Genomic DNA, 66,484 nt, shown 5'->3' with positions numbered 1-66,484 from the left:
CCTGGAGCCCCTTGACACCCTCTGAGCCCCCTCTGAGGGCTGAAGCCGGACATGGTGCCCTCCACCCTGTGGGCCCAGCCATCTCCCACCCGTGAGCTGTCCCCTCCTCCAGGCAGTCTGCTTGTGCTGCCCTGTCACTGCACGCCCCTACTCTCTCCCTACTCTCAACCCCCACCATCTGGCCATGTCCATGGAGCAGCTCCCAGTAGGGCTGCAGTGTGACTCCTGCCGGTCTCCAGGCTTGGGGAAACATCCTGCATCTAGCAGGTGCTCATGACTGCATCCTTACCACTGCCTCCCCCCACCTCCCGGACACTGTGTCCCGGGCAGGACCACCCTCCTGCTGCACACTCCAGCTTGCAGTGGAACCCGGCCTGGCTATAGGCTCCCCGGCCCCTGCTGGTGGCTTGGCCCACGGGGGTGCAGATTCCTAGCCCCCTCCCCGTGTTGAGAGGGGAGGCAGGGCTACCTCGGGGTGCTCGTTTTACAGTGTTCTTCTCTTCCTTGGAGAAGCAAAGCCGGCTAGAAAAGAGTGGCAGCCGCTTCCCTGGGGAGAAACACAGCACTCAGCTCTGGGGTAGTAGGGCCTGTCCGGGGCAGTACAGGCATTCTCCTGCGGCAGTGGGGGGTGGAATCGTACATGGGGTGGTGGCCCTTGCCCGCTGTAATGAGGGCAGGTCATCAGTCAACCAAGACAGGGGCCCCAGCAGAACTCAAATCTGAGTGGAGGGGGCAGGGCTCCCCTGGCTTGCCAGCCTCTCTCTCTGGGCCCACCTGCCTGGTGTCCCCCTCCCACTGCCGGACCCGTAGGGCTCCTGAGGCAGGACCTCTTCCCCTAATGAAGTGCCTTCTGACATCCTCCTTGACTGGGGGATCATGGCCCTCACCCAGGTGAGGGTGGGCAACTTCTGGAGTCTGCTAAGGCAGGGACAATGCACTCCTTTAGGGTGAAAGGATGTCCTCTGGGAGGGTGGTGGGTAACTTCCTGACTCACTCTCCACACCCTCAGCTCCAGCTCCACCACTTTTACTGGCAGCTGAGAGTGCAAAGCTGCCTTCCATCATTTGTCTACTGTGTGGGAAGGACCACTGCTTGGTCAGCATTGGCCTGAAGGGGTTGTGAGAAGGACAGGCCAGTGGCAGGAGGGAGTTGATCAGGTCCAGGGAGAGTGTCCACCAGCCCTGGCCACCTTCCCCACCAGGGAGACACATGGAGGGCCTTGTCCAGGTCAAGGCTGTAAGAACTACAACTATGGGGGGTGCAGGAGGCCCTGGACATGCTGGTGTCTCCTGGGGGCTGTGATCTGGGATAGGGGTAGGGAGAGAAGTTTCCCTGCCATCTGTTTCTTTGTCCGTGAGTCCAACTTGTGTTAATATTATCAACCAGCCCTGATGCTGGACCCCGTAGAATCAGATCTAAGGCCCACACAAGCCCTGCCCTTAAGGGGCCCCTGGTTCAGTGGAAACAGGAAATAAGTGATACGTAGATTGAGGCAAACAGTTTAAAAGCAAATCTGAGCTTTGGAGATGAGGAGGACAGTCTCACAGATAAGAAACAGAAATGCAGTGCTGAGTGGGTGCCACATCTGTCTGCCCCATGGGCATGTGCCAATTACAAAAACCCACAGGGTTTCCAGACAAAGGCCATGCCTTTGTGGAAGAGTGGACTAGTTATCTGAGCTCTGGCCAAAGAGACAGTGGTGAGTTGGGGGTGGCAGGGAGGACAGGGAGGAAGAGGCCTTTGCTTCTGATTAGGGCGAGGATTGTGGCTCCCACCTGAATAAGGACAGCAAGCTGGAGAAGCGACATGAGAATTTTAGAAAGCAGTAGAGAGCTGAAGACATAAAGAAACCCAAATGAATTCCACAAAGAGCCAAGCCCTCCCAGGACCAGAGGGACCTGTGGCTATTTCACCTGTGCCTGGGGCAGGGGGAGGGGCAGGGGGAGGGGCAGGAGAGGGGCAGGGGGAGGGGCAGGAGGAGGAGCATGCCTCCTACAGAGTGGAAGGATTGGTAACAAGCCCTTTGCACTTGCTGGGTAGAGAATCCACCTGCAAAGCAGGAAACACAAGAGATGCAGTTTTGATCCCTGGGTCAGGAAGATCTCCTGGAGAAGGAAATGGCAACCCACTTCCTTGCCTGAAAAATCTCACAGACAGAGGAGCCTGGCGGGCTACAGTCCATGGAATCCCAGAGAGTTGGACATGACTGAGTGACTAAGCATGCACGCCTGCATTGCACCTGCCCTTGGGCTGGTGGGAGGGATACTGGGTTCCAAGGAGCCCCTGTCATAAGGCTCTGTTTCTTTCTCTGGGGCCTCCCCTGATGCACTGCAGTGATGCAAATGAAGGCAGGGCCAGGGCAGGAAAGCTGGGAGAAATCCTCCCCCATGAGGAAGCAGGCAAATGTGACCCATAACCAAGAAAATAAACAAAAGCCCAAAGTGGATTTGTTGGTGAACAGATATCAGAGTTATTTAACTTATTTAACTTCTATGCAGAGTACATCATGCAAAATGCCAGGCTGGATGAATCACAAGCTGGAATAAAGATTGCTGGGAGAAATATCAACAACCTCAGATATGCAGATGATATTACTCTAATGGCAGAAAGTGAAAAGGAACTAAAGAGCCTCTTGATGAGGGTGAAAGAGGAGAGTGAAAAAGCTGGCTTAAAACTCAACATTCAAAAAACGAAGATCATGGCATCCAGTCCCATCACTTCATGGCAAATAGATGGGGAAAAATTGGAAACAGTGACAGATTTTATTTTCTTGGGCTCCAAAATCACTGTGGATGGTGACTACAGCCACGAAATTAAAAGATGCTTGTTCCTTGGAAGAAAAACTGTGACAAACCTAGACAGTGTATTAAAAAGCAGAAACATTTCTTTGCCGACAAAGGTTAATATAATCAAAGCTATGGTTTTTCCAGTAGTCATGCATGGATGTGAGAGTTGGACTATAAAGAAAACTGAGCACTGAAGAATTGATGTTTTTGAATTATGGTATTGGAGAAGACTCTTGGGAGTCTCTTGGACTGCAAGGAGATCAAACCAGTCAATCCTAAAGGAACTCCAACCTGAATATTCATTGGAAGGACTGATGCTGAAGCTGAAGCTTCAATACTTTGACCACCTGATGTGAAGAGCTGACTCATTGGAAAAGACCCTGCATAGTATACACTCTCTGGTATAAAGATCAATGCAACAAAATAGAGGATCCAGAAATGAACCCACACAAATATAGTCAACTGACATTTGACAGAGGCACAAAGGCAATTCAATGGAGAAAGTATAGCCATTCAGTAAGTGTTTAAAAATGAACAACTGGATGTTCAAATACAAAAACAAACCAAAAAAATTAGACACAGGTCTTATGCTTTACACAAAAATTAACTCAAAATGAACCATAAAGATAAATATAATACACACAGTTTTAGCATTTCTTGAAGTAAACAGGAGAAAATCTTACATGACCTTGGTGATGACCTTTAAAATAGGACACAAACTGTGATCCAGGAAAGAAAATACTTGACAAGTGAGACTTAAAGAATTAAACTGAGACTTGAGAATTAAAGTGAAAAACTTCTGCTCTGTGAAAGTCTTGCTAAGAATGAAAATAAGAACCACAAACTGAGAGAAAATATTTGCAAACACACATTTGATGAAACACTGGTATCCAAAAGTTACAAAGAACTCTTAAAACTCAAAAGTAAGAGAACATAAAAGATATGAAGACACCTAACCAAAGAAAATATACAGTTGAAAAGCAAACATATGAAAAGATGCTTAACATCATTTTTCATTAGGGAATGTACATTAAAACAACAGTGAGGTAACATAACAGACCTATTTGAATGGACAAAATAAGCAACTGATGATATCAACTGCTAGTGAGGGTACAGAGCACTGGGAACTCTCACTCATTGCTGGTGGGGATGAAAAATGCTACAGTTGGAACTGTTGTCTTAGAAGATAGTTTGCCAGTTTCTTACAAAACCACAGTCTTACAACATGACAAGCAACTCCACTCCTAGGTGGCTACAGAACTGACTTCAAAACTTATGTCTATGCAAAAACCTAAATGTGAATATTTACAGCCGCTTTATCTATAACTTCAAAAAAACTAGAAGCAACCCTGATATCCTTCAATAGGATAATAAATAAATTGCATTATATTTATTGAATTCATTCAGCAATAAAAAGGAAAAAGCTATCAAGTCACAAAAAGGTGTGAATGAACCTTAAGTTGTATATTGCAAAGTGAAAGAAGCCAGATTGAAAAAGCTACATACATTGATTCCAATTATATGACATTCCAGGAAAATAAAGCTATAGAGAAAGTAAACAATGATTGCCAGGGATTTGGTGGAAGGTATGAAGTAGAGGTGGTACTGGTGGATGCAGGAGAGGTGAAGCACAGGGAAATTTAAGGCAGTGAAACTATTCTTTCTAATACCGTAATGGTGGGTATGACATATTAAACACTTGCAAAACCCCACAGAACTTTATACCAGAGAGTGTAAACACTGGTGTATATAAATTTTAAAAAGACCATTTAGAAGGTCATGAGACCCCAGGATGAAGTGCAGAATGAGAATTTAAATATATCACAGTGAGTGCAGTAACCTCACTGAAAGCGGTGGGGGCACAACATGCTGAGCTCACTCACCTTGAAAATGAGTAGATTCCACAAGACTGAAGGCAAAAGAGCTGTATGTAGCACTGCGCTCTAGTTGATAAAGTTCTCCCCCATGGGAATACACGTTAACAATTCTGAAACCATGATATGAGTATGTTGGAATTGAATAAGTAGGCAAGTAAATAACAGAAGAGGAGTTGCATCAATGCTGCAAGAGGAGTTACAGATAAACAAGGAGGGGGGCAGAATGATCCTTGTGGTCATGGAGTAGAGGTGGGGACATCAAAATAAATTCATGTTTAGCTTACATACACAGACAGATACATATACAAATGTTTATAGATAAAATGAAAGACATTAGCCTACAGATCCCAAAGCTGCAATATATCTCAAGTAGGACAAATACAAAGAAACTGCATGTAGCAGCATTAAAATCAAACTACTAAGAACTACACACAGAGAGAGACATTTGTAAAGGCAGCCAGAGGAGAAAAAGACTTCAATTCACGGGAGCTACAAAAAACAGTGGATCTTCCCTGGTGGCTCAGTGGTAAAGACTCTGCCTGCCAATGCAGGAGATGTGGGTTCAGTCCCTGGGTTGGGTAGATTCCCGGGAGAAGGAAATGGCAACCTGCTCCAGTATTCTTGTCTGGGAAATCTCATGAACAGAGGAGCTAAAGTCTATAGGGTTGCAAAGAGTTGGACACAACTTAGCAAATAAATGACAGCAACAATAAGATTAATGGCTGGCTTCTCATCACAAATAATGTTGATCAGGAGATGATGTAATGAACCTTTGAATGGATGCATGAAGAAAACAAACTATCAACTTAGAATTCTATATTCAGCAAAAATTTAGTTAACAAGTGAAAATGAAATAAAGATCTCAGGTAAAAAATTGAGAGAATTTGTCTCCATTACAGATGCACTCACTACAACAAACATTGGGTTGGCCAAAAAGTTCATTTGGGTGTTCTGTAGCATCTCACAAATGAACTTTTTGGCCTACCTAATACTAAAGAAAGGATTCCCACAGGAAGAACAGCTAACTAGTTGGAAGTACAGGTTTGTGGGAAGGAATGACCATGACCAGAAAGGAAAGCACAGTGTAAATGGAGTGAATGAAGCATCATGGGGACCCAAACAGTACATCTGTCTGACCTGCTGTCTGTCTAGTCAGACAAAACCAGAACCTATGACCAGCACTGTGGAGATAAGTTCATTTCTTCTCCAGGCTATGTCCCTCTCTCATTTCCTCCACTGCATTCCCAGCACAGGCTGCTGTAGCTTTCTGAGTGGGGAACATTCCTGGGGTAAGTTCATGTGATGCTACAGCTCAAGAATTGCCCAAGGATGCAGTGGGATATTGACAAAATGTTTTTGAAATGGAATAAGGCAAGACCACTGTGTTTGTGCATATCACCTTTAACTTACACCACCTCATTTGTGTCACCACCTCCACTTTGCTGATGAAAAAGCCAGCTGGCATGTGAGGTCATGCACCTATGGCCGGTCACTCACTAGTGAGTGGGCAGGTTTGGCCTTCCAGCCCCCATATTCTCATTCAGAATCTGTTCTTCTGAGCAAGAGAAAAAGCAAATCAGCAAGGGCTTGACACAAAAGCTGAAGAGGAATGAAGTCTTCCTCTAAATCTAAAATAGGATCAATGGACACAAGCAAACAGACCCTCAAAAGGGATATTTCCCCATGGATTCCAGAAAGAAGTAGCCTTCCTTATACCGAATTGACATGTGTTCTTTGTTCTTTTTTATATATGCTTGAATAATTTCTGTAATATACCAATTATTTTCATACAGACTCTCTACATTAAAAAATAACTAAATTTTCCTTTGAACGATCTGTTCTCCTAAAGGTTGGCCTTGATGTGAATAAATGGTTACCTCTTTCTGTCTCTCTGCTCTTCCTGTTTCTGTCTCTATATCTAACAAAAGAGGGCAAAGAAGAACTTTATTGGGTGGAAAACAACTGTCCTCCCTGGAGAATGTATACTCCCAGGCTGATTGTCAGGCAGGTATGGAGCATGAGTCTACATGATCCTGTGTCAAGGAAACCTCAAGCTGAGAAATTAATTTTAGGCTGGTAGTGTCTCCAGGTGCCTGATGGAGATAAACACACATATTCTCTGGAGGAAAACTTAGCTCAAGTAACAAAGGATTCTCACAGACAAAGCCAATTTGAACATGGTCTTAGGTTTATGAAAAGACCAGCTTCCATGAGTGAGAAACAGCTAACAGCAGGACGAGAAACCCAAGGATTCATATTTTGGGATTATCTGATCTAGAATGTGTGGAGGCTGGCATCACGGGTCCCAAACCTTGACATCTCTCTGCCTCTGTGCCTTTGTAGCTGCTACTCCCGAGGAGGCAGAAAATATGTCCTCCCTCCCTTCAGTGTGGCTTTGCTCCTGTAGCTTTGGTAATGATGTGTTCCAGTTCTGAGGCCAGGTCCTAAGTGTGCCCCTACTTGTCTCCATGAATTTGTACATGGAGAAGGACGTGCTTGCTTGCCCTCATAGGAAGATGAAGTTCATGGTACAGAGCTGCCCCAGCTGAGCCTGACCCACATGAGGTGAGCTGCCACCAGCCCACTGATGAATGTGTGTCGTGATAAATAATTGTTGTTTTAAGCCCCTGAGTATGGGGGAAATTTGTTAGGCAGCAGTAGCTAGCTGATGTAGAAATAACTCAAGTATGTTTGAAATATTAAAAAAAACAGAAAAAAAATCAATTTGGAAAAGAATCACTTGGAAATTATAGAAATAAAAAATGTAATTGTTGAAATTAAATTTTAAAAAATCCAAAATGGATGGGCTAAGTGGAAGATACAACAGAACTGAAGACAGATTTAGTCTTCAGATTTAGTGAATTTGAATGTAGTTCTAAAGAATTTACCCACAATGTGGGGCAAAATCAAAGAGATGGAAATTTTTCTCTAAAAGATATATGGAAAGTAGAGTGAGAAAAATTGAGTGCATACATAATCAGAATTTAAGAAGGAGAAAAAAAGATTACGTGGTAGCAAGTGTATGTACTTGTGTTAAGTCGTTTCAGTCATGTCTGGCTCTTTGTGACCCCATGGACTGTGGCCCACCAGGCTTCTGTCCATGGAATTCTCCAGGCCAGAATATTGGAGTGGGTTGCCATTCCCTTCTGCAGGGGATCCTCCCTACACAGGGATCCAACACACATCTCTTATGTCTCTTGCAATGGCATGTGGGTTGTTTACCTCTAGTGCCACCTGGGAAGCCACAATATTAAAAAGACAGTAGCGAATAAATAAATAAATAAATAAATAAAAATAAAAAGACAGTAGTGACAAGTTTCCAAAATTAATAAATGTTATTAATGTTCAGATTCAAGAATCATAACAGACCCAAAACAGAATAAATAGAGTCCCATAGTTAGGCGCCTCATGGTAAAAATGCAGGATACCAAGGGGAAAACAGTTCAGGGAGGAAAACAGTTCATCTGACAAGGACAACTCATAACAGCAGCAGTGGAAGTCAGAGACAGTAAAGCTAAATCTTCAGGATACTAAGTCTATAAGTCCAGATTTTTTAACCAGTTAAACTATTACTGAAGGATGAGTACCAAATAAAGTCATAGTCAATTAAACAAAACTAAGGTTTGCAATTGAAAAGAGTATTTCAAAGCTGTGCTCCCAAACCTGCTTGATCACAGGAAAAGCCTAACATGCTGGTTATACATAGTACAGTTTCAGAGTTCTTACCTTATAAGATTTGCCCAGATGGAGGCCTATTATGGACTAAATGTTTGTCTCCCCCTCCCCACTCCCTATTAATGTGTTGAAGCCTTAACTCACAATGTGACTGCATTAGGTGATGGCAGTCAGGAGGTGATGAAGGTTAAATGAGGCCATGTGGTGGGGTCCTGATCCACTGGGGCTGGTGCCTTATAAGAAAAGGAAGACACCACAGAACTGACCCTCTCTGCCACATGAGGGCATAGTGAGAAGGTGGCTGTCCACAAGCCGAGAAGAGTCCTCACTAGGAACTGAATTGGCTGGTACCCCAACCTTGGACTTCTAGACTCGAGAACTTGGAGAAATTGATTTCTGTTGTTGAAGTCACCCCAACTATGGTATTTTGTTATGGTGGCCCAAGCAGTAACAGTTAAGACCAGACATGGAACAACTGAGTGGTTTGAAATTGAGAAAAGAGTATGACAAGGTGGTATATTGTCACCCTGCTTATTTATCTTCAATGCAGAGTACATCATACAAAATGCAGGGCTGAATGAATCACAAGCTGGAATCAAGATTGCTGGGAGAAATATCAACAACCTCAGATATGCAGATGATACCACCCTAATGGTAGAACATGAAGAAGAAGTAAAGAGCCTCTTGATAATGGTGAAAGAGGAAGTGAAAAAACTGGTTTAAAACTCAGCATTCAAAAAACTAAGATCATGGCAATCCATCCCATTACTTCATGGCAAATAGAAGGGGAAAAAGTGGGAACAGTGGCAGATTTTATTTTCTTGGGCTCCAAAATCACTGTGGACAGTGACTACAGCCATGAAATTAAAAGACACTTGCTCCTTGGAAGGAAAGCTATAAGAAACCTAGACAGTGTATTAAAAAGCAGAGACATTATTTTGCCGACAAAGGTCTATCTAGTCAAAGCTATGGTTTTTCCAGTAGTTATGTATGGACATGAGAGTTGGACCATGAAAAGGCTGAGTGCCAAAGAATTGATGCTTTTGAATTATGGTGTTGGAGAAGACTCTCGAGAGTCCATTGAACTGCAAGGAGATAAAACCAGTCAATCTTAAAGGAAATCAGTCCTGAATATTCATTGGAAGGACTGATGCTGAAGCTGAAGCTCCAATACTCTGGCCACCTGATGTGAAGAGCCCACTCGTTGGGAAAAAACCCTGTTGCTGGGAAAGAGTAAAGGCAAGAGGAAACGGGGATGATGAGAAGGCAAGAGGACAAGATGGTTGGATGGCATCACTGACTCAATGGACACGAGTTTGAGCAAGCTCTGGAAGATGGTAAAGGACGGGGAAGCCTGGTATGCTGCAGCCCATGAGGTCACAAAGAATTGTACACAACTTAGTGACTGAACAACAGCAAGTGGATTGAGATGGGGCCAGAGGTTCCTGGGCAGACAACTGTTCCAGGTTCCTCTGATTATCAAGCAAGTTCAGCAAACGCCACCCTAATCAGTGCTCCCCAAATTTAAGTGCAGAGGATCCCCTGGGGATTAGGTGCAGGTCCTCATTGAGCAGGCCTAGGGTGGGCCCTGAGTTTCTGAATTTCTAACAAACCCCAAGGTTACACACTGTCTGTGGACACACTGTGAACAGGAGACTCCAAAAGCATGTACTTCAGAAAGAAGGAAAACTACTTCATAAGGTGGAATCCACGGACTTATCCACAACAATATGTGATCAGGGTGGAGGATAAGAAGAGTAAAACTACTCTAAATGCTTGTGTTATTTGGGAGAAACATGAAGATATTGACTGAGTAAGTCAAATATGCAAATAAGATTTAAAGTATATTAGTTTAGCTTTCTGCTTATGACATCAAATGCCACAATAGAACATCATTCCCTTTGTAACAACAGGAAAATAGTCTACAAAAATCAATACTTTTCTGGAGACCTTCTAGGACCTGAGGTCAGAAGGGGACCCAGAAAACAGAGTGACAAGCCCCACCAAGCAGAGATGGAACTGTTATACCTTTGACAGGAGGAGTAAGAGACGGTCACCATACAAGTGACAAAGTAAAAAGAAATCTGCTAACGTTTTAGTGAATTCTTTTTTTAAAGGTCTGAAATGTTCTTTTTAAAACTATTTATTTTTGGCTGTGTTGGGTCTTCGTTGCTACGCATGGGCTTTCTCTAGTTGTGGTGAGTGGGAGCTACTCTTTGTTGAGGTGCACAAGCTTCTCATTGCAGTGGCTTCTCTTGTTGCAGAGCACTGCCTCTAGGCTTCAGGAGTTGCGGGATGTGGACTCAGTAGTTGCGTTTCCCAGGCTCTAGAGCACAGGCTCAATAGTTGTAGCACACGAGCTTAGTTGCTCTGTGGCATGTGGGATCTTCCTGGATCAGGGATTGAACCCATATCTCCTGCATTGGCAGGTGGATTCTTTACCACTGATCCACCATGGAAGCCCCTTAAAGTGTTCTTGAAGGCCAAATGTGAGTTAGCCAGTGTGGAACAGCTGGAGCTTCAACACATGGGGATTTTGCATTTATTCACCAGCTGTTTCCATGAACCCTTACCAGGTGCTGATGAGAAAGAGTGGGGCAGTTCTCAGGAGGCCAGAGAGAGTCCCCCTCAGTGGCACAGGAATGCAGGAGATTATCTGCTTCTGCCGCGGTGCCTGCACGTGGTGTCTCATGCTTGCCTGGACTCTCCTCTTGTGGGAAGCTTTACACCACTGAGAGGAAGGGCAGTAAACCTTCTCTTGTGGGAAACTTTACACCACTGAGAGGAAGGGCAGTAAACCTTCTCACCCCCCAGGGACCAGGTGAAAATCTACTGGTCTGGAGGAGAGTCTGATGTAAAAATCCTCTGCTCATGGAAGAGGCAAAGGAGAGCCTTGTGGGCCCAGGATCTTAGCTGAGGTCTGCTGCTACTAGGTAAGGGGGCGGGGACTTAAGGAGACAGCGAAGTTTGATGGACATGGGGATCAGGGCAGGGATGTTGCGGCAGCTCCACTCTAAGACTGAGCCTGGGCCAGGACACCAGAGCTTCCCCCACCCCTTGCCAGCATAAGCCAAGCAAGGGCCACCTACCACCTGTGGAAGGACAGAGGCCCAGAGGAGAGAGAGACACACGACTCTGTGTCACACACCTCTAGGGACTGCTGACTGCTGAGGCTGGAGCAGGAGCAAAGTGGGGCCAGAGGTTCCTTCTCTAAGCACAAGTCATCATCACTCACAGCTGGAGAAAGGTGAAGTCTGCAGGGCACTGAGGGTGACAAGGGTGAAAACAAAACCCCAGATCAGCTGCCTCCTGACTAGATGGATTCAACCACTCACACTAAGACTGACGGAACAGGTGTGCTTATTTCTGGGTACAAGTACTGTTTACTCCAGTCTCTGCTCTTTCTTTAGATGTCCAGCATTCAGTAAAAATGTGTGACACAGAGACACACATACACACAGGGAAGAAAAAGCAATCCACTACCATCAGATAATTTAATCAACAAAACCAGACTCAGAGATAGCTCAGATACTGGCATTATCAGAAAAGGACTTCAGAATAATTATGATTAATATGTTAAAGGATCTAATGGAAAAGGTGGATAATATGCATGAACAGATAAGAAATTTTAGCAAAGAGATGGAAGCTGAAAGGTGGAAAATGGGAAACACCAGAAATATAAAGCATGTTATTAGAGATGAATTTAGAGTTTCTTTAACTGGCTGACCAGTCCAGTAGATACAGCTAAGGAAAGAGCCAGTGAACCTGAAGATTAATTAGGGTCAAACTCTTCAAATTGTATCACAGAGAGTAAAAGAATGAACAAAATCTGAACTGGGCATCCAAATACTGTGGGATAATATCACACCATCCTACAGACATGTATGCAGAGTCTGAGGAGGGTGGAAGAAGCAAGAGAAAAATGAGAGTCCTTAAACAAGATTGCTATTAAAAAACCAAAAATAACAAGGAAAGGAAATATAATCCAGCTAGTCTTCATAGCTCAGCTATGAAAAATACTCACTCAGTAAAACTATTGTAGTGATGAATATGGATTTATCAAAGGCAATGATGTAGTTATACTGGGACCATAGAAGCCTGGGTGGCTTAAGAAGCCAAATCTGCCTCCCGTTTGGGATGTCAATAATAATACTGATAGAGGATCAATGACAAATCTAACATTCTATTACAAAATCTGATCCTAATATCATGATAGACACTTTTCTAAGTGTTTTTGACGTATTAAATCATGAACCCTCAAGTAAGCCTCTAACTATGTTATGTGCCATTTTACAGATAAGGAAACTGAAGCACAAAGGTGTGATGAAAACCCTCCAAGGTCACATAGCTGGGATTTGGGGAGGCTGGTAAGCCCACCAGGCTGTCAGACTTTGGAGCCTGGGTATTAACCACAATCTTATAGTGCCTCCCTGTGATATAGCAATGAGAGTAAAGAGAGAAGAATCCAGAGATGAAGTTTAGACATTCCAGTCCAGGGATTGGCAATACTTTTCTGTAAAAGGCCAGATAAATATTTTAGCCTTTGTGAGTCACATACAGACCCTGTCTCACCTACCTGATTTAGCTCTTGTAGCATGAAAACAGCCATAGGCAATATCCAAGTGAATGGACACAGCTGTGTTCCAATAAAACTTTATTTAGAAAAATAGGCAATGGGCCAGAGGTATCCAACCTCTGCACTAGACAATGAATATGACAGCTTCTGAGGAGCATAATCCCAGGATGGGCAGGAGTATAGGCCTGGGACTGTATTTGTTACTATAAATTTTATTTTAAAAAGTTGCTTTTATGAAAAAGGCTTATCTATAACTTTTGAAAAACATATTAAAAGGAAAAAAATCTGAGATAACCTTTAAAAGAATTAGAAATATAAAACTTTCAAGCTAGTTAAGGTAAAATGGAGTGAAAAATAATAACCCAATCCAACAGAAGGTGAGGAAAAAAGAAAAAAGGCATTGAAGCACAAAATTACACAACAGAAAAAAAACATACATTTTTGTGTGAATAGACATAATCTAAATCCTCCAGGTAGAAGACAGAGACCAAAATTCACCTATACATGGTTCCAAAAGACACACACGTAAAGCTAAAGAGACAAAGTTTCAAAGAAAAAGGATGGAGGAAATAGAGAGCAAATGCTAACTCCGATCAGATAAAACAAAATTTCAAACAAAACATAATAAGGCAAAAGGCATAGTAAGACATAAAGAGGCACTACACCATTATATAGACTTCCCTGCGGCTCCACTGTTAAAGAATCTTCCTACAATGTGGGACCTGGGTTTGATCCCTGGGTTGGGAAGATCTCCTGGAAAAGGAAAAGGCTTCCCACTCCAGTATTCTGGCCTAGATAATTCCATGGACTGTATAGTCCATGGGGTGGCAAAGAGTCTGACACAACTGAGTGACTTTCACTTTCACACCATTACACTGAGTGAAGATACACTGATTCTAAATTTGTATCCGTATAATAATGTTGCTTTTTTTTTTTTTTTTTTTAATGTTGCTTTTTTTTTTTGTCATGCCCTTGGGACTGAAAGCATGGAGTCCTAACCACAGGACCATCAGGGAATTCCCTTAATGTAGCCTGCCAGTGCAGGAGACTGAAGAGACTTGTGTTCGATCTCTGGGTTGGGAAGATTCCTTGAAGAACGGAATGACAATTCACTCGGTGTTCTTGCCTGGAGAATCCCATGGACAGAGGAACCTGGCAGGCTAAAGCCCACGGGGTTGCACAGAATTGGACATGGCTGAAGTGATAAAGCACACAGCATAGACAGTCTTAAAACAGGCAATTTAATACTTGACATAACTACAAGGAAAATTGAAAGTTCTCTAGGGCTAAGTTTTAGTACACACATCTTTCAATAATTAAATGATCAAGAAAATGGAAAGAAGCAAATATACAGATTTGATTGACCTAATAGATGTACTAAGCCTCATCTGTGTCTCCACTTTCACCTAAAGGTGATTGGGTGTATTCCACATGCACACGTGGATTATTTATAAAACTGACCTTGTATTGGCCCTAAAACAAGTCTCAGCAAATACCAATGAATCAGTATCACATAAACCATGGTTTCTGATGAAAATTCAATTAAGTTAGAGACCAATTACAAAAAGCAACTAAGAAAAAAAATCTCCATGTATCTAGAAATTTAAAAGAGAGATTTCTAAGTAATTCATGAATCAATGAAAAGAAAAAAAAAAAAAAACAGTGGATGAGAAAGTACTTAAGAATAAACAATAACACAGCATATAAACCCTTCCACAGGCTCTATCAGGACCTGAGGCAGAGACTGGCTATGGGTCATTTGTGGGGGTAGGGGAGGACACAGGAGCCCTGGAAGATACCCCACTTGTATTTAGGGAACCAGGTGGAGGAGGAAAGGCCATTACAATCAGGGTGGGCTCACACTTCTCAGTACTGCCTAGATGAGGACTGGGGTGGGGGGTCAGCCCAGTCCCCAGGAAGCCCCTCAGCTGGGTTTCTGCAGCCCAGTGGCTGTGAACAGAGGTTCCCTGGGGTCTCTCTGAGAGCTTTGTGATGCAGTGCTCATCTACCCTGACAGAAGACCCAGGGTGGCCAGAGACCAAAGCAGCTGGCAGGGTCCAGCCGGGCACCTGGTCAGGCAGGAGCAGCCCTGGGGGGAGGGGGAATGCCCACTACACCTGGGGGTGGCACCCACTTTTGGTTCAGAGAAACAGCGCTGCCCAGCAATGTCTGGGTGGTCCCAAAGCAGTGCAGGTGGCTCCGGTCAGTGAAGGAACATTCTAGTACAAAGACTGCCACGGCCCTATTGTTGAGGTGACCCCGCCTGCCCTGGGGTGGTGGTGGAGATGGTGTCTTTTCCTGCAGATCCTCCTGAGTCCTGAGCCCGCTGCCCACCCACCCGCCTGCAGGAGGAACCTAGAGCACCTCCCAGCTGGTGTCCACCCATTGCACATGCCCCTTGGGGCAGCAAGGTGCTCCAGTGGGGACAGTTGGCACCCCAGGGCTTGACCTGGGCTGCCTGGTGCCGAGGTGCAGACACGTGAGCGCCTCCCCTTGTTTCCCATGCCTCGTGACCCCAGGAGGGGACAGTTTGGGCTCTTTGAGTGGGGGTGTTCCAGCAGGGCGTTCTCGCTCCCCCACCTCCCTAGGACCCCAGCCTGCTCCCACCCTCCCCTACAAGGGTCGAAAAGCAGAGCCTGAGACGCCAAGAGGCCGGGAAACCCAGGCCGTCAGGGGCCGAGGAGGAGGATCCCAGCGAGGTCCCTGCTGGCGGAAGCCAGGGAGGCGGCAGGTGAGCGGGGCGGCCGGAGGATGCTGCGCCCCGAGTCCCAGTGCCGGAGCGCGGGCTCCTGCTGCTGGGCCGGCCGGGAACTGCAGCGCTCTGTGCGGCAGCGGAGGGGAGGGGGCGCGCGGATGGGGCGGGGGACAGGGTCTACCGCTTCTCGGAAGTCCGGCAGAGGCCCGCCGAATCAGAATCAGCCTGGTGCCAGCCCGCGCCTGGGCAAAGCCTTCCCGAAAACGCCCCGGTCCCCACAGGTCAGTGCCCCTCATCTCCAGGCTACAGCACAGCCGGGCCGCCCCCGGTGCCCCGCGCAGACCCCGCCTGCCCTGCTCGTCAGGCGGGCTCATCCGAGTGGGCGGGCGCGCAGACCTTCCGGAGGTCGGGTGCGGACGAGCGCGGTGAGCAGGATGCCCGTGACCCGTCCGGGGGAAGGGGGCGCCCCCACTCACCTCTGCTGTCGGCGTAGAGGAGGCCCAGGGTGACCAGGGCGCCGGTCACCAGGAGCAGCAGCAGCAGCAGCCCCGCCTCCAGGAAGCCTCGGTGCTTCTGCCCCGAGCGGCCGGCGATCTCCACCATCCCCACTGGGCTCTCGGGCTTGCCCATCGCAAGTCTCTAGACGGGGAAAGAGCACAGCGGAGGAGCCCCAAGGCCAAGGCAGGGGCGGCGTCCACCCGGGGTGGGGCGTCAGGGCAGCGGGGGCTGGGTGTGGCGCTAGGGAGGCCCTGCCCGAGGCTGGAGGGTGCTCGGCCCTTTTCTCCATCCCAGGTCCTGCGCCTGAGGGCTCTCCTCCCTCTCCCAGGGAGTTTGAGTGCCGGAGGCGGCCCGGGGTGGGTCAGGCCCGGCCCTGGCCCATTGACAGTCCCTTTTGGAGGTTGGCCTCTTTAAGTCTGCTTTTGGGCAGAGATTGGTCTGGGGTCGCTCAGCTCACAGCTTGGGGTGGGCACACAGGACCGAGGAGACCCAGCTCCCAAGTAATCGAGGGGCTTCTGCAGCGGATCCTGCCTGGGGCTCTTGTCCCGATTTGGGGGATGTCCTGGAGCTGTGGGCCCCCTGCATCAGGGACACCCTCTGGGAGGTGGCTTGGGCCACTGGGCTCCCTGCTCACTGTTCCTGCCTGGAGCCCAAGGGATCTAGGGGGAGGCGAGAGTGACTGTGGTGACCAGGTAAGCCAAGACAGGACACGGCAGGACAGCTTCAGCAGTTGTCCCCCCACCCTGTCACTACAGAGGGGACGCCTTCTCCAGCTGGCCAGGTGGTGACAGCCAGGCTCCGAGCAGCATGGAGGACACCCTGGGCTGCAGCTGTGGGCAGGAGAGGGTGCACTGCCCGGGTCAGTGAGGACAGTTCACAGAGGGCTGCACGAGTCCCCTGTGCATGTGAGTGTACACGTGGATGCACATATGTGTGTGTGTGTGAGTGCATGGGATGAGTGTGTGAACATGCACGTGTGCATGTGCACATGTGCACTTGCTCCTGGGTGTATGTGTGTGTGTACTCATGTGCACGCCCCTGTTGCTGGCACTCAGGGCCCTGACTGAGAAAGGTGCCTGGGTCCCCGAGGAGAGTGGGCTGCCCTCCCAGCTTCAGTCCTCACATGAGCTCACACTCCTGATGTCGGGACTGGGGCCCAGTCTACACCAGCACAGAGGACAGACCCAGTCTTGCCTGCTGGCAGATAAGCGTGGCCTGAGGTTGCCCATGACTGGATTAGCTGTTCTCAACGCCAACACGTGTCCAGACTCACTGTGGGGTGAGGGGTGGAGGGTGGGTCTCTCAGCCCTCTGACATCACTGCCACACAACCCAACCAGGGAGAAGCAGCCAGGCCTTCATCACTTCTCTCTGCTCCCCTCCCATTCTGGAAGTCCCTGCTTGAGGTCCCCTTAGCCAGGCCTCCCCCAGTCTGGCCCACCCCCAGACCTGAACTGCTTCACCTCATCTGTGGTTCAGCCTCTACAGTCCTTATTTCTATTCCCATTGCCCACCTCCCCATTGGGGGTGTCAGTGTGGGGGTCACAGGGCTCCTTCAACCTGGTCCTGAGGACCTAAGTGAGTGCCCATGATGCTGGAGGCATCCACTGACTTGAATGAATGAACCAAAGGATGAGTCAGGCTGACTGATCTGAGCCCAACTTAGCACCTGTGGCCCTGGTTTTGCCAGCGTCTTCTCTGATCAGATCTAACGAGCCTACTCATCACTCAGTTAGTCCACTTTACTGTGTCCTGCTGACTCCAGGGGACTCCGCATAACAAAAATAGGCACACAGTAAAAACTCTCACTGAGGACTGAGGACAAAGCCAGGTGCCGACAGGGGGAGAAGCTGGGGACCCCACCTCCCCAGAGACACGGTCATGGCATCTTCAGGCCTCTGTAGCCAGCTGGGTGGACAGGGGTCCTTACAGGAGTTGGGGGGCTGTGCTGGGCTGCTTGTCTGTGGCCTGGACAGTGGGCTGGTGCTTGGAGGGTGTTCTCCTGGCTGCACTGCCCAGGAAAGCTGGCCCGGCAGTCAGGCCTCTCGCTTGGCTCACCTTTGGGTTACTCAGAGCGGCCACCACAGACATGTCTCAGAAGGCTGAGTCAGGAGGGCTCCCAGGGTGGGAGACAGTGGCTCCAGGCGGGGCCAGGAGAGGCTGGTGGGGCTTCCAGGCTCCTTTGTGATGCAAGCATTGGTTCTCTGGAGGCGGACCCCCTCTTGCTCACAGCTGGCAAGTTCCATCTAGGTTTGGTGTGGGGGAGGGGCCAAGAGCTGCTCAGGGGGCTCTAGGCTCCCTGCTGAGTGAGCGAAGTCTCTCGAGGCTGAGGCTCCCCGCCTCCTGCCTTTCTTCCATCCTTCCTGTCCCCTGGGTTCAAAGAGGCCACAAGGCTCCTGGGAAGAAAGGCCAGGCCCTTCTCCTTACCCTACCCACCTTGGTAGAGAGGTTGGAACCAAGAACCACCCTGGTCACGGGATTCCTTTCTCTTTTGTCTCCAGGGAGGGTCCAGTGAGGGTGGTGGGTTCTGGGGGCCTTGCTGTGCTGTGAGGGGAGCAGGCATCCCTGCTCATCATGATGGGGTGGGGGTGGGGCCGCCAGGGAGGGCCCCCACTCTGAGACACTGACCCCCAGAAGGCAGGTGGCCCTGACTGGGGGAACAGGAGAGGGCCTCCAGGGTTGGCAGGGGCACCCCAGTGCTTCAGTGTTATTTAGGCACCCCTGGCCGATGATGGGGCCAGAGTTGGGGGCTCTGGGTTAAAGGAGGCCCCAGTCAGAACCCAGATGTCTCTTCTTAAGGCCTATCTTGGTCACCAGCATGGTTCTGCTTCCATTTCAGAATCTCACAGATGGAGAGATCCCCTTGGGCTCCTGGGATTCTGTAAGAGTGTCCAAGGCTGGGGCCAGGTCACAGAACCAGGGATCTGGGGTAAACAACTGCTCACTTCATCCCCTCACCAGAAGACCCACCCTGGGTCCTGTTGGAATGTTCCAGTCCACGTTCCGGTGGTCTCTTAGGTTGGCCCCTGTGCTGGCGGGAGGGCCATGCTTCAGGGACTCAGATTCCAGAAATCAGCCCTAGCCCCCAGGCAAAGCTTTTCTCAGCCCCCTGGTTGCCCTGGCAGACCCCCAACCAAAGGCCCAGAGACACAGCCTGAGCAAGGAGCTACCCAGGCTGCTGGTCTGAATCGGGACAAGGCCAAGGTCAGGGGACTGAGAAACAGGAACCCAGCCCCAGGAGCCAGGGCTGGGTCAGGGTCCAGCCTGCTGGCTAGAGATTCCTTTCCAGAGTGTACTGGCTCTGGGGACCCATGCTCTGTGCCATCTGGCGAGAGGTGCCCCCCTCCCCGACCCAAGGCCACCTGGATGGTCTCTGGAGCTGAGCTGCACTTTCCCACTCGCGCTGCCCCGTTCAGGGTCCTCCCTGTCTGTAGCTCTATCAATGAAAGAAATTGCATGAGCAATGGGCCTGGGCCCTGGCCTTGCCTCATGGTGGGCACTGCACTGAGGCCAGCAGGTTTTGGGGGAACCCAGCATAGTCGTACTGGGTGCCCTCCAAGAGAATCTGGAAAAGGAGGGGCCCACAGGCTAAGGAGCTACAGACCTCCAGCCCAGTCCCTGGATGGGCCGTGACTTAGCTGCCTGGAACACAACCCCCTCAAGGTGGACTTTAGTCCTTTCTCCTAGATGAGCTCAAGGGCCAGTGCAGGCTCCCTGTCTACTCCTCCCCATCTCTTGGGCAGTAGATGTGGGAGGTGGAGGTCTGAGCCCAGCCTTAGCTCTGGGGTCCAAGGAGGCAGCACCTTCATGAGGGCAGGGAGTGGGTGCCCCTTCCCTCCCCAGTCCTGGGACCAGGGCAGATCTAGAGGGAGTAACCTCTGGCCCTGGGGCTGCCCTCAGACCCTGCAGACACCTGCCCTTTACTGCTGGGTCCAGTCCTTCCCTGCCCCATGCCCTTGGACCGGGCGGTTTGGGGCAGGTCCTATCCTCTGCCCGAAGCCCAGCGTCCCCTGGCAGGCATGTCTCTGGGTCTCAGCCCGGCGGGAAACAGACCTTCCCTGGGTCTGCCCACTCACACTCCAGGCAGGCAGGAGGTGCCCCGCTTGGAGAAGACAGGCTGGCTGGAAGAGATTAAGTATTTCGAGGCAGTTGGAGAGCTGAGCTGAGAGCTGGGCCTCTGGGAGAGCCCTGAACACTGTCCTGCTTGCTGCCTCCTGGAGTCAAGTGGCAGGCATCCTAGACAGGAGAAGGGGGCGGGGCGGTCTGACTCTGCCCCAGGCCTCCCATCACCGAGCCCCGCCCCCAGCGCCAACAGCTGGAACATCAGACCCCTCCTCTATAAGATTTGTCTTGGAGTCAGACAAGAGGACAGATGTGTGGTGCCTGGCACAACTGTGTGGTTGGGAAACACCTGGCAGGGGTGGAGGTGAGGGGCAGGTGCAGAGGAGATGAAGGGTGCACGTGGTGGCTGACAGCCCATGCGGAAGGGCCAGTCATCTGTCTTGGAACTCAGGCTGCTACTTTTGTGATCCCTAGTTATTTTACTCCTGTATTCCTGATGCTAGGAGACTGAAGGCTAAAGGAGAAAGGGGCAGCAGAGGATGAGATGGTTACATAGCATTACTGACTCAATGGACATGAGTTTGAGCAAACTCTGGGAATAGTGGAGGACAGAGAAGCCTGGTGTGCTGAAGTCTATGGGGTTGCAAAGAGCCGGACACAAGTTAGTGACCAAATTAACAACATAATTGAGACCCTCATAACTAACTGTTCTTTAAATTCTCACTATTTAAATCACGTGTGTGGTTTCTGTCTCCTAAGTGGACCCTGATGACACATGAATTGGCCACTAGGAATGGCCCCAGGAGGCGCCCCCAAACATGGAGTTTGGGAACCAGCCTGGTTGTATCCTTGGGCCTGACCGTGGGACTGAGTGCCTGGGAGACGTGACTCATGGCAGCGGCTTTAGGAGGGACCGAGCCACCACTATGCTCACTGTCACTGTGAAGTGACAGCTGAATCTGGGCCCAGGGAGCGAGGGCTGCGTGCTGCTATGGTTGAGCAGCCCTGAGGCCCCTGGTGTCCTGCACACTCACGTGGAGATGACAGGAGCTCAGGTCTGGGCTCAGCTCCACCACAGCCCTGAGAGGCCCTCCTGTCTCACAAGCACAGGGCTGACAAGGCTGAAAGACAGACACAACATCTGCTCCTGTGAGTAGTACAATCAGTGCTGGGACTTTCACAGCCTTGCCAAGTTTCTTAGGAGAAAGTTCAGGCACTGATAGGGAAGGAATGGGACCCTGAAACTAGGAATGTGATGTCTGGTTGGCCTCAGATGGGGCTGAGAACCTCAAACCCCTGGGGCCTCTGAGCCACTCCCATGTCCAAGGAGACAAGCCCCTTTCACTGAAAACCCTGCGAGAACCTCCTGTGGACCAGATACTTAGAAAGAGGCTGCTCATTCTACTCGACATCCATAGTTAGCCCCCAGACCCACAAGTAGGGTCCAATCTCTGCATGCTCAGGGTGGGGGCGAGTACCCAGAATAAAACAGCTTACAGTAATGGATCCAAACAATTTCCAGACATAATTAATGGACACCGAGAATCCTGGGGATTATGTGGGGACGGGTCAGGGGTGGCAGACCGCAGTGGAGGGAGCACAGCACTGAGCTGGGTTGGCTCCATTCACATGGGTGCACAAGCCAGAGATTCTGATTCTGTGTGTTGGCCATGGGCTTCCCTGGGGTTCAGCGCTGAAGAATCCGCCTGCCAAAGCAGGAAATGCAAGAGACACGGGTTGGATCCCTGGGTTGGGATGATTGCCTGGAGGAGGAAATGGCAAGGAAATGGCAGTAATTCCAGTGTTCTTGCCTGGGACATCCAAGGGACAGAGGAGCCTGGTGAGCCAATGAAGCTGAGATGCCAGAACCTCTCCTGTGTAACGTAGAGGAAGGAACCCAAGGGCGCAGGGAGGTGACACGTTGGAGAGGACTTATCATGCGTGACCCGTGCCTCTGATACAGCCCCCGGTATGGCCACAGAACTTTTCTTTCTTTAAGTATTTCTATGGTTAACTATACAAACACATTTCCTGATTTTGAAAAACCCTTGCATTCCCATGTACGTTGCTGTCAAACGTTTTGTTTAATTCAGGTTTGTTGGCACTTCATTTAGGGTTTCTGAACTGATAATTTGTAAATGAAATGGGTTTGTGGCTTTCATTTGGTTGAGATTATACTTTCTAAAAAAAAAACAAGGAACTTGGAAGGGAACTATATTTGGTATTTTGTAATAAACTATAATGGAAAAGGATAGAAAGAAAGAATATAGATATATACATATATATGTGTAACGGAATCTCTTTGCTGAGCCCCAGAAACTAACACCGTATTGTAAATCAACGATCCTTCAACAGAAAAAAATAACTTGGAAGCTTTTCTTCTTTTTCTTGGCTGCGAAGGAGTTTAAAGCAATTACGAGCTGACTGTTCTTTAAAGGCTGGCAGATCTCCCCGACACCATCTGGAACTGGAGCTGTTTTGGGGGAAGCTCCCTAACCACCTTCTCTTTCCCTCCATGGTAATTGTCCTGTGCAATTGTTACATCTACTCTGGAGTCAGTTCAGTTAAATAATATTTTCCTAGGAACCAACACATTTTATCCAGGTCTTCAAACTTATTTGCATAGAGTTGAGAAAAGTGATGTTTTATGGATTCTTTAAATTTCCTGTGTGTTGTTTTTACTTCTAAAAATTTTGTGGCTTTGTGCCTTTCCTGTCTTTCCAGATTAAGTCAGCTACTGGTTCATCTGTTTGATTTTTGAAGAACTGTATTTTGGGTTTTTGAGTTCTTTCCCTTTTCTATTCCTAATTCATTAACTTCTGCTTCCTGTTATTCATCCCTGCCTGTTAATTTCCTCTATTTCACTGTCCTTTTTAAACTTCTCAAGTTTAGGATGCACTTCATTTTGATTGGCTAGTGATGCACTCAGGGTGTGAACTTTTCTCTGAACACTGCAACACATAGGGGTTCCCCTGGGCTGTTTTTTTTTTTTTTTTTTTTTAACTATTTTTCCAATATTCTGCAATTCCAGTTTTGATTTCTTTTTGGATCCAAGAGGTGTTTCACCTGCAAGGAATTTTAAAACATCAATTTACAGCTTTCTTGTCTTGAGAGTAGGTAATGCTCTCTGTGCCACATCATAAACATTTTCTTGGTAACCCTGGATTTTGAGAAAACAAGGTGCAGCCTGTGTTCTCAGGGGGACAATCTGATTCACATAGAAACCAACAGATCATTCTGCTATGATGGAGGCCATCCAGGGCCTATGAGTTCTTGTCCACTTGGGTGCCATGGTGGGAGGCTGGGATATGGCCTCACGTGGACCTGCAGATGTGGTAACGACCCCTGGCCCACATGGAAGTGGATGGGGAGGACTCGGGGTGGGGGTCTCTGCCAGCTCAGCAGTGAGGAGCTGGGGGTGGGAGACTGGTTGGGGGCTCTTCAAAGACCATCAGCTCTTGGGAAGCTGTGGTGAGTCAGGCATCTGCGAGCTCACTGTGATGAGCTCTGGCCTTAAGTGAACAGATGAGGGCAGGACGTCTTGCGGGAAGGAGAGCAAATGCACCCTCTGTCCCTTTCTTTACTCGATGGCCTGTCCAGCAGTTGTGTTCATGAACAGGAGAGAAAAACTGTACAACTCGGACCTGGCTTCTTTGAAACCAACAGCAATGGGACCACAGCTGGACTTCTCCACTCCCCCGAGGAGAGAAGGTTTTCCAAGGCAACTGTGGTGGGGGTGGGTAAGTCTAATCACGTAGGAAGCACCTCTACATCCAACAGAAGATCGGATGCCAAGTAGATGCCTGGCTGCTCTGCTCACTGGGGGCCCCTTGGGGTAGGTGTCTCTGCTTGGCAGGGGAGGGAGGCCATATCATCCTCCCAAGGTGCTGGCTTCCCTAGAGAACAACCTTGATGAAAGCATAGGTTTTGGGCCCAGCTTGAGAGTTTTTTGCCCTTGAGGGGCTCCAGGCCCTGCAGGATGTCTGGCCAGAGGTCAGGCCAGGGTCAAGGGCTGCTCCACATCTGGAGAAGGGTTTCCTGGGCTGTCACTATCTCCCCAGGGCTAGGAGGGGCCAGCCTGAACCCCACTCAACCTGCAGGTCTCAAGCCAGGGACAAGGAACAGGACTTCTCTCTAAGGCCCAAGCCCTACGTGTGGGCCAAGAGGGCCCCAGCTTTGAGGACCAGGTAGCTGTTAAGGGAAGAGGCTCTGAGCTTCCTAGGATGGCTGCTCCAGGCAGGTGGGGAGCTCCCTCCTCTGCTGCCCAAGGCTGGCCATCTGCCAACCCACCCAAGTCTAGGAAGAGGGAGAGGGTGGGGGGAGCACCTCCTCAAGCAACCTCCCCAGCACCTCCTCGGGACTGGACGAAGAATGACGATGACAGGGTGGCCCCACAGCTGGGCCCGCAGAGTGCTGATCAGTGGAGCCGGCAGCCCGAGGACGCCTCCCTCCGGATTCTCGCCTTCAGCCTCTTTAGGCTGCTGTGCCCTGGGTCCAACAGGAGGCCGGCCTCGGCCGCCGTCCAGGCCTCGCTGTAGCGTTGTTCAACCAGGCAACACCGCGCCTGGCACAAGAGTATGTGGGTGGCTGGAGCCCGGCCTGGCCGCTCCCACAGGCTGCTCTGGGCCTGGGTGGGTGCCAGGTGGAGGGCCTGGGCGAAGGCCCCCGCAGCCCCAGCCTCATCCCCCAGACCCAGCAGTAGGCGGCCCCGGGAGCAGAAGTCCTCCACCTGTGTCTGGAGGTTGCTGTCCCTTGAGCCCTCTCGGAGCACGTGGTCTAGGTCCCCAAGTGCCCGGCTAAACTCCCGTAGCTCGGCCAGGCAGGTGGCCCGACGGCGTAGGTGACAGGTGCTGCTGCCACCCGCCAGGACAGCCAGCGAGCAGTAGCCCAGTGCCTGGCGGGGCTGTCCCGAGTTCAGGAGGGTGTCAGCTTCCTGGGCTGCAGCCTGCACAGAGGGGACGGAGGGAAGGAGGTCAGGCCATCCCCTCCAAGCCCTGCACAGCCAGCCACTGCTTGCTCCCCTGTGCAAATGCTGTCTGCTTCTTCTGGGGGGTAGTGTATGGAGGCACAGGGCAGTGACCACCCCCTTGTAATCCCTTCACCCTGCTTCTCACAGCCCTACTGTCCCAACTGTGGTCCCAGCTCCTCTTACTTGGGTAACCTTCTCTCTTCCCTCTGCTCCTCCCACTCTGATGGGGCTGCAGCCAGCCTTCCCCCTTCTCCCAAGGCTGCCCAGCCCCAGGACAGCAGCAATTGCTCCTCTGCCCAGCCTGTTCCTGGAGCCCCCTCCTGGACCCCAGATCAGAAAGGCAGGGTCTGCTCTGTGCTAGTGCTCTTCTCACTTCACTAACCAACCAGTCCAGTGGAGACAGAGTCAAGGCCAGGGAGACACTCTCCAGGCGCCCCCGGTGTGTCCAGGAAGGCCGTGGTGGACTCACCCTCTGCCCGGTGGATGCAGCAGGGAAGGGTCAGAGGTCAGAGGGCGCTGTCCATCCTAGCACTCTTGCCCTGGGGACTCCTGGACTGAGGCCCTGGCCGCCCCCGTCTGGGTGGAGCAGCTCCAAGGGCCAATGCCACCCCTCTGCCCCCCCAGGCTCACTTTCCTTTCCTGAGTGTGGCGGAAGCCCACTCTTCAATCTGCCAAAATGCCTTACCTCCTCTCGCCATCCGCCCCGGATAAATCCGCTTGCCTCCCTTGGCTGCTCCTGCTCTCAAGAACCCACAGTGGCTCCCCAAGGCCTGATGGGGAACAAACCAGACGCTGCCTCTCCCGCTGTCCCTCCCTCTCCCATGCAGCCAGGTGATACCAACGCCCCCGGCCACCGCCTGTCCCCAGGAAAGCACAGTGCACCCAGCAAGTGAGCACGCGGTCTTGTCTTCCCGGCCGCGCCACAGAGGATCGGTGACTCTGTCTCTCGGTGCAGCGCCCTCTCTACGGGGAGGTCAAGAGCATCAGCAAGAGAGTCAAACCCCCGCGCAGCCCAGGGCAACTATTCCACCTCTTCTTGCTTCACCTAGGGGTTCTGCGAAATAGGAGTGGAAAGTGACAAGGCGACACCAGCCGCGCAGGCGTAGTACCGCCGGAAACGGGGCGCCACTACTTCCGTCTTACTTCCGTGTTGGCCCGCGTCGCCCAGCAACGGCCCAGCGTCTCACGAACTCTCTCAGTAACGAAACCCGTCTCCAGGCGGCCCGGCTCAGCGCTTATCTCCCGGCCCAGCCCTTCTAAGAACTCAGACACGCCTTTGCCCAGCCCTGTCTTTTGAACTCCGAGACCTCAACCTAGCTCTCTTCTCCTAGCTCACAGCCCTCCTCCCCTTCCTCTGGGCTCTGAGACTCTAGCCCAGGACCCGCCTCTGAGATCTCTGGGCTTCGCCGCCGCCCCTCTGGTTCTGGGTCCTGATAACACGCTCCTTGGTCTGCTCAGGGCTTCCTTGATAGGTTCTTGGACTTCCCTTGTAGCTCAACTGGTAAAGAATCTGCCTGCAATGTGGGAGACCTGGGTTCAATCCCTGAGTTGGGAAGATCCCCTGGAGAAGGGAAAGGCTACCCACTCTGGTATTCTGGCCTGGAGAATCAGTCCATGGGGTCGCAAAGAGCGCAAAGACATGACTAAGCGACTTTCACTATCAGTTTTGGTCTGCTCAGCCCTGCAAGGGCCGCCCCCCTACATTGCCCATGGCTCCCTTAGCTCTTTCTGTCCCTAATGCCCATCCAGCCAACTTCCATATTGACCCTTCGTTGAAACCCCTAGGTGGTTCTGTTTTCCTGATGGACCTGGAGTGACAGAGTCTGTGGAAGCATAAAGCGGTGAAATTCTTGCCCCAGGTCGTGCAGGGGTTCTTGACTGGCCTGCTGATGCTCTTGGCTACCACCTACTGGTACCTTCACAGCCCACCCCGTCCCCTGCTCCCTCAAAAAAAAAAAAAAAAAAAAAAAAAGTGAAATTCAGCCACTGCAGGGAAATCCATTCTGCTGTCTGCATTCCCCCAGTCCTCTTCCTGTACCTGCCTGGCTGCTTCTGCCTCCAGCAGGTGAAGGAAGGGGCCCTTCCCTCTGCCCCCACCCTGAACCTCTCCTCATGCCCCTTCCCCTGCACTCCACAGCAGCTGCATTTTGATCACCTGTTCCTTGAACACGCCCAGTTCTTTTCTGCCTCCAGTCTTTTGCCTTGGCCTCTGTATTGCCATGGCGATCTCACCTCCAGAGCTGCCTCGCAACTCCACTGCCCTGTCTCATGGTCTTCCTACACTTTCACCCTCTGAAGTGAGCCCCCCCTCCCACTGTGGCACCCCCCCTGAGATGCGAGGGCCGTGGTGCTGGCAGTGGCTCCACCCAGGGCCTGATGGAATGTGCTCTTACTTTCTCGTCAAATGAGCAGCTGAAAGAAAAATCCCCTACCCAAAGAGCCCCAGCCCAACATCCCTTCAGGGTCCCTTTTGGTTCACTAAGGGTTCACCTGCTTTCTCTCTGGATGGACGTCCTTCACCTGGCCTGACCAGGGGATTGGGGTGGGGTTCCAATGAGGGCCAAGTGCTCCTGCCTGGCTCAATCTGGCTCTGAGGGTGCCGTCCCCTCCCTCTCCTCAACCCCAAGTCAGCTTATATGTTTCATGCAAAGAAGACATCTTGGGGGTTTCAGGGCTTGAGCTGGCGAGACCCAGATGCCTTCTCCTGATCAGGTGCAGGGGGGCTTGCAGTGCTCCCCAGGGCCCCAGACCTGGGGGTCTCACACCCCAGGTGCTGGAGAGGGGCGGGGCTGGGGACTCCGAGGGTTGCTGTGCCCACCTGGGTGAGGCTCTGCCTCTCTGAAGCCTCCAGAAGACATAGTAGGAAGCCGAGGTCCTGGGCATCCGTCTCTGCAAGGCACTGCAGGTCCTGTGCAGCGGCCACCACATCCCCCTTCTTGAGCCGGAGCAGCCCACGCCGGGCGCGGGCTGCCTCTGATGGAGGGGTGGGATGCAGGACTTTTTGCAGATGGGCACCGGCCTCCTCAAAGCTGCCTGTCAGGGATTGGGGAAGGACAGTCACAGTGGGGCTAGGGCGGTGGTGGAGGGGGACACTAGGAAGCTCAGTACAGTATTTCTTGTTCAGCTTTGGCTCTGGGAGTGACTGGTTAATGGAAGACCTTAGTCCCAGAAGGAAGGAGCAGGGAACAGAGGGACATAGTGACACCTTGTCGGTCACATGGATTCACCTGATGACCAAGCCCTCCACCTAGGGGGTGTCATTAAACTCTATGACCCCCAGGTGGAGCAGCAGGACTGGGAGCTCCCTCACCATGGTCACTGAAAGGACCTACTTTCTCTCTGAGTAGGGCTGCATGGGATCAGAGCAGCCTCCGGGGTCCCCAAAGGCCTTGGTGGGGGCACCTCACAGGCTTGGAAGTGATGATGACATGCCCGGGAAATGCAGGTTGCAGAGAGAGCTCCCTGTTCAACTTAGTGCTGAAATATTCTCAGGATTTTGCAGTAAAGACCAATGTTTTGGCACATGTGGGCCTAAGACAGTCTCACCCAGAACAGGGAAGTCTGTAAACATCTGAATAAATGCATGAGTTAAAGAGGAGGCCTAAGCATCTGAGCCTTTCACAAAACCCCAAATCATGGCTTCAGCTCATCTCCCGGTGGACAAAGTTGCACAGGGACCCATATGGGAACAGGTCACGAGTCCTGGGACTCAGGGTGGGAGGTACCTTAGCTGCCACTGAGTCTAGGGTCTCTTCCTCCCATTTTACACAAAAGAGTCCAGGGTGGGAGAAGTAGGGACGATGCTCACGTCCTGTGTCTGGGCAGACACATACCCACTGCAGCGAGCGCATCTGCCAAGAGCATGTGCCAGAGGGGCTGCCTGGCATCAATTTCAATCAGTGCCTTCCCCGCAGCCAGGAGGTTCTGGGCGTCCTTGTCACTGAGGTGGGCCCCTGTGTCCGGCAGCTGACTCAGGAGGGCCCGGCAGTGGGAGGAGAGGCTCTGGGTGATGAGGGCCTGGGCCTCCGGCTTCAGAGAGCAGATCTCAGGAACTGCGGTTCTCGGGCTGAGCCTCAGAGCGGAGAGGATGTCATCCACAGCCTCCTGCAAGGGGAGGAGGTCAGGGTGGGTGGCAGAAGTCGTCCCATATTTGTTGTGTTCCTCTCAGTGCCCTAGTGTTGGGGACACCAGAACAGGCAGATGGTCCAGCCTCTGCCCTTTCACCATGGGGTGAGGGTCAGTCAACAGGAGGGCCTGTAGGGTGAGCTGTAAAGGCAGTGTGTGGTGAAGTTATAGCAATGGTATCAGAGTTCTGGACAGGGGTGATGGTCTGGAGCCCCAAAAGGGCCATGCTGATCAAAAACCCGCTATGGCACAGAGCGGGGCTTGGGTTGGCAGCAGAAGGGCCAGAGGCCAGGGGCTGAGCCTGCAGCTTGGAGGTGAGGAGGGGAAGAGGAGTTTGGAGGCCCTGATGATGCCGTGGAAGCACATGAGGTCCAGGGAGGCTGGGCTCTTTAGGATAGCCTTGACCCTGGAGAGTCATTTGCATCTGACCTCTGACCTGGCCAATAGTCAGGAGCCATGAAACCACCCTCAGGTCCATCCTCCTGTTGGTTTTCTAGTTGTCCTTTTCTTTGTACTTTGATGTCTTTCCCCCTCCTTTTCTACCTTCTTTTGGGTTAATTGAATAGGTTTATTATTTTATTTTAGTTCCTCCTTTAGCCTCTTAGCTCTGCCTCTTTTTGGGAATTCCCTGACTACCCAGTGGTTAGGACTCTACATTCTACTTCAGGGGGCACAGGTTTGACCTCTGGTCAGGGAACTAAGATCCTGCAAGCTGTGCTGTGGCCAAAACAAAAACACAACACAACAAAACAAAACAGGAAACTCTGCCTCTCTTTAACATTTTCTAGCTGTTGTCCTATAAGTTACAAAGTCTCTTGCTCAGCTGCTCAGTCATGTCCAACTCTTATGACCCTATGGACTGTGTAGCCAGCCAGGCTGCTCTGTCCATGGAGTTTTTCAGGCAAGAATACTGGAGTGGCTTGCTATTTCTTCCTCCAGGGGATCTTCTCGACCCAGGGATTGAACCTGCATTTGCTGCATTTCCTGCATTGGCCACTGAGCCACATGGGAAGCCCACAAGTACAAAATGTGTCTCTAGAAATGCCATCCCATTGTTTTTTGGCTTCCATTGTTTCTATGAAAAGTCAGTCATTGCTCATACTGCTCTTCTGTTGTTCAGTCGTCTCCGAGTCTGCAACCCCATGGACTGCAGCACGCCAGGCTTCCCTGTCCTTCACTATCTCCCGGAGTTTGCTCAAACTCATGTCTGTTGAGTTGGATTATTACTGTTGTTCTACTATATGTAATATTTCTTTTTCTCTCTGGCTGCCTTGAATATATTGTTTATCTTTAGTTTTCAGAAATTTGATTAAGGTGCAACCAAGTGTGGTTCTCTTTGTGTTTATCATCTTGGGATTTGTTGAGCTTCTTGTAAAATTTTTGGGCATTATTTCTTCAAATACTTTTACAACAACAAATACATATATTAATATAAATACATGCATATATATTTGCCCCATTGTTTCTCCTCCAGGACTATAATTATACATATGCTGGAGTGCTTGGTATCATCCCAGAGGTCACTGAAGCCCCCTTCATTAAGAAGAAGATCATTTCCCCCACTCTGTTCTTCAGATTGGATAATTCCTACTGGTCCATCCTTAATTTTACTAACCTTTTCTTTGGCAGTTTCCAACCAGTTGTTAAGCGCATCTGGTAAATTTAAAATTTTAGATACACCTTTCAGCTCCAGAATTTCCACTTGATTCTTCTCTATAGTTTCTGTTTCTCTGCTATGATTTTCCATCTGTTCACTCATTATGAAAAATTTTCCTTGACGTTCTTCACATGTTTATAATCCCTGTTTTAACACCCTTATCTATTAATTTAAACATTTGTTCCATCTCAAGTTCTGTTTCTATTGAGTACTTAGTTTTCTGATTATTGGTCACATTTCCTGGTTCTCTGGGTGTTCAGCAGTTTTTTGATTTTGGGCTGGAAGTTGTGGATAGTACATTGTAGAGTCTGGACTATGTCACCGTCTCATAAAGGAGGTTGTGTTTTATTCTGGTGGCTCATTTTGTTTCCGTTAGATTTGGTTTTGTTCCTTGTGAGGGCAGATCCATTTCAGTTTTGAACTTAGTCCTAAAATATGACCTTGACTTGGTTTCCCTCATGGCTCAGTGGTAAAAAAAAATCCGCCTGTCAAGCAGGAGACATTGATTCGATCCCTGGGTTGGGAAGGTCCCCTGAAGAAGGAAATGGCTACCCACTCCAGTGTTCTCACCTGGGAAATCCCATGGACGGAGGAGCCTGGTGGGTCACAAGAGTCGGACACGACTGAAGTGACTAAAAACATGAACTTTACTCAGGGCGTGGTCTCAGCTGAGTGCCTAAGGTATTCAGAGGAGTTTCTGCTCTGGCGGGGTCAGGATTCCAACATCTCCTGCCACCTGTGAGCTCTGTGGGGCCCCTGCACTTGCAGATCAGCTCAGACAAGAACCCACCTGGAATCCCATGAAGGCTTCTCCCCTCTGCATAGCCCCAGTTTCTCCATTGCCCTTTGTTGCAAATTTCAGCTACCGCATCAGCCAGGAATCCCAGCCTCTGCCTCCTCAGCTCAGCAAGCGGACTGCCCCACCTCCTGGTGAGTAACAGGAAAGGCTCCCCAGGCAGAAAGTCAGGTTATTGTGGGGCTCCCCTGGGGCTCCCCTTTTGTGGTTTCCCTTCTCTCAGGGATGGCAGGTCTTCACTGTCTGTTGTCCAAGATCTGAAGACAGTTGCCATGTATTTTATCTAGGTATTTTGTTTTCAGAAGCCCAGTATCTATTACCTCTTCTAGTTACACACTTTTAAAGTCCAGGAACGGGGTTCTCCTGGAGCAAGTGTGTGGGGGACGAGGTCTTAGACAGAGTCCTTAGATGGCTGGATGAAAGTATGGTCCTCTCTAATCCTTCCTAGACCATGACCTGGGTCCTACCTGACCCTGGTGTTGGCCAGTGGCAAACCTGTTGGTTGGTTACCTTTGTAAGGAAAAAGTCCAATTCTGTGCTGGCTCATGGGAATTCCAGCTCCCACCCATGGAGCCCTCACTGAGGACCAGGCACCAGGCTGAATGGTCCTGAATGGGTGCTTCTCAGGGGGTGCAGTTGTAAGGAATTTACCTGCCAATGCAGGAGAGGAAAGAGGTGGATTTGACCCCTGGGTCAGGAAGGTCCCCTGGAGTAGGATATGGCAACCCACTCCAGTATTCTTGCTTGGAAAATTCCATGAATAGAGGAACCTGGCAGACTACAGTCCATAGGGTCTCAAAGAGTTGGACATGGCTGAGCACACTCGCACGCATGAGGCTGAGTATCTGACAGCCTTGAATAAGCACTTCCCTCTCAAGGCTGAGGCTCTGGTGACCTTGAACAAGCACCCCTCCCCCCATTTTACTGATGTTGAAACAAAGCTCAGAGATGTTTCAGGATTTGCTCAGAAAATTGGAGGTGGGGGAGAAGGATTCTGGATTCTGGACCTTCGCAGGCTGACTCAGAGCTTCTCTCTTAGTGAAAGGCTGGAGGGCTTTGGGCACTTGGCCTCAGCCCATCTCTAGGAGGAGGAAGTTCGGGGGGGACAAGGTGGGGTAGCCTCTGCTTAGAGATGTTTCTGAGGCACCTCTCAGAGGAGCTGCTGGCATGTCGGGAGCACCCAGGGGCGGGGTTCCAGGGGTTTGCCTCCTGGCTGAATCCCGTCTCTGTTTAGTGGGCTCGTCTCTGAGAAAGCAGGTGCTTTCCCAGCACAGGAAGGGGCCTGCAGAGGGCTGGGCTCCCAACCACACGTGCGTGCCCAGGCTGGAACAGACACCAGGTGCCAGTGACCTCGGGGAAACGCGATACCCCGGCAGGCAGAAACACCGTCTTCAGAGGCTCTCATTCCGGTGGTATCTTGGATGGATCTCTTTTCCTTGTCTTCTGTGACTCCAGTCCTTAAGGAATTCAGAAGCTTGGCAGGCTGGTTACCTCTGGGCTGTACTTTGACCCAGCGAAGCATCAGAGCAGACAGTGGTTTCAGTTTCTCACCCATGACATCACTCTTGGCTTCAAACGGCCCTTGTCCAGGGCTGTTTGGCTGTGGCTGCCTCTGAACACAGCTTCTCTGTGGAAAGTACCTATCCTGGGCCTGGCAATGGACTACCTCCCACCCCCGCCCCTGCATGCCAACCACCCGAAACCACAGGTCCTGTATAGACAGCTTAGGGTGGCACCCAAGAGGCAGCCAAGGTCTCTTTACTCCAAGGTGGGGTCCCCCCAGTAACCCTGAGACTTTGCATATCTATCCACATTGATGGAAGCTGGGAGCAGCTCTTCAGATGAGAGCGAAAGGCTACCTGAAACCAGGGATGTGACGGTGAAAAGGCTACCTGAAACCAGGGATGTGACGGTGAGGCTCCGTGAGCCCCAGAGCGGGCAGGGTTTAGATGCATGTGTCACACTCGATGCCTGGTCCTGCGTCCTCTCTCCTGGGGGGCTGAGAGGGAGGGCAGTGCCTCTCCTGAGCACCACCACCTGCCCTGTCCCAAGTGGGGAGCATGGGGCCGGTACCTTCTGCTCATCCAAGGCCAGGTGCAGGAGTGCCCGGCCGCACAGTGCCTGTGCGTTCCCCGGCTCAGCCCTCAGCACGGAGGTGAAGTCAAACATGGCTGTCTTCTTCTGGCCCAGGAAGCCGTAACAGCGGGCTCGGGTGAGCAGGGACTCAGTGGCCTGATTTCCTGAAGGAAGGGGCGTGGCGTCAGGATGTGACCTCTGCAGGGCACGGCCAGGTTCAGCGTGTCTGCCCACACTCAGTACTTTCTGCACCCGCCCTGGTGCCCAAAGGGTTGGGGGAAGGGGTACACCAGCTCTGGGGTCACCTCGGATGCTCACAGACTGCTGGGCACCAAGACACACTGGGGAGCAGTCTGGATTGGCCTGGGGGCCCTGGCTGTGGAACACAGCCTGGCTCCGGGAGCCCAACCCGGATGAGTGGTGTCTGGGAGAGTTGGTGGACAGTCAGAGGGGGCTTCCTAGAGGAGGGGGCACTGCAGCTGCATTTGAGGTGAAATGAAGGGAGGTATGAGGTAGGAAAGGATCCGAGCAGCTGGTCATGGAATGGCTGCAGGCATGAAAGTGCCAGCCTGGTCCCCCTACCCTCAGGGCCTGGATGTGTGGTATGGAGCCCAGGATACAGGGGAGGGTCCCAGTTCAGGCCCCAGCTGGCTGGGCCCTCTCCTAGGCTTTAGCATCAAGGTGATCAGGGGTCAGGAAACACCTGTGAACCAAGCATGTGCTCAGACCGCTGGTGCCTGACAACACCCCTTCTCCACATGGCACGGGCTCCTCTTATCCCCAGGTACCTGGCAGAATGGGGGTGGGAGGAGGGGGGCGGGAGGCTCTTACCTGAGGCAAAGATGGCCAGAGAGAGGTAGGCGATGGCCTCCCTGGTGTGGGCCCCGCCCTCGGCCCCTCCTGGTCGTGCCCGCAGGATGGCCAGGGCCCTCGCATGGCAGTGGCCCCAGAGCAGCTGCCGGTCCTCGTGACAGAAGACGGCCAGGGTGGACTGGAGGCAGGCCGTGTCCCCTGACTGGACCACCTTCTTCACCAGCTGCAAGGGAAGGGGTGTCACCATTGGGCCCTCTCTGAGGCCGGCCCAGACAGCTCCACCCCCATCCTCCGCGCAGGGGTGTGGCTCAGGGATAGGGCTTGCAAAGGCGTGGCTCATGGGGGCGTGGCTCTCGGGGGAGTTACTTCGGGCTGGGGTGGCGGTGGTGGTGGTGATGGTCTTAGCCTCCTAGAGCCGCGCCTCCTCCTCCATTACCGGCAGGCAGAGATCTGGCCTTACGGACCTGCGCACGGCAGGTCTGAGAAGTTCAGGGAAAGCGGGCTTTCAAATTAATAAAGTGACAGAAGCCCGGGGAGTCCTTCAGAAGGCACCAGGAGGGACCCTGGGACTTGTCCCTGCTCTGGGCGGAGTGAGTGGGGAGGGGGCAGGACATAACTTCACAGCTACCCACCCGATACTGCCCCTGCCCGCTGCACATGTGTGGACGCCGGTCCCAGAGCAGGACAGGCAGGACCCAGAGCATCCTTCCCTCCCACCCTTATGGCCCAACTCAGGGCGACCAGAGCCCAAAAGAGGCCAGAGCGGAAGAAGCAGGCTGACAGGTTCCACAGCCCTGCCCCAAAGCCTGACGTCTCTTTCCTGGGAATATGATCTTCTGGCCTCACAGGACCTGAGGGAGGCGAAGTCACACTGCCCCGCGAGCCAAGTGGTCTCCAAGGGAGGAGAGAAGGGCTGGAGAGTCTGGGGGCTCCTCCACCCTGGGACAGGGTCATCAGCAAGCCTAGTTTACGTGGGAGATTTGGGACTAAGCTCCGCTGACACTCAGCTCATGGCTTTTTCTTCATAGCAACAAAAGCAAATACAGAGCACTATCGCATGATGGAGGTCGACTGCGCCCTGGGGTACCTGCTGCAGCTAATTCTCATGAGAACCTGAAAGGTCAGGGTACAGTTGAGGAGACTGAGGGTCAGAGAGGTGAGGACTTGCTGGAGGTGGCAGAACTGGGGCTGAGACAAGCCGTGCCTGGGACAAGCTGGGGCTGGGACAAGTCTGGGTGCAGGGTGTTGAAAGAGGGGCCAGTGGGGGCCTGGTGCCCTCCACAGCACTGTGCCCTGTGTCGAGCTGCCTTGCTGTGGCCTGCTGGGGCCCTCTCACCTGGTTGGCATCGTAGGAGAATCCCCTCCGGAGCTGCAGCAGGGCCAGCCGCGTCAGCACAGGGGCCGCCTGAGGCCTCCGGGAGAGGGCTGCCAGTAGGGCCTTGTGGGTGTCGTCCAGGCGGCCCAGGCGGTATAGGGCGTCAGCTGCCAGAAGGCGAGAAGCCTCATCCTCTGTGTCCAGTTCCATCAGGAGCGTGGCCAGCTGGTGCACGCCGTGTGCATCCCTGTGGAGAGAGCAGCTGGGGGAGAGCTGACCCTTCCCTAAACCCCTTCCATCTGCCCAGGAGGTGGGCTGCAGGCAAATCCTACTTCCTGCACCTTGTCCAGGCAGCTCCCTTCCTGCTGCATCTCAGACACCAGGTTTCTACAGGAGGGTGCCGGCTCATGCTGGTCACAGAGCCCGGAGCTGCCCTTTCTGACCCTCTCCCGCCCTATGGGGCAGGCATTTCACAGATGAGGAAGTGAGGCTGTATGCTGACCCCCAGCCCACTCTGCCCTAGTTTTCTTTTCTGCAAAAACAGGTAACAGTGTTGGCCTTGTAGGGCTCAGGTGTGTGGTCCGCAGAGCTAGATAACGCACAGGCTGCACTTGGAATGACCCCGGGGCCCTCTTGGGAATGAGCATGAGCTCCTACTGGGACACAGCTGGAGCCTGGAATTGACGGTTCCCAAGAGAACAGGTATAAAGGGCCCCAAATCTCCTACAAGAAAATTCCTCCTCACCAGCAAATCAAAGCGATACAAATGAAGGAACTGGGGTCGAGGAAGCCAGTGTGTGTGTATGTGTGTGTGTGTGTGTGTATGTGGGTGTGAATGTGTGTGTATGTGTGTGTATGTGTGTATGTGTATGTGTGTGTATCTGTGTGTGTATCTGTGTGTGTATGTGTGTGTGTGTATCTGTGTATGTGTGTGTGTGGTGTGTGTGTATGTGTGTGTATCTGTGTATGTGTGTGTGTGGTGTATGTGTATGTGTGTGTGTGTGTATCTGTGTATGTGTGTGTGTTGTGTGTGTGTGTGTATCTGTACGTGTGTGTGTGGGGTGTGTGTGTATGTGTGTGTATCTGTGTATGTGTGTGTGTGGTGTGTGTGTGTATCTGTATGTGTGTGTGGGGTGTGTGTGTGTGTGTGTGTATGTGTGTGTGTATCTGTGTATGTGTGTGTGTGTGGTGTGTGTGTGTGTGTATCTGTGTATGTGTGTGTGTGGGGTGTGTGTGTGTATCTCTGTGTGTGTGGTGTGTATGTGTGTGTATGTATGTGTGTGTATCTGTGTATGTGTGTGTGTGGTGTGTGTGTGTGTGGTGTGTGTGTGTGTGTATGTGTGTGTGTGGTGTGTATGTGTGTATGTGTGTGTGTGGTGTGTATGTGTGTGTATCTGTGTATGTGTGTGTGTGTGGTGTGTGTGTGTGTGTATCTGTGTATGTGTGTGTGTGGGGTGTGTGTGTGTATCTCTGTGTGTGTGGTGTGTATGTGTGTGTATGTATGTGTGTGTATCTGTGTATGTGTGTGTGTGGTGTGTGTGTGTGTGGTGTGTGTGTGTGTGTATGTGTGTGTGTGGTGTGTATGTGTGTATGTGTGTGTGTGGTGTGTATGTGTGTGTATCTGTGTATGTGTGTGTGTGGTGTGTATGTGTGTGTGTATCTGTGTATGTGTGTGTGTGGTGTGTGTGTGTGTGTGTGTGTGTGTGTGTGTGTGGTGTAGGGATGAGGATGCTGACATCAAACACACCAGGGCCCCCCTGCCCAGTGTTAGTTTTGCTAAAACACCTTCTCACCACCTCCCAGCAACCAGAGAAATGCCAATCAAAACATCTGCAGTTTCACCCACGGGGCTGCTGAAGAACTTTGCAGAAGGAGCATCAGGGCTGGAGCATGTGGCCTGATGGGCAGGTGGGCAGCTCCAAGGTCAAGGGCCTCACAGGGAGCTGTGCCCTCTGACCCCAGCGCTCAGCTTCTGTCGAATCTTTAGGGCAGAATAGTCCAAGAGTGGATGTTACCATGGTAGCATTATAGCTAAGAGCAGAGGAGCTGGGAATGCCCGAAGCCCTGATGGGATGTTCACAGGATGAGCTACCAGGCTGTCTGAGAAAGGTAAGTAGCAGCAGAAGAAATGTTCATGATTCAGTGAGTAAAAATGTGGGTTATATTTGCATACTGAGCACAAATTCAGTTTTGTGAACTCTATTTTGTATGTATAAAGAGAAACAAGGGAATGCAAACTGGGATGACGGGTAAGTTCTGTTTTTTCATTTCCATTTTTGAGTTTCTAATTTTCTAAGTGCATAATGTTATCTGCCGTTTTGGACCAAGGGTCCAAGATCTGGGCTCCAGGACTACACCCCCAACCAGGGCCTTAGGGAAATCACCTAGCAACTCCCTGCCTCAGTTTACTCATCTATAAAGTAGTACGGCACACACCCCGACTACCTTGGAGCGGACCAGAATGAAGCAGCAGCCCCAGGTGGGTGCGCGGGGCTAGTGTTTACCCTTCCTGCACAGCGGGGCTGTCTGTCTCCGCGGCCTTAGTCCGGCGGCCCCGCCAGCTCTTGGGTCCTGGCTCTGGCCTCCGCTGCAGCATCTTGTGGCCCTCCTCGCGCAGCACGGTCAGCAGCAGCCCCCGTTGGTTCCAGGGCACGTAGGTTTTGGTGACAAGCAGAGTTTCCTCGGGGCCTAGGCGGCAGGCGGTAACATAGTCCAGTGCACCCAGGAAGGCGCTGCCCGCCAGCACTCGAAGCAGCCCGCGGCCGCACAGGGCGCGCACGCAGCCACTCAAGTGAGGCGGTCCCAGCTCCACTACCGCCTGGAAGTCCTCCTGGGCGCTCCCTGAGTCGCCAGAGTGTAGCGCGCAGAAGCCGCGCAGCGCCATCAGGGGCGCGCGGTCCCTGGCACGGTCCCCGGTGCGCGAGGGCCGGAGCAAGCGCTCACACAGCGCGCGGGCGCCCGCCGCGTCGCCTGCCAGCAGCAGGCACTCGGCCAGTCGGGCGCCCAGTGCGGGGCGCGCCCCGGGCGGGGCGACTCGACACAGGACCCGGAGCGCTCGGGTCACCGGGACCAGCAGCTCACGGCCAGAGTCCTCGCGGAGCTCGGGGCGACTCCGCACGGTCTCCTGGAAGTGGGAGAAGCCCACGTCCGCAGCCTCCTGCACTTGGGCGTGCAAGCGCTCCCGGTCCCCGGCGGAGAGCACAGCCTCAAACTGCCTCCGAGCCCCCGAGGGGCTCTCCCGGAAGGCCCGGTGCAGGTCCCGAAGCAGGTCTTGGGCCCCGCTGTCTAGGAAAAAGGTCGCTGCAGCGCGGGTGACCAACAGGGTGGCCAGACGCTCACCTGGGGAGAGAACAGAGGCGTTGGTTCTGTCGTGGCCATGTCCTCCAGGGGAACCACCTGTAGATTCCAACCCTCCTGTGGAGGACCCTCTGAAGCATCTCATGCCAAGCCCCTGGAGTCTCAGTGGCCAAGGACAGGGCATGAAGAGGATGAGGGCTGGCAGGAGGTCGGGAGCCCCTCAGGGGGTTTCTGGTCTCTAGAACACAGGCTCAATAGTTGAGCCACCAGGGAAACTCTGGGTCAATTTCTGTTGATTTTTTTTTCTCCTGACTGTGGCTCACCTTTTATTTTCATTTCTTTGCATGTTTAGTAAATTTTAAAAATTGTACACTAGACATCCGGTTGATTTTTTTGTAGAGACTCTGGGTTCAGTTATGTTTCTTTGAAAAGATCTGAATTTTGTTTTAGCAGGCAATGAGTGTTCATTGGAAGGACCGATGTTGAAGCTGACACTCCAATACTTTGGCTACCTGATGCGAAGATCTGACTCATTTGAAAAGACCCTGATGCTGGGAAAGATTGAAGACAGGAAGAGAAGGGGACGACAGAGGATAAGATGGTTGGATGGCATCACGGAATCAATGGGAGATGAATCTGAGTAGACTCTGGGAGTTGGTGATGGACATGGAGGCCTGGCATGCTGTGGTCCATGGGGTCGAGAAGAGTCAGACATGGCTGAGCGACTGAACTGAACTGAACTGAAACTGACTAGGATCAAACTCCAAATTCTGTCTTCTCAAGTGGGAAGCAGCTGAAAATCCCATTTAGTTCTTGCAGCTTCCAGCTGTTACTTTTTCAGGCCACCCAGTCTCTCTTGTCGGAGAAGGCAATGGCATCCCACTCCAGTACTCTTGCCTGGAAAATCCCATGGACAAAGGAGCCTGGTAGGCTGCAGTCCACGGGGTCGCTAAGAGTTGGACATGACTGAGCGACTTCACTTTCACTTTTCACTTTCATGCGCTAGAGAAGGAAATGGCAACCCACTCCAGTGTTCTTGCCTGGAGAATCCCAGGGACAGGGGAGCCCGGTGGCTGCCGTCTATGGGGTCACACAGTCGGACACGACTGAAGTGATTTAGTAGCAGCAGCAGTCTCTCTTGTGTGTGCAGGTCAGTGGACAGCCAAGGGTTTAAGTGGATTTAATATACAGATTTAATCTCCTTGCAAGGAGACCAAACCAGTCATTCTTAAAGGAAATCCACCCTGAATATACATTGGAAGGACTGATGCTGAAGCTGAAACTCCAATACTTTGGTCACCTGATGCAAAGAACTGACTCACTGGAAAAGACCCTGATGCTGGGAAAGATTGAAGGCAAGAGGAGAAGGGGACAACAGAGGATGAGGTGGTTGGATGGCATCACTGACTGGATGGACATGTGTTTGAGCAGGCTCTGGGAGTTGGTGATGGACAGGGAAGCCTGGTGTGCTGTAGTCCATGGGGTCATGACTTAGTGACTGAACAAGGAAGAACAGCAATAACATGGATTTGGGGTCTTATCTCTTTTCCTCCCTGAATGTGGCTCTATCCTTTTTAGGATTTCCCCTCTAACTTTGCAACTACTTTTCTCATCCCTAGTTTCTGTCATATGACATCTCAAATGAGTAAAATGGCAACTTTCTGTCCTATGTGGATTGAGGAGTCAAAAAGCTGCAAAACTACAAATCTCACCTTGTGTAGTCTTCATCTTTTAGGGTCAGTCTCTGGTTTCTGCCTGCATTTGGTCACTGTTCAACTGCCAAATATTTGCATTTTATATTTTGCCCCAATTTTATAATTATCCGTGGGACACACAGTTTAGTCTAGCTAGTTCAACGTTATTGAAATCCAGGATCTTTTATTGTTAGATTAAAACATTTTGACAGTCTGGTGGTGAGGGGATATAACATGCTATAATGTTACCACTGTTGTTTTAATTTTCATTTTCCTGATTGCTGGTGAGGCTCATTTATTTAAAAATACTTTCCTGCCAATCTGTTGGGTAGAGAAAGTGGTATCTCATTGTTTTAATTTGCATTTGTATCATTACTATGATGTTGAATATTTTCCACATGTTTATTAGCCATCTGTGTTTTCTCTTTTGGGAAATGCATTTGCCAGTTCTTGTACTGGATTTTTTCTCCCTTATGGATATGTAGGAATTCTTTAAATACTCTGGGTACTCATCTTTTACCCACTGAATATTTTGGAAATATTTTCTCTCTGTTGTGGATTGTCCTCTCATTTTCTACAATTGTGGGCAAAATAGAAGTTTAAAAATTTCAATTCAATCAAATGTATCAAATTTTTCTTTATTGTTTCCATTACTTTTGCATCTTAAGAAGCCTAGCTGTTCACAGAACCTTAAGATATTCTCTCATATTTTCTTTTAGAAAATGTAAAGCTTAGCTGTTAACATAATTCACCTGGAATTTACTTTTTTTGCATGGTTTGAGGTAGAGAATCAGTACTATGTACTGAATCATGGTCCTCTTTTTTCCCCTGTAGCTTTGCAATGCTAACTCTCATATATTAAGTTCCAGATAATTATAGGTCTGTTTCTGGCCTCTCTAATTTGTTTTATTAGTCCATCTATTCCTCAAGTCAATATCTTTCTGTATTGATTAGTATAGCTTTGTATTAACTGGTAGAGACAATTGTATACCACTGTTTTCTTCTCCATCTTCTCCCCTCTCCACTCCCCTTCTCTTTCGGCTCTTACTCCTTCTTCTTTGTCTTGTCTATTATTGGTCCTCTGCTCTACTATCATATCAAGTATTTCTATCAGGAGACATTGGCTATCTCTCTGCTTACAGAGGCATTATTTATTTTAATAAAGTGCTACAGAGTTCTCCATAAAGTCATATGGCTTATTGAAATAAATTATTTTCTTTTGCTACAGTAAAAGGTGTACTTTAAAACCATTAAGCTCCTATTCATTGTTGGTGTCTGTAAACATAAATACTTTTTTGTATCTCCTATTAAATTCTACTCCTATATCTAATACATTTTTGTTGTTTCTGTTGGGTTTCTACATAGCTAATCATATTGTCTGAAATAATGGTTGCTTTATCTCTTCCTTTCTAGTCTTATTATTTCCCCTTATTGCATTGGCTAGCATCTCTAAAGCAGTGATGTATAAATGGGGGTGTGGGCAGCCACCACATTCTTGGTTCTAAAATATCACTATTAAGTATGATATTTTGGTAGGTTTTGATAGATTTTATCTTTTCCAATTAAGTACATTTTCTTCTATTCCTGGTTGTTTAAATTTTGGAGATGTTAAATATTACAAAATACGCTCCCCTAATTTATTCCCTAATTTTTCTTCCATTAATTAATGTTATAAATTACATTATTATAGAAACATAAGCCTATAAGTCCTGTATTATTTAAGTCAGTTTTGGTTAAAGGATGCATCAAAACCCAATGCTTTGACTCAGTATACAGTTGTATCAGCTACTGTTGCTGTGTAACAAAATGCCACAAAACCTAGTGACTTAAAGAAACAACTGTTTTCTATTTGCAGTGATTCTTCTTCAGTTTGGGCTGAACTGGCAGTTCTGTTGGTCTTATCGGGGATCATTCCTGTGGCCAAGGCCATCTGGGACTTGACTGCGCAGGCAGGTGTAAGGTGGCCTCACTCACGTGTCTGGGGTCCTGGTGTTGGCCATAGGCTGAGCCTCCCTCCTGGTGTGTGCCCTCGTGATTCACTAGCTACCTTCTGTGCATGACACTGGGGAGGTTCCAGGAGGATGGAGGTGGAGCCTGGCTTCCAGAACCACACAGCATCACTTCTGCTGTTTTCTGCTGGTCCCAGCTAATCTCAAGGCCAAGCCAACTCTTTCCATGCTGGGTGAATCGTGGCTATGTCTCTCACCTACCCCAGTGGTTCTTAATGAGGAATCTTGAACAAACAGGATACGGCTCCTGGGGACTTTCCAAAGATAAGCAGCCAGGGAGCTTCGACCCCTGGGAGATGTGGCTCTTGTTCTGTATCTTGTCCTCATGCACTGAGTGTCCCTGTATTGTTGTTCCATCGCTAAGCTATGTCCAACTCTTTGTGACTCCATGGACTGTAGCACGCCAGGCTCTCCTGTCCTTCACCATCCCCCAGAGTTTTCTCAGATTCATGTCCATTGAGTTGGTGATGCCATCCAACCATCTCATCCTCTGTTTCCCCTGTCTCCTCCTGCCCTCAATCTTTCCCAGCATCAGGGTCTTTTCCAATGAGTCGGCTCTTCACATCAGGTGGCCATAGTATTGGAGCTTCAGCTTCAGTATCAGTCCTTCCAAACAATATTCAGAATTGATTTCCTTTAGGATTGACTGGTTTGATCTCCTTGCAGTCCAAGGGACTCTCAAGAATCTTCTCCAGCACTACTATTCCCTGTATCTCCATCTACTAAGAAGGACTGAGCATATTCCCAAATATGGAAGACTTTGGTCAATGTTTCCAGGGACTTTGGATAAGTAGCCTTGAGATTAGAATGCATTTGTTATAGTAATCTGCGTTTGTAAAAAGTCTGTTATAGCAAAATGTATTCATTCACATAGTAAGCTTTGCTTGTGTGGTTGTGATAAGGTGGATCCCAGTGACACAAGTGATTTTGGCGTAATTAAGGTAGTAATTTGTAGGGAAGGTTCTCCTATCCATGGCAGAGCCCAGGCAGGACAGACAGCTTCCTGCAGTCTCTAGGGGGTGGGGAGCAGAGTTTTTCTAGAACATGTTCCTCGAGGCTGCAGCCCATTGGAGGCGCTGGATTTCTGCAGGGGCTGTTTTTTGTGTTCAGTTGCTTCAGTCGTGTCTGATTCTTTGCAACCCAGTAGACTGTAGCCTGCCAGGCTTCTTGTCCATGGGATTCTCTAGGCAAGAATACTGGAATGGGTTGCCATTTCCTTCTTCAGGGGGTCTTCCCAACTCAGGGATTGAATCCAGACCTCTGCATTGCAGGCAGATTCTTTACCGATTGAGCCACCAGGGAACCCTAATACATCCAGGTTGTCACTGGTTCTTCTGACCAACTGGCTATAAATCAGAGGTTCCTCTGAACCCCTCTTTGTTTAGTTGCTCACTCCTGTTCAACTCTTTGTGACTCCACAGACTGTAGCTCCTCTGTCCATGGAATTCTCCAGGCAAGAATACTGGAGTGGGTTGCCGTGTGCTCCTCCAGGGGAGGAGCTTCCTAAACCGGGGACAGAACCTGAATCTTCTATGTTGCAGAAGAGGCAATGCCTCAGGTGCCCACTGAGGCACCTGCAGGGACTCTACTGGCCATTAAAGTGAAAGACCTGCCCCTCACCCCGGGAGTTGCTGAACGACCCCAGCTCACAGGTCACTGTGTGTTTGTGCTTTGGGCACCAAGGGACTCCTACTCAGGATTCTGTTGTGACTTTGTTGAGGATTTTTAGGTCATTGAAAGTAGGAGGACTGCAGGGTGTCTGCTCTGACATATTCCTAGAAAGAAACCTGCTCACTTTTCAGTTCTGTCTGGTTCCCGTCTCAGCTTGGCATCACCAGGAGCCTCGCAGGCACACTGGACAGACATGCCCCTCCCCCTCTGCATGGATTTGGCAGAGGCAGCTCTTTATCTCATAAACGCAGGTGTCACCACGCTGTGGGCTCCCAAGTTCCCTCCTCCTTCTTGTCCTCCTGTCCCTTTTGCTGGGTCCTCTTTTGTGGGGAGCAGTGTAGTGGGCAATTAGGAGAACGTGAGGGCCAAATTCCAGCCTCTGTGAACACTCCGTGTGCCCTTGGCGGTCCCATCGGTGGAGTAGATATGCCTGCACCCAGCTTCCAGCGGTGCTGTGTGGTGCGTCTGAAAATGCTTTTCACACCCGAACGATGGGTCCGCCCACTGAATGTCAGCTCCCGGCCCCTGCCTCTAGGTGTCCAGCTGCCCCACTCTATCCTGGGGGCTCTCCCGATCTGGACCATGACCATCAATCTCTTCCTTGTGTGGATGATCCCCAAAAACCTTGAGACCATGCCCCGGGATCTCAAGGCTCACGTGTCCAGCTGCCTAATGACACATCCAATTGATGGGCTCCAGGAACATTTTGGAAGAACTTAGTGGGTGATTGGAGAGCACTTAGTGGAGATACCTTTTTCAGGGTTTGATACACAGTTTCACTGAATTTGCCCAGTAACCTTCAGAAGTGGGTGTGACCCCCACCCCCACTTGTGCACAGGGAGGCCAGCGGGTGGCAGGGGGTTGGGAGTGGGGTGGCAGGCTGGTGTGTGGCTCCTGGGTGCTCCCAACCATGGCCTCACTACTTCCGCCCCCACCAGAGGGAGGTCCCAGCAAAGGGCAGGAGCAGCATCTCAAACTGGGGGTGTCTCCAGCCTTTAAGGCCCCCTTTCCTGTCTGCTCCTCTCTGTCCCCTGCCATCCAGCTGCTGAAAGTGAACTCTTAAAGTCATTCTCGATCCATCCCTGTGCTCCCCTCCTCCCCTCCCTCACTACACCTGGCCAGTCTTATCCTTTCTGTCTCAGTGTTAACTCAGACCTGGACCGCATCCAGCCTCTGGGAGTTTCTCTTCTCAGTCTGGCCCCCAGGGCACGTTCTGTGCACAGCAGACAGAGACTTGAAAAATGCAGCTCAGAGCACCTCACTTCAGTTTAAAACCTCCCTGACTTCTTGCTTCTCTGAGGAGAAAATCGAAAGTTCTCAGCCAGAGGGCTTAGCTGCGGCTACTGCCTTTAGAGCCTTCTGTTGCCCTCTGCCCCCACCCACAGCCCCCTGCCAGCCATGCTGGATCCATTCTGTGGCATGGACACCCCAATTCTTTCTCACATTCTGTTTCTGTTGCCAATCCTTCAGTCTCAGCTCAAATGACGCCTCCTCCAAGAAGCCTTCCCTGACCAGCGGGCTAAAACAGCACCTCGCACAGTGCTTTCTCAAAGCACAAATTTTGTCTTCTTTTCTTGGTGCTCTGTAAGGTCAGGGGCCTGTCTGTTTTGTCACTGTGGTGTCCCCAACACCAGCACAACTCCCACCCCCACCATGAGCAGGACTTAACCATGCAGTGAAGTGACAGCAGGAGCAACTTTCAACCTGGTCCTTGGTGGGTATGGAGGGCATGCCTACCTTGGGGTCTGCACCCCGTTGGGGTGGCCTCCAGGGCCCGGCTGCAGGCTGCCCGGCAGTCCTCATACCTGCCATGCTGGAGCAGGGCTTCAGGCGACAGGGTGATGCTCCAGGTGCCCCCAGGGTCCAGGGCTGCAAGGAGTCCCTGGCAGTTGGTCACCTGTTGGCTGGCACTGTCCCCAGCCCCCTGATGCTCTGAGATGTAGTCCTGGAGGGCTCTGACCAGAGCAGGGAGGTAGGGCTGCTGATGCATGTGAATGAAGGCCATGGTCCGGTCGGCGCTCTCCACGAAGGCCTGGAGGTAGTCGGCCACCCCAGTGTGCACCTGTGTTCCGGACAGGACCCAGGCCAGGGCGCGGGTCAGCCTCAACTCCAGGCTCTGCTGGGAGTGAGCGTCCAGCAGGACCCCGCAGCGCCGCACCACCTCCCCGTGGTGCCCGTGTGCCAGCAGGCCGGCCAGGGAGTGCAGGGCCGCAATGGGGTGGTCGGGGCAGAGGGTGGCCAGGAAGGCGCAGGCCAGGGTCCCTGTCAGGGAGACCACCGCCATGCCATCCCAGTGGATGGCCGGGATCTGGCTGTCACCTCGGCACCAGGCCTCTAGGGTGGCCACCACAGACGACCCCCGGGTCTCGGGCAGGGCAGCTCGGATGCTCTGCAGGGCCGAGGGAGCGTGGCAGCTGAAGGCAGCCAGATAGAAGGCGGTGGCCAGCGGGGTCTCCCCCAGGGCCAGGTGCTGGTCACCCTCTCGGCAGAGGCAGGCCACGAGCTCCTGGGCCGACATCATGCCCGCACCTCCGATGGGCCCATGTGCATCCTCACAGCACCTGGAGAGGGAGTATGGTTAGCGCGTATGTGGCCCACCTGGCCTACGGGCTCCCCAGTCCTGCTTCAGGGCTACCCCCTGCCCCTCTCCACTGAGACCTCAGAGTCAGCATGGAGCCCCCAAATGAAGACAGGGTGAATTCAGCCACCAAGGAGTGTCTGGGGTGCCTGCCCCGCAGGCGTCTCTACAGGGCTGGGGCAAATCTCCCAGGCCAGGCCCCCAGTCTCTGTTTGCCTCCAGGCCTCAGCTTCCTCCTCTGCAGAGGGGGCCATGTAATCAACAATCAATGGACGTCTGACTTCTGAGTATCCACATGGGGAGGAATCGGGCAACCTGAGGGGTCAGGGACCCCTGGTCCTCACTCCAACTGCTGCCCCTCCTAGCACAGCTGCTCAGGAAGGTGGGCCCTCCCGCTGCCCATCTGGGTCACATGGGCATCCCCTACACTTTCTCAGGGCTCTGAGTGTCCACTCACCGCTCAGCCTCAGGACCACAGCCCTGTCCACCTCCCACACCTGGGCAAGGTGAGGGGAGGGGGTGGTGCAGGTAAGGCTGGGGTGGTGAGGGGAACCTGGCCAGCTCTTGGGTGGGGTCGGAAGCCACGCTGGTGAGGGGGGCAGTTCTTGAGGTCAGTTCCAGGACCAGCCCTGCCGCAGGCCTCTCTCTGTCCCCAAACCTTCCAGCCTGAAGAAAGGCTCACTTGCTGGGGCTTTCCCTCCCGGTTCTCTAAATGCCTGCAAACACCAACCCCGCCCCCTACAACCCCCCCCCCCGCCCCCGCCCGGCCCCCCACCTAATGTTTGCTTTCTGACATACACTGAGACACAGACACACACCCGTGCACACAGGTACGCACTCACATACATATGCGCACACAGGGCACACAGGGAGGTGCTCCCAACCTGCACACGCGCTCACGCTCGCCTGTGCTCCGAGGCTGTGCGGGGTGTGCGGGGAGTGCGCGGAAGGAAAAGGCTTGCCACCCAGGCTTGGGGGCGGCCAGGTGGAGGGGCGGTAGACGCGACTCTGCCGGAGGGTCCGCGGATCTGGGCTCTCAGAGGCGCTCGGGGTCGAGAGGGCGGGTCCCGTTTCCCTGGAGACTGTCAACAGCCCCGCGGTCTGGCGGCTCAGCCGCGCCCCCAGCGGCCCGGCGCGCCCCCGCCCGGGACCCCGCCCCCTGTGGCCCCTAGCCGCAGCTGCCAGACCAGGCTGGACTAGGGTAGGGGGCCTCTGGACGCTGCGGGGGAGCTGCCCGCAGTCTAGGGCGCACCCCCAGACCCATCCCCTCACAGGTGGGGAAGGAGCTCCGTGGAGGTGCGTGGGCCTGGGGGCCCCTGCCACCCCCAGAACTCTGCCTTGCTGCTTCAGTGCCCCTTTCGACCGTCCACGCCCCTCCTGTAGGGTGCTTCCGAGGAAACTGGCCCCCAGGTCACCTGTCCACCTGATCTCCTGTGGATCTCCCTCCCGATAGCTACTCTCTGCTGAGCAAACAGACCAGACCCCCCTCTCCACCACACCCCGTCCCAGCAGGGGTCCCGTCCCCTCCTTGAGATGAGGCCTGGAAGGTGGCCCTAAGGGGCTGTGACATGCCCTGCTGGCCCAGGATCACCTGGACTGTGATGGAGGAAGGCCGGTAGCATTGGCTGATATTTTAGGCGTCGGCCCCCTCCCACTAGGGACAGGGACGGGTGGGAGGAGGCAGCAGAGGTGGGCAGGGCAGAGCTGGACTGAGGCTGTTGCCCTGGGGTCTGAGACACTGAATCCTACCCTGGTGGGGCCCCTGGGGAGGTGGATGAGTTGCACCTGTCTGGAGGAGTGGTCCTGTTTAGGGTGAGGGCCCCTCCTAACTCAACATGCCAAGGTTCCCAGATGCCAGGTTCATCCCTGTTCTTGGGCTCAGGGGACCAGGTGGAGTGACCGCTCGGGCACTGGGTGCTATGGGGCAGGGATGTCCTCCCCAGGGTCCTGGTCCCTGGGAAGTGGCCCCCCCAGCCCGATAGGAGGGCTCCCAGGGAAGAGGTGGAGTCTGGGCTCTAGGTCTGCAAGGGTCAGGCAGCTGTGGTCAGCATGGCCTGGCCCCCCGTCCGGCTCCTGGCCTGTTCTTCAGCTCCTTGACATTCACAAAGGCACGGCACCCAAATGAGTGAGTGGGGACCCAGCGGTGATAGCTTATGGAGAGATTTCCTGTGACTTTGATTACTTTCATTTTATTACCCTAATTAGGCAAGCCAGTAACGGAGCGGGGCTGTCAAAGGGCTGTGGGGAGGGCCTGGGGCATGGAGGCGCAGTGCTGCCTGATGTCCCCCATCACATTAGCCTGATGGGTCCCCCGAGCCTCTGCCCTGGCGTACAGTGCCTACAGGCCCTTGGGCGCCGGCCAGATGAGCCCGGTGATCTCAGTGGGCCAGAAGCTATGATGGTGGCCCCCACCGGGGAGCAGTGCATCTGGATACAGGTAACCTTAGGGCACCTTTGGGATGCAGAACCAGGAGCAGTTGTCCTGTATGCAGAAATGTGTTGCTTTAGGTGTCAATGTGATCACTGAATTCAAAAGGAAGGTGTTTCTTGTCTGCATCAGTGGGTTCTCACTGTTTCTGACTGGCGTTCAATTGGAGGTGATTCTGGGCACTTGCCCTTCGCACCGCTATGACCCTCAAAACCCTGACAGACCAGGTCACATCTTTGTGGGGAGTGTGCAGCTCTCCCACAGGTTTAGGGGTGTGTGTGGGGTGTCTTTGTGATGGAAGTGCTGAGGCTCCAATTGAACACTCTTGGGTGGATGCTCCGCAGAACCAGGAACGGAGCAGGTGTCAACCCTGGGCCTGCAACCCCCAGCATCATCACTGCCCACCACAGGACGTGGGCTTTGTCCACCAGCTGCCCCAGGGGATGGGGTCAGACCTGGGCGGGTTTAGGGGTGCCGCTCAGTCCCCCACAGAACTCCCTATGCTCCCCAAGATGGCCATGAGACAGCTGCTCCAAGGGACATGGGGGACACTGTCTCAGTCCCAGTGTTAGCATATGGTTGCTTTTCGGGGTACATCCTAGTCATACCACTGACTGGGACGAAGGCTGCCAGCTGGAGTGAGCACCGAGCCTCCATTTCCAGAACCATCTTCGGTGTGAGCAGGGGCACAGCAGAGAAGTTGGAAATAGAAGGAGTTGATGAAAGTGGTCGGGTGTTGATGGCTTTGCAACTGACCTTGTATTTGTGTGACTTTTACCTCGGGTGAGGTGGGGTGTGATGAGTGCTCCAGGCCCTTTTAGTAGGAAGACGCAGAGCAGTGGAGTTGCTTGCCTGGGAACCAGCTCCTTGGGCCCAACCAGAGCTCAATCTGAATTTTCAGGAGCCCCTCCCCTGGGGTTCCCCTAAGAGGAACTGGGCGGGGCGCACTGGTTTACCCATCAGCTCCACTGAAGCAGGTGCTGGTCCATTTCCTGCCTGTACACTTGCCTCTCCAAGGTCAGGCCTGATCCCAGCGCTGGGCCCAGAAATCACAAGGCGGTGCCGGATGTGTCCCAATCCTACTGTGGCCCTGCCTGCAGACCCCGCTGTGACTCCTGGAGGACAGCGGGTTGGAGGCTGCTCCTCCTCTGCTGTCAGGGAGACTAGGCCTCCACGCCTGGGCCTCCTGAAGCTTGTGGGCTGCCTCCACCACTGGGCCTCCAAGCGGGGGTCTTGACACAACCCGGGAGGCAAGCTGGTTTTGTGCTCCCTTGGCCATTAGGGAGGAGGGGCCAGGCATCACCCCCCCCCCCCCCCCCCGTCTCCCTGGGAGCTACCCTGGGGACACCTAGCCTACTGACTCCCTGACACCTGTCCCCTCCTCCCCAGGCACCAGCTAGGAAGGCAGGCTCCTGGGGGCTCTGTGAACCTCAGTTAGAAAGTGCAGCTCTTAGCAACAGCCTGTGACTACTCCCAACGCTCCCCAAAGTGACCGAGGATTCTCAGCGTGACTGCCTCTCTCCCCAGGAGCAGCTCTAGTCATCTCTCTGGGCTCGGTGGTCCCCAGCATCCTGGACTCCCCAGGGTGGTCTCCCAGGGTGTGAGAGCCACCCAGAGCCCCCTAGCTGCCCAGTTCAGGGCACCGTCACCCCTCTGTATAGCCCCTCCGTCAGCCCTGAGAGACTTACCTGTGGAGTAGCAGCCAAGTCCACCAGTGCACTGGTGGGGAACACCAGCAGGATCCCGGGACCAGGGTAGGTGAGAGTCTGGTTGTCACCAGATGAAATTTCAGCTTCTCATCCCTGCCACCCGCGGGCAGGAACTGTAGGCAGAGCACTTCTCTTGAGTCTGGAGCCCGGAGCCTGGGGAAGGGGGAGATCCACCAGCCTGGACCCCTCCCTCCACTGGCCTCGCCCTGAGCTTACCGAAGGCCCGGCAGCCCTCAGATTGGCACAGGGGCCACACCTGTCCTGTGCATCATCCTTCATCAATAATGCAGTGGGGGAGGCGCATCCCCTCATCCACTGCCCACCTGTCTCTTAATCTCAATTACAGTGGCTGCGACTTGCCAAGGCCACCTCTGCCTTCCAGGCACTAGAGTGGGTGAAGCTTGTGTGTTTAGGAAGGAGCAGGCGTGCGATGTCGAGGTCCTAGGCTTTTGGGGATGGGGCCCCTTTTTTATCAGGGAGATTTCTGGGGCTCCCCCAAACCCATACCTCCTGCCCGTGGGACCTGCCCTGCCCAGTACCCTGGTCATTCAGCCAAGCCGTACTGGTCCCCTTGTGCCTGCCCACCCTCCTCCACCCACTCCCATACTCCTCTCCCTCCCCACAAGTCTGTTCCTGCCCCAGGGCCTTTGCAGTCCCCTCACTTCCTTCTCTGACCCACTTCATCTGAAGTGACTCCCTAATCCCCTCTGTTCCCTTGCCTGCTTCACTGCCAGGCACTGTCCACTTGTCTGTTATTGGATTCTGTTGTTGGAATGTTGGCTCCAGGAGGGTGGGGTTGCCACAGCCCAGCAGGTACCTACCTGACAGGTGGGAGGGGAGGAAGGAAGGAAGGAGCAAGGCCAGGCCCGGTTCCCAGAGAGGCAGCTGGCCTCATGTCACCGAGCTCCCCAAATTCGGCAACCTTAAACAGACACTAGCTGCTGTGGCTGCAAGAGCAGATTCTCAGGAACCAGCTCCTGAAAAGCAAGAAGTTTGGGAAGTTCACTCTTTTCCAAAGCCACCCAACTTTATCCTTTGCCTTTTGCCTTCGTCCAAAGCTTTTAGCCATCAGGGAATGGGGGAGATTGATGGGCTGAGTCCGTTGGCTGGTTTGTGCACAGAGCCTGTATTGGTTTCAACTAACCAAGTTTATCAACCAGGCACGGAATCATTAATCACACAGAAAAATAACACAGCGAAATGACTTTTCAAAATGTCGTTGGTATAATTATCAGCTTGCCCATTATACTAAATGCCGCCATTTATATCTGCGATGCTTAAGTATGCAAACAGTAATTAACGTGGTAATGAACTAGGGGCCCCAGAGCCTCCCCTCCCCGAGCTAATTTGCATGTTAATTATCATTAGCGACCAGGGAAACAAGTTATAAACAGCCTAATTAGCAGCCGGATCATTTTTACAAGAAATTGCCGTGCACTTTGACACGCAAGCGAGTGTTAGATTAATGGAGTCGGGCTGAGCTGCCCTACCAGGGGGAGGGGGTGCCCTCTTGGAGTTGGCACCACGGTACCACATTGGATGCATTGCAGCTTGTTGGATGGGGGTGTCCGGACTCTCAGGCTGGCCCCCGGCTCTGTCCAGGGCACGGCCCCTCCTTCTTGGCTGTGGTCTCAGGACGGACAGGAAGAGCCAGGGATCTGGTGGGGCCAAGTGTGACCAGGGTGGGGGTCACCATTAGAGAAAACATCCTTCCAACAAACAGCAACGAAACCTTCATTCCAGACTGCTGCAGCTGGGGAGAGGAGTCGGGCTCCTGTAACAGGATGAGGGGGTTACAACCCAGGAGCAGGACTGGGGTGTGAGTGGATGGAAATTAGAAGAGCAGCCATCAAGGGGATGGGGCTCTTGCTGAAGGTGGACCAAGGTGATCAGGATGGAGGGGGGAGGGGATTGATCAAGTAGGGATGGTGATATGCTCCTGAGACTGGAGGCGTTCTCCCCTAACTGACTCAGCAGCTTTCCTGCTCCCCCTGGGTGTGGCAGGCTGAAGGCAGGGCCCAAGGACAAGGCCCAGTGGAGGATGGGACTCCAGGAGGCTGCCTGTCCGGGATCCAGTCAAGAGGAGAGTCCGTGTTCTCCAGGTTTGCACCAGATCCTGTGGGTACCTGCAGCTCCTCGGCCAGCACCAGGTCCGGTTGTGGGTCCTGCTCTGCACTGCTCTGCTTCTGGTGCCTTACACCCCTCCCCGACAGCACAGCCCTGTGAGTGGGTGGCTGTGGTGTCTGGAGAGCCCTGGGTCACCTATCTGACTGTACCACTCTCCAAGGGGGGTTCCTGCCCCAAGACCTTTGCACCTGCCTCTCTTGTCTCCCAAAGTCCCTGCCCTTCAGATGCTGGTTTGGCTCACTTGTGCCATTCTGTTAGGAATCTGTTGAGATTCTCATCTTCAGAGAGACTGCCCACTGCCCCATCCAGAACCCAGCTGGTCATACATTGTACTGTTTATCTCCCTAGCTGAAAGGTCACCATACCAGGTCAGGGAGGTTCCCCTGGACCCCTGTCTTCCTAGCCCCTGGTACAGCCTGGCACATGGCAGGACTCAGGGAATTCTGGGAAGCTGAGGTCAAAAATGACTGAATGTTAATCTTGAGCAGGTGTGGCCTCAATAGTGAGGAGTGTATGCTTCATGGGTCAAGTCTCTGTCCAACAACTTAACTCTGCCATTGGCGTACAGAGGTGGCCAGAGACAGTCAGCACTCGGTGGACGGGCTGTGCTGATAAAACTGGACACTGACACCAAATCTCATTACTTCCCCGAGTCACAACTTATTACTCTTATTTTAAAAATATTTTCCAGTCATTAAAAAGTGTATAAAACATTGTTGGTTCAAAATACCAGAGAGTAGATGAGATTTGGGCATTCTTCTATGTTTTACTTTCCATGTGGACTTGAAAATAGGATTGGTTCTGGGACTTCCCTGTTGGTCCAGTGGTCCAGTGTTGGGGGCTGCAGATTTGATTGCTGGTCAGGGAGGGAAGGTCCTACATGCCTTGCAGCCAAAAAATCAAAGCATAAAACAGAAGCAATGTTTAACAAATTCAGTAAGGACTTTAAAAATGGTTCACATTAAAAAATCTTTAAAGATTGGTGCCAGTAAAAACTTGCATGGCATTTTAGGGGGACTGAAATTTTTTTGTATTGGAGTAGAGCTGATTTACAATATTGTGTTAGTTTCAGATGTATAGCAAAGTGATTCAGTTATATTCATATATGTATCTGTTCTTTTCCAGATTCTTTTCCATTGTAGGTTATTACAAGATATTAAATATAGTTCCCTGTGCTATACAGTGAGTGAAAGTTGCTCAGTCGTGTCCAGTTCTTTGCGACCCCGTGGACTATACAGTCCAAGGAATTCTCCAGGCTAGAATACTGGAGTGGGTAGCCTTTCCTTTCTCCAGGGAATCTTCCCAACCTAGGGATTGAACCCAGGTCTCCCTCATTGCAGGCGGATTCTTTACCAGTTGAGTCATGGGATTTTTATTAATTGTATTGATTAGTTCAGGAAGCCTGGCCAATTTCATTTAGCTCTTGCATGCTTCTGAATCACTCTCAGCTACTTAATCTTTTCCTGTTGCTATTTTACAGACATTCTCTTCCACTGTAGCTTCAGGTGGTTGTTTGCCTGTAAGAGAACGATGAGTTTCTTTGCGTTAATTCTGACTCTGGCCACGTGGCTGATGATTCCTGTTGGCTTAGAACCGCCTTTCACTGATTCAGAGGATTTTCCCAGTGCTGGATTGCGACTCTGGGAATGACTGGCTTTCTTTCCTCTTCTTCTTGTTTAGTTGCTCAGTCATGTTCTATGCTTTGTGGCCCCATGGACTGTAGCCCTCCAGTCGCCTCTGTCCATGGGATTCTCCAGGCAGGAATACTGGAGTGGGTTGCCATGCCCTTTTACAGGAGATCTTCCCGACCCAGGGACTGAACCCACGTCTCCTGTACTGGCCAACGAATTCTTTACTGCTGAGCCACCTAACGCCTCTGAAATCACTCTCCTGCCTGAGCATCACCTGAGCGCTGTCTGGGGCTGACTATCGGCGATGCAGCTTCCCCGTGTGGCCCTGTCAGCAATGACCCTGTTGGAAAGTCACTCTGGCTCCAGCCTCCGGGTTCTGCACCTGCTGCTTCAGATGCCCCCATGCTCTTGCTGACCCTCCGGCCACACCTGCTCTTTTCCCAGCCACAGAGATGTGGGCTCTGACTCCTCCTGGCACTGGAGGGCCTCCTGCAGGTGATTTCTAGAGTCTGCGGAAATGGACACTCCCAGGGTCAGGGGAGCTTAGATGGCCATCTCACCAATTCAATGGGCATGAGTTTGAGCAAACTCCAGGAGGTGGTGAAAGACAGGGAAGCCTGGCCTGCTTCAGTCCATGGGGTCCCGTGGGTGAGGTACATGGGGGCCTGGCCTGGTGACCGCCCACCCCACTGCCCTCACCACTGCTCCTAGGTGAGGTAACAGCTGCAAAGCCTCACTATTACGCTGCTTTTTCTCTGGGGCCCAGACCAAGGTGGTCCTGGACTGCAGATCCTCAGGAGGGGGTGTTAGAACTGACCCTTTATTGGTCTGGAGCTCACTGGGGAGTGGGGTGGTGATACCACCAGACTGCAGCCCCTTCCTGTGGCTAAGGCTCTCACCTGGGGTCCAGGTGCAGTGGAAGGTGAGATGCTGGGCCTGCAGTAACCATGGCCACGACCTGAGTGAGTACAACAGTGTCGGTGAGGGATGTGGCTGTTGGCTTCCCTGTCCTGTGCTGAAAGCCTCAGGGAGAGAAGACAGTGGGCTTGGGGGGCTGACGGATGGCAGGGCTGTGGGAGGGGAGGGACGTGGTCTTACCCGGTCCCCTGGAAGCTGTGGGCAGACTCTGCTGAAAGCAGCCTAATGATGGGCAGCAGGGCTGCAGTGGTGGCTGGGTGCTCGGCCTCCAAGAGTCTCCTGTGACAGGGAAGGTCCTGATAGCAGAGGAACAGATAGGACCAGATAGCGCAGAGAACTGGGCTGGGGATGTGCCGTGGGTGTGCTGGAAGCTCTTGACCCCAGGGCCCCTGGTGCTCCTGGCAGCAGAAGCAGGCCCCCACTCTGCAGAGGAACACAGGCCTCTCCTCTGCCACAGGAGATCTCAGGAGATCTCAGCTGAGGCCGTGCCTGCTGGGCACCCCTCTCTCCTAGGGCTCTCCCTATTGTCTGGGGTGGGCTCAGCACTGCCCCAGAGGGATGTGGACAGAATTGCAGGACTGGCCAATGTACAGGATGGTGGACCATGTGGGCATGGACCCTGCAGGTGCTGGGCTGGGCGTGTGGATGGGGCTGGCTGCCCATGTGGGTGTTCTGTAGCTTCAGAGTTCACGCTGTCAGAGGCTATTGGGCGTTTCCTTGGAGCGTGTGAGGTGAAGATGCTGGAACTCATTCGTGTGGTCCTAATGGGGAGGGTCTGGGCAGCGGGGATGTTAGGACGCCCCCCAGGGAAGTGCTGTTCTCTACGGCAACCAGGACAAAGGGGTCGGTGGCGGGGACGAGAGAGTCGTTAAGGAGAACTGTTCACTGTGTGTAATGGTGGAGTCACATCCTCCCAAAAGATGTGCTGGAGTCATACCCTCCCCCCCACCTCAGCATGTGACTATATTTGTAGATAAGATCTTGATGGAGGTAACTGAGTGAAAAGGAGGTTGTTAGGGTGGGACCCAATCCCATAGGACTGTCCTTGGAAAAAGGGGTACATTTGGACCTAGACACTCACGGGGGGCATCACGTGAACACAGAGGAGAGGAATCAGGGCGATGCATCTGCAAGCTACAGAACAGAACGCCGAGGGTTGCCAGAAGCCTTGGAAGCTGGGGAGAGGCTTGGACAAGATTCTTCCGTACAGCCTCCAAGGGGAACCAGCCATGCAAACACCTGGGTCTCGCTCAGACTCCCAGCCTCCAGACCGTGAGAAAGTCAAGTCCTGTTTAAACCACCAGGGAAGATGTACTGAAACTCTGAGTGGGGATAGGGGCCAGGGTTGACAAGAAGCTTCTTCCCTCAGGGAACCAGTGATGGGGGAGGCTCTGGACCATCCCTGTAGGTGAGGCTGGGGCTCTGCTGCTGCTGCCACCGTCCTAGCTCTGGGCCTCAATGCTGGTGGAAACTCCAGAGCTGGGAGGCAGGGCCACATTGGCTCCCAGAATGAGAAGCTTCAGCTCCCCTCTTGGTGCCCTGTGGGCTCCCCCAGCCTCACTGAAGAGGGGCTGGTCCTCTGGAGAGGGGACCCCTGGCATCGTTCCTAGTACACATATAAGGCACCCAGCTGTTGGTGGGGTGGGGCGTGGGGACACTGTTGCCCCCAGCACTTGGGGCCTCCATTTGCTGCCCCTGATCAGCCTTCTGGTCTGCAGGGTGTCAAGGGGCCCTGCTCTCCAGGCAGGGAACCAGTACAGACGGCGCCTTGGCCACCATAGAGGTGGCCATCCCTGAGGTCTTGCAGATGTGATCTGTTGTTGTTGAGTTGTTCAGTTGTGTCTGACTCTTTGGGACTCCGTGGACTGCAACAGTCCAGTCCTTCACCATCTTCTGGAGCTTGCTCAAACTCATGTCCATTGAGTCGGTGATGCCATCCAACCATCTCATCCTCTGCCAGCCCCTTATCCTCCTGCCCTCAATCTTTCCCAGCATCAAGGTCTTTTCCAATGAGTCAGTTCTTTGCATCAGGTGGCCAAAGGATTGGAAGTTCAGGTTCAGCATCAGTCCTTCCAATTAATATTCAGGACTGATTTTCTTTAGGATTGACTTGTTGGATCTCCTTGCAGCCCAAGGGACACTCAAGAGTTTTCCCCGCACCACATCTCAAAAGCATGAATTCTTCAGCACTCAGCCTTCTTTATGGTCCAACTCTCGTATCCATGCATGACTACTGGGAAAACCATAGCTTTGACTAAATGGACCTGGGAGGACAATAAAACAGGGGGGTTTCTGGGGGTAGAAGCAGGAGCCTGGATCACGGGGATCAGGCTTGGCAGCTGCACTGGGTCAGGTTTGCTGGTCACTGATCTGTTTAATGGGAGGTCTTCAGGTCAGGGGAGCCCTGGTTCAGACACAGTCTCTCTACAAGGTTCTGGATTTGAAGCAGGAGGCCAGGATTGAAGGGACCTTGTGGGGCATTTTCAGGCATTAGGGAAGCAGATATTTGTGACCAGGTGTTGAGATAGGTGGTGGTCTTTCCCCACTACTGCTTGCTCCCTCCCACCACACCTGCTTCCCAGTGAGGGAGTAGCTTTCTTCCCCAGGGACATCAGGTGTGGCCACATGACAAGCTTTGAAAAATGGGATGTGAGCACACATGCCTTGTGGCTCCATCAAGAGGAGCTGAAACAGGATGTGCTTTGCCCCTTATCCTGAGAGAGCTAATTCTTAGGTAGGCTGATAAGGAGTCAGGGACCCTCAAGGAGGAGAAAGGGACAAACCTTTTTTTTTTCTACATTCTTCATCTTAGTCATATAAGGATTTTTTCCCCCCCTTAAGCTCTGAGTTGTTATGGCAACAATCTATTTCGTCTAAGCTAACTTCCTTTGAGCCCAGAGCTAAGGGTTGCACTACAAAGCAATACACCTTGCTCAAGGGTCTGTTTTTCCTTAAGCTCTGTACTAATGATTATTTAACAACAATGTATCTCGCTCAAGGATCAGTTTCTCCTTCTTAAGAATCTTCTGACTAATCCTGTTATCTTAAAATCTATGTTGGAGGAGTGAGTCTGGTAAGACCTTTCTATTGTTAGTAACCAATTGAAAAAGTATACAAGGCCTTGCTAAGACTGGCGAGGGGGGCACTCTCTGCCCCCTTATGGTGTCTATGTCAGAAATTTTCTCTGTCCCTTTCCACTTTAATAAAACTTTTGCCACGCGAAGCTCTCAGTGACTGAAGCAGAGTCTTTGGTCCTGAAGCGAAATTTTCTCCTTCTGAGATCACGAATCCAATACCATTCACCTGTAAGTGATCAATCCCTTCCCCCTTCTGTCAGCTTCCTGCAAAAACATTGTCACAAATACGGTGGCATGATTCAGCTGGGTTAAGTGCTAAGTCACTTCAGTCGTGTCTGACTCTTTGCGACTCCGTGGACTGTAGCCTGCCAGGTTCTGCTGTCCATGGGATTCTCCAGACAAGAACACTGGAGTGAGTTGCCATGCCCTCCTTCAGGGGTTCTTCCTGACCCAGGGATCGAACTCTTGTCTTTTATTGCATTGGCAGGCGGGTTCTTTATCACTAGCACCATCTGGGAAGCATATAACCCAACTCAGTGGTAAAGAATCCACCTACCAATGCAGGAGATGTGGGTTCGATCCCTGGGTTGGGAAGATCCCCTGGAGAAGGAAATGGCAACCCACTCCAGTATTCTTGCCTGGAGAACCCCGTGGACAGATGAACCTAGCAGGCTACAGACTGTGGGACTGCAAAGAGCAGGACATGACTTAGTGACTCTGCTAAGTTGCTTCAGTCATGTCCGACTATTTGCGAACTCTTAGACAGTAGCCCTCCAGGCTCTTCTGTCCATGGATTCTCTGAGCAAGAGTACTGGAAGAGGTTGCCATTTCCTCCTCCAGGGAAACAACAGCGACCCAATCAAAATTTCTTCTCCTATAGTTCTGGAGGTCAGATGTTTCAAATCGGCCAAAATCAAGGTGTGGGCAGGGCAGCTCCTCCTGGAATCTCTGAGGAGCATCTGTTTCTTGCCTCTTCCAGCTCCTAGAGGCACCCACATCTCTCACCTTGCAGCCCCTTGTCTATCCTCACCATCAGCAGCCCAGCATCTCCTCCCAGGATGCTGCTCCCGTGTCATTTCTCCTCTTTGACTCGGACCCTCCTGGTCCCTGGAGACCCTCGTGATGACCCTGGACTCACTTGTACAATCCAGGATAGCCCACATCCATCTGCAAAGTTCCTGTAAGGTCACTCTACATGAATTCCAGGCATCAAGAGGTGGGTGTGTTTAGGAGGTCATTATCCTGCGCACCGCACCGCACATGAGATCATCATGGCCCAGATGGGGGCTACACCTCAGCCTGGGATCTGGAAAGAGAAGGTCAGATTGAGCAGAGTTGAGTCCAGCTCAGTCTTCCCCAGGGAGGTCTGGCATGCTGCAGTCCATGGGGTCACAAAGAGTCAGACTCGACTTAGGGACTGAACAACAATAACAATGGTCTTCTCCAGAGGTGTCTTCTTCACCACTGTTCTGCTAAGAGCACCTCCATCCCATCACTGGTCTTTACAGACAGTTGGAACCCTGTTCCATGACCTGGTCTTTGTCCCCAGGCTGGGTCTTCATTTGAAATCTTTTGCTTTTATCCGAGAGGAGTTGCATCTTTGACCCCAGAATTTCTGGATGCCCCTTTCCCCCTCCTGTGAACAAACTTTCTTGCGGTACTCCTGATCAGATGTAGCTGGTCAAGGACAACTCAGTGTCAAAGATCCGCCTCTGAGCCTCTCCCCTGGGGCCACATGCTCGCTGGGTGCACACCTACCCTTCCAATTGTCTCTGGCATATGTTTTAGACATTGTTTGTCTACATTGTGGCATGGTCATAGCTCTTGCAGCCTCCTACAAGTTTTCCCTCTGCCAAAGCCAATGTTGAGATGCTGTCATGATCGTCATTCAGGTACCGCTTTCTGCATCTGTCAGCTCAGGCTGCAGCACAGACACTCCCAGCATCTCAGACGCTCACGACAGTTGCTTATTTCTTGGTCACAGTCTGTGGGGACTGCAGGCTGACTGCATGTGTGCTCCATCTCCCTCAGTGAAGTACCCAAGTCAGGAGGGTGGACAAGCTCTGCCCATGCTTGGGAAAGGAGGGGGAACAGAAAATTGTGAACAAATGATCAGTCATCAACAGGGGTTACATGAAAACAATGTAACATGGTGAATATAGGCTTAAATACAATTAAACATGCTTTCTCACTGCAAGAATTCTCAGAACCTTTAATAGGCTAACTGTTTGGTATGTTCCCAAAGGGCACTCTGGAACAAAGCCTCTTATAGGTGCCTTTAATCAGAACCATCCCCCTGACCCACAGGACTTACTGACCTGCTGCCAAGTCCACCTGGGAGATGCTGGAAAGGGTGAGTTTGGAACTGACTTTAGGCACAGAAGAACTGCTGCTTTTGAACTGCGGTGCTAAAGAAGATTCTTGAGAGTCTCTTGGGCTGGTCAGACCAGTCAATCCTAAAGGAAATCAACTCAGAATATTCATTGGAAGGACTGATGCTGAGGCTGAAGCTCCAATACTTGATGAGAAGCACCGACTCATTGGAAAAGACTCTGATGCTGGGAAAGATTGAAGGCAAAATAAAAAGGGGGTGAAAGAGGATGAGATGGTTGGATGGCATCACTGACTCAATGGACATGAGTCTGAGCAAACTCCAGGAGATGGTGAAGGACAGAGAAGCCTGGCGTGCTACAGTCCATGGGGTCGCAAAGACTCAAACACAACTTAGAGACTGAACAGCAAGCACCTTAGGATATTGTCAGTTTGGTTCCAGACCACGGCAACAAAGCAACTATTGCAACAAAGCAAGTCATGTGAAGTTTTTGGTTTCTTAGTATGTATAAAATTTATGTTTATATCACACTGTCACCTACTAAATGTGCAATAACATTAGGTCTGAAAAAACAATATACGTACCTTAACCAAAAAGCATTTTATTGCTGAAAAATACGAAATGATTGCAATAGTAGCATCAAAGATCACACAACAAATATAGTAATAATAATGAAATAGTTTGAAGTATTTCAAGAATTCCCAAAATGTGACTTAGAGACATGAAGTGAGCAAACACTATTGGGAAAAGGGTGTCGATAGACTTGCTTGGCACAGGGTAGACACCAACCTTCAGTTTGTAAAGAAACCTTCGGTGCCTTTGAAGTTTAGTGCAGCCAGGGGTGCCTGCGCCCAGTGACGACATGATTATACAGAGATGTTGGGTGTAGCCGTGTCAGCAGGGTCTGAAGCCAAGGCAGGTGGCAGAATCCAGAACGGTTTTATTTCCTGTGGGAGCTGGGGTCCCGCCCCCTGGGGCAAGGGCTGGGTGAGAGGCTGTGACCTGGTTGAAGGACGTGACAACAGCATCCACGGTCTGTGAGGGATGACATGACAGTGTCCAGGATCCAGTGCTCCAGCTCAGAAGATGCTTTTGTGTCCCCAGAGGGGTAGCGAAGGTGCACTGGTCACTCTGGCTTCAGGAACAGCCCAGCCCAGCATCTGGGTGGCTCACAACAGCTGTTTCTTTCTGGCTGTATCACACGAGGGCTTGCTTGACCCCAGCTCTGCTGGGCTCTGCTGGTCTTGACCTACTGGATTCCAGGAGCACAGTCAGTCCTGGGCTGAGCAGGAGTGGCTGGCTTCCCCAAGGGCGCTGAGTGATGACTGGATTTAAACCCGTGGGCCTGGTCTGTGATTCCAACCCTTTTTAGGGCTGGAACCTGCCATGGAGCTGCTATAAAAAGCTCGGCCACTCAGATCATGAGAAAGGTCACTTGGGAGTGGGCAAGTCATGGTTCCCTGGTGAGTAACCATCCCTGTCCCCTTGGAGAACAGGAATCCAGTAAGGAGATGACAGTAAAGAGAAACTACCCACAGTAGTTTATTGTTTATTGTTAAATTTGGAAATAATTACTTTTTGGTATATTAAGTATTTGCAATATTTAAGCGATTCTGGGATATTCGATTACCCAACAGACTAGCCTTGTTCTTTTACTTTAAAGTTATAAATAATTGATTCAGGTTTGTAATTTTAAGTTGAATGACATAGAGCAACTTCACTAAGTGGTGAACGTATTGTAATTTGAAGAAGCTATTTTAATTTGAAGGTTTTTCTATTTTTATTAGTTTAATTAATGGGATTATATGGGTTCAATTCAGTTCAATTCAGTTGCTCTGTTGTGTCTGACTCTTTGCGACTCCATGGACTGCAGCACGCCAGGCTTCCCTGTTCATCACCAACTCCCGGAGCTTACTCAAACTCAAGCCCATCGAGTCGGTGATGCCATTCAGCCACCTCATCCTCTGTCGTCCCCTTCTCCTCCTGCCTTCAGTCTTTCCCAGCATCAGGATATTTTCCAATGAGTCACTTCTTCCCATCGGGTGGCTGAAATTTTGGAGTTTCAGCTTCAGCATTAGTTCTTCCAATGAATATTCAGGACTGATTTGCTTTAGGATTGACTGGTTTGATCTACTTGCAGTCCAAGGGACTCTCAAGAGTCTTCTCCAATACCACAGGTCAAAAGCATCAATTCTTTGGCTCTCAGCTTTCTTTATAGTCCAATTCTCACATTCATACATGACTACTGGAAAAACTATAGCTCTGACTAGATGGACTTTTGTCGGCAAAGTATGTCTCTGCTTTTTAATATGCTGTCTAGGTTGGTCATAACTTTTCTCCCAAGGGGCAACTGTCTTTTAATTTCATGGCTGCAGTCACCATCTGCAGTGATTTTGGAGCCCAAGGAAATAACGTCTGTCACTGTTTCCATTGAATCCCCATCCATTTGCCATGAAGTGATGGGACCAGATGCCATGATCTTAGTTTTCTGAATGTTGGGTTTTAAGCTGACATTTTTCACTCCTTTCACTTTCATCAAGAGAGTTTTTCTTGTTTTCTACCATAAGGGTGGTGTCATCTGCATATCTGAGGTCATTGATATTTCTCCTGGCAATCTTGATTCCAGCTTGTGCTTCATCCAGCCCAGCATTTCACATGATGTATATAAGTTAAATAAGCAGGGTGACAATATACAGCCTTGACATACTCCTTTCCAGATTTGGAAACATTCTGTTGTTCCATGTCCAGTTCTAACTGATGCTTCTTGACCTGCATACAGATTTCTCAAGAGGCAGGTCAGGTGGTCTGGTATTCCCATCTCTTGAAGAATTTGCCACAGTTTGTTGTGATCCACACAGTCAAAGGTTTTGGGATAGTCAATAAAACAGAAGTAGATGATTTTCTGGAACTCTCTTGCTTTTTTGATAATCCAACAGAGGTTGGCAATTTGATCTCTGGTTTCTCTTCCTTTTCTAAATCCAGCTTGAACATATACAGATTATTTAACAAATAATTGGAGGAGGTTTGTTTCATCATAATGTGGAAGTATTTCAAGAGGGAATGCAATTTACTCCCTTCATTGTTCGTTGTTCTGTCGCTAAGTCGTGTCTGACTCTTTGCAACCCCATGGACTGTAGCATGCCAGGCTTCCCTATTCATCACTATTTCCTGAAGTTTGCTCAAACTCACGTCCACTGAGTCAGTGACACCATCCAACCATCTCATCCTCTCTTGCCCTTTCTCCTCCTGCCCTCAGTCTTTCCCAGCATCAGGGTCTTTTCCAGTGAGTCAGCTCTTTGCATCAAGTGACCAAAGTATTGAAGCTTCAGCTTCAGCAGCAGTCCTTCCAATGAATATTTCAGCTTGATTTCCTTTCAGATTGACTGGTTTGATCTCCTTGCTAGCACTCCATTATCAATGTCTAAAATGTTAACAGGAGTTTAGTAACTATCCCTTCTTTAAAAATTATGGTAGTGAGGCTCTTCCCTGGTGGTCTAGTGATTAAGAATCCCCTGCCAATACAGGGGACAAGGGTCCAATTTCTGATCATGGGAGATCTCACAGTCTCAGAGCAACTTACCCATGTGCCACAACTACCAATGTCTGTGTGCCCTAAAGCCTGTGCCCCAGAACCAAAGAAGTCAACACAATGAGAAGCCTGAGCACCACGACAAAGATTAGTCCTGCTTGCTACAGCTGCAGAAAGCCTGCATGCAGCAATTAAGACCCACTGTGACTAAAAATGATAAATAAATCTTTAAAAATTATGGTTGCAATTTTAAAGTAAGGTACAGAAATAGTAAGGTTTCTGTGTGTTACTCAAGATCTTAAGAAACAGCTGGATTTTAACTTTCTAAGGGTGAGACCACTGGGCTGGATGGCTGTGGCATGCAATGGAGGTGGGTGGGGATTAAAACAAAGTATCTGATAAAAAAAAAGTTAATGTCATGTAAGAACAGCTGCACAAAAGCTCTTTCTGTGTCTCAATACTTTAGAAAATGATGAGGAGGCTCCCATTTCTCCAAATATCTGTCTCTGACCCTTCTTCTCCAAGGGAACCCATCTGTTATCAGTTAGCTGCAGCTGTGTAACAAACTGCCCCAATACTCAGAGTTTAAAATAATCAGTGCTGGCTATCCTTCATGTCTTTTTGGTCTGCAGTGGGTCAGGTAAGGACCCTGCAGGCTGGGCTGGCTTCCCCCATCCTGTGCTCAGGGGTTGACAGGCTATAAACTGGACACCTTAACCTCCTCCACAGGCCAGTCTGAACTGTTCTTGGAACAGAAGTATGGTGAGGAGAGAGGCAGAGAGAAAGAACAGATTTCCCAGGCTGCTTTGGACTAGCATACTGCTGCATCGCTCAGCCTGGATCCAAAGGGTGGAGGCGGGCTTGCAAATGAGGCATTGGGGGCAGAGGAAAGGGCCAAGTTCTGTGGACTCTGAGACACTCTCTGTTTTTTAAAAAATTTTATTTTATTTTTAATTAGAGGATAGTTACAATATTGTGATGTTTTCTGCCATACACCAACATGAATCAGTCACAGGTATACATCGTTCTCCCTCCTCCTAAACTGCCCTCCCATCTCGTCCTCATCCCACCCCTCTAGGTCATCACAGAGCACCAGCTTTGAGTTCCTTGCATCGTTTTTTAAGGGACTTTCTGTTTTTAAGGGACTGCTCTTGGTGTGCTGGCAACAAGCCATCATGGTCATTTAGAGTTTTCTGTTTGTTCCCTGGGTCTTGTGTGTTCTGCATGAAGATCCTCACTAGACTACAAATTCATTGATCCCTTTGCCACCCAGTACAAACTTCACCTTACTGGGGCTGGGGCTGAAATTCTTCCTGCACACGCTTTCCACGGCTATGTGGCTGTGGACTGTGGCTCCCATGGGCAGTCCATCTAGACTTCTGAGAAGCTCTGTGCAAATTCATAAACCCAGCATTTGAATCACTGACTCTGAACTCATGATGTGAAAGGTGAGGTGTGGAATTTTCAGAAAGACTGAAATCATGGCAGTATACCGGCACGTCTTCTGGCGTCTTGGGTCTTAAATGTAGCATGGTATTATGGGATGCCAAGATACAGGGTCCTGG

The 66,484-nt window shown here is 51.4% G+C and overlaps 1 protein-coding gene across 1 annotated transcript; it reads right to left on the bottom strand.

The window, feature by feature from the left end:
* Positions 1 to 24,585: 24,585 nt before the first annotated feature.
* TTC34 (tetratricopeptide repeat domain 34) lies at positions 24,586 to 47,111 on the bottom strand. Its single transcript, XM_065937146.1, has 8 exons — positions 46,328 to 47,111; positions 38,424 to 39,258; positions 35,941 to 36,166; positions 34,623 to 34,827; positions 33,789 to 33,955; positions 28,971 to 29,241; positions 27,956 to 28,170; positions 24,586 to 25,113 (listed from the first exon to the last, which is right to left on the bottom strand). The coding sequence occupies exons 1-8, from the start codon at positions 47,109 to 47,111 to the stop codon at positions 24,586 to 24,588; spliced, it is 3,231 nt and encodes a 1,076-aa protein (XP_065793218.1).
* Between the last annotated feature and the right edge of the window lie 19,373 nt (positions 47,112 to 66,484).

This window comes from Muntiacus reevesi, chromosome 5 (genome assembly GCF_963930625.1).
Source record: "Muntiacus reevesi chromosome 5, mMunRee1.1, whole genome shotgun sequence".
Classification (NCBI taxonomy): domain Eukaryota; kingdom Metazoa; phylum Chordata; class Mammalia; order Artiodactyla; family Cervidae; genus Muntiacus; species Muntiacus reevesi.
This window is presented reverse-complemented; position numbering and strand designations above follow the sequence as displayed.

Bases quoted from the DNA above. Each gene is read 5' to 3' on its own strand.
- TTC34 (XM_065937146.1), bottom strand. From the start codon at position 47,111: ATGATGTCGGCCCAGGAGCTCGTGGCCTGCCTCTGCCGAGAGGGTGAC. The intron at 39,259-46,327 runs GTAGGCATGCCC...TTCTCTCCCCAG, and splicing joins AACGGGGTGCAGACCCCAAG to GTGAGCGTCTGGCCACCCTG. The intron at 33,956-34,622 runs GTAAGAGCCTCC...CCCTTCCTTCAG, and splicing joins TCTGGCCATCTTTGCCTCAG to GAAATCAGGCCACTGAGTCC.